Raw genomic sequence first — 72,089 nt, forward strand, 5'->3', positions numbered from 1 at the left:
TCATTCTTTGAAAAAGGAGAGAACATGAAGATTTCTAGCAATTATCACAGAAGTTAGAGCCTTTTCCTCTCTGTCTATGTGATGAAGGCATTAGTTGTGTGAGATAGTCACCAGTGGCATTGCCATAGAAGGCAAAAAAAAAAAAAAAAAGCAGAGATAGCGGTTGCTGGACAAACCTGGTTTTCCATGGAGTGTAACGCATATACTGCTGGAAGTACTGATGTAGCTCTTTGAACTGAAGATATTAGATGTTATCTTGTTTCTCATGTATGTCTTTCAAATAATTTCTCTTGCTTTTACTCGTTAACTCCGAAGAACTGTGTTCCTAAAGTGGCAAAAAGAGTTTTCTACTACATAGAAGAAGTATACATTGAACATCCTAACCAACATATACATTTTATAAAATATTCCAACAGATGGAATTATGCCCTTGCAGTGCCGTTTTTGTTCTGCTTCATTGTATGCTTCAGTGAACTTTTGAGTTCATACAATAGACTGAAGAGCATTCATTGGCTTCAGGAACACTCGAGTCTTTTGGGTAGTCTGCTACACGTGAAACACTAAAGAAGATATATGGGAATTCACCTTTTACATTTGTTTCCCATTTGTTTTTTTTGTAATTCACGGTGAAACTGAAAATTCCGTGTTTTAAAAGAGGCCTAGCCTATAAATTCTATTTGGTGAAATATCATTCTTTGAAACAGGAGAGAACATGAAGATTTCTAGCAATTATAACAGAAGTTAGAGCCTTCTCCTCTCTGTCCATGTGCTGAAAGCGTTCATTGTGTGAGATAGTCACCAGTGGCATTGCAATAGAAGGAAAAAGCCAAGATACCTCTACCTGGGTATATCTGGTTTTCCTTGTAGCGTAACGCATATATTGCTGGAAGTACTGATGAAGTACTTTGAACTGAAGATATTAGATGTTATCTTGTTTCTAATGTATGTCTTTCAAATAATTTCTCTTGCTTTTACTCGTTAACTCCGAAGAACTGTGTTCTGAAAGTGGCCAAAAGTGTTTTCTACTACATAGAAGAAATATACATTGAACATCCTAACCAACATATACCTGTTATCAAAATATTCCAACATATGGAATTATGCCCTTGCATGACCGTTGTTGTTCTGCTTCATTGTATGCTTCAGTGGACTTTTGAGTTAATAAAATAGACTAAAGAGCATTCATTGGCTTTAGGAACACTCGAGTCTTTTGGGTAGTCTGCTACACGTGACACACTAAAGGAGATATATCGGAATTCACCGTTCACATTTGTTTCCCATTTGTTTCTTTGTCATTCACTGTGAAGCTCTGAAAATAACGTGTTTTAAAAGAGCCCTAGCCTATAAATTCAATTTGCTGAAGTATCATTCTTTGGAACAAGAGAGAATATGAACATTTCTAGCAATTATAACATAAGTCAGAGCCTTCTCCTCTCTGTCCGTGTGCAGAAGGCGTTCATTGTGTGAGAGAGTCACCAGTGGCATTGCCATAGAAGGCAGAAGCAGAGATAGTGGTTCCTGGGCAAACCATGTTTTCTGTGGAGTGTAACGGATATACTGCTGGAAGTACTGATGTATCTCTTGAAACTGAAGATATTAGATGTTATCTTGTTTTTCATGTAAGTATTTCAAATAATTCCTGTTACTTTTACTCGTTAACTCCGAAGAACTGTGTTCTAAAAGAGGGCCCAACAGTTTTCAACTATTTAGAAGAAATATACATTGAACATCTTAACCAACATATACTTGTTATCAAAATATTCCAACAGATGGAATTAGGCCCTTGCCGGTCCGTTGTTGTTCTTCTTCATTGTATGCTTCAGTGGACTTTTGAGTTCATACAATAGACTAAAGAGCATTCATTTGCTTAAGAAACACTCGACACTTTTCGGTAGTCTGCTACACGTGACACACTAAAGGAGATATATGGGAATTCACCGTTCACATTTGTTTCCCATTTGGATCTTTTTAATACACTGTGTAACTTCGAAAATTCCGTGTTTTAAAAGAGGCCTAGCCTATAAATTCAATTTGGTGAAGTATCATTCTTTGAAACAGGAGAGAACATGAAGATTTCTAGCAATTATAACAGAAGTTAGAGCCTTCTCCTTTCTGTTCGTGTGCTGAAGGCCTTCATTGTGTGAGAGAGTCATCAGTGGCATTGCCATAGAAGGCAGATGCAGAGATAGCGGTTCCTGTACAAACCTTGTTTTCCGTTTAGTGTAACGCATATACTGCTGGAAGTACTGACGTAGCCCTTTGAACTGAAGATATTAGATGTTATCTTCTTTCTCATGTAAGTCTTTCAAATAATTTCTGTTGCTTTTACTCGTTAACTTTGAAGAACTGTGTTCTGAAAGAGGGCACTACAGTTTTCAACTACATAGAAGAAATATATATTGAACATCCTAACCAACATATACCTGTTATCAAAATATTCCAACATATGGAATTATGCCCTTGCATGACCGTTGTTGTTCTGCTTCATTGTATGCTTCAGTGGACTTTTGAGTTAATAAAATAGACTAAAGAGCATACATTGGCTTTAGGAACACTCGAGTCTTTTGGGTAGTCTGCTACACGTGACACATTAAAGGAGATATATGGGAATTCACCGTTCAGATTTGTTTCCCATTTGTTTTTTTGTAATTCACTGTGACATTTTGAAAATTCCGTGTTTCAAAAGAGGCCAGTCCTATAAATTCAATTTGGTAAAGTATCATTCTTTGAAACAGGAGAGAACATAAAGATTTCTAGCAATTATAACAGAAGTTAGAGCCTTCTCCTCTCTGTCCTTGTGCTGAAGGCGTTCATTGTTTGAAAGAGTCACCATTGGCATTGCCACAGAAGGCAGATACAGAGATAACGGTTGTTGGACAAACTTGGTTTTTCGTGGAGTATAACGCATATATTCCTGGAAGTACAGATTTAGCTCTTTGAACTGAAGATATTAGATGTTACCTTGTTTCTCATGTATGTCTTTCAAATAATTTCTGTTGCTTTTACTCGTTAACTCCGAAGAACTGTGTTCTGAAAGAGGGTACAACAGTTTTCAACTACATAGAAGAAATATACATTGAACATCCTAACAGACATATACTTGTTATCAAAATATTCCAACAGATGGAATTATGCCCTTGCAGTGCCGTTGTTTTTCTGCTTCATTGTATGCTTCAGTGAACTTTTTAGTTCATACAATAGACAAAAGAGCATTCATTGGCTTCAGGAACACTCGAGTCTTTTGGGTAGTCTGCTACACGTGACACACTAAAGGAGATATATGGGAATTCACCTTTCACATTTGTTTCCCATTTGTTTCATTGTAATTCACTGTGAAACTTCGAAAATTGCGTGTTTTAAAAGAGGCCAGTCCTATAAATTCAATTTGGTAAAGTATCATTCTTTGAAACAGGAGAGAACATAAAGATTTCTAGCAATTATAACAGAAGTTAGAGCCTTCTCCTCTCTGTCCATGTGCTGAAAGCGTACATTGTGTGCGATAGTCACCAGTGGCTTTGCCATAGAAGGAAAAACCCAAGATAGCTCTACCTGGATATATCTGGTTTTCCTTGTAGCGTAACGCATATATTGCTGGAAGTACTGATGTAGCTCTTTGAAGTGAAGATATTAGATGTTACCTTGTTTCTCATGTATGTCTTTCAAATAATTTCTGTTGTTTTACTCGTTAACTCCAAAGAACTGTGTTCTAAAAGAGGGCCCAACAGTTTTCAACTACATAGAAGAAATATACATTGAACATCTTAACCAACATATACTTGTTATCAAAATATTCCAACAGATGGAATTAGGCCCTTGCCGGTCCGTTGTTGTTCTGCTTCATTGTATGCTTCAGTGGACTTTTGAGTTCATACAATAGACTAAAGAGCATTCATTTGCTTAAGAAACACTCGACACTTTTCGGTAGTCTGCTACACGTGACACACTAAAGGAGATATATGGGAATTCACCGTTCACATTTGTTTCCCATTTGGATCTTTTTAATACACTGTGTAACTTCGAAAATTCCGTGTTTTAAAAGAGGCCTAGCCTATAAATTCAATTTGGTGAAGTATCATTCTTTGAAACAGGAGAGAACATGAAGATTTCTAGCCATTATAACAGAAGTTAGAGCCTTCTCCTTTCTGTTCATGTGCTGAAGGCCTTCATTGTGTGAGAGAGTCATCAGTGGCATTGCCATAGAAGGCAGATGCAGAGATAGCGGTTCCTGTACAAACCTTGTTTTCCGTTTAGTGTAACGCATATACTGCTGGAAGTACTGACGTAGCCCTTTGAACTGAAGATATTAGATGTTATCTTCTTTCTCATGTAAGTCTTTCAAATAATTTCTGTTGCTTTTACTCGTTAACTTTGAAGAACTGTGTTCTGAAAGAGGGCACTACAGTTTTCAACTACATAGAAGAAATATATATTGAACATCCTAACCAACATATACCTGTTATCAAAATATTCCAACATATGGAATTATGCCCTTGCATGACCGTTGTTGTTCTGCTTCATTGTATGCTTCAGTGGACTTTTGAGTTAATAAAATAGACTAAAGAGCATACATTGGCTTTAGGAACACTCGAGTCTTTTGGGTAGTCTGCTACACGTGACACATTAAAGGAGATATATGGGAATTCACCGTTCAGATTTGTTTCCCATTTGTTTTTTTGTAATTCACTGTGACATTTTGAAAATTCCGTGTTTCAAAAGAGGCCAGTCCTATAAATTCAATTTGGTAAAGTGTCATTCTTTGAAACAGGAGAGAACATAAAGATTTCTAGCAATTATAACAGAAGTTAGAGCCTTCTCCTCTCTGTCCTTGTGCTGAAGGCGTTCATTGTTTGAAAGAGTCACCATTGGCATTGCCACAGAAGGCAGATACAGAGATAACGGTTGTTGGACAAACTTGGTTTTTCGTGGAGTATAACGCATATATTCCTGGAAGTACAGATTTAGCTCTTTGAACTGAAGATATTAGATGTTACCTTGTTTCTCATGTATGTCTTTCAAATAATTTCTGTTGCTTTTACTCGTTAACTCCGAAGAACTGTGTTCTGAAAGAGGGTACAACAGTTTTCAACTACATAGAAGAAATATACATTGAACATCCTAACAGACATATACTTGTTATCAAAATATTCCAACAGATGGAATTATGCCCTTGCAGTGCCGTTGTTTTTCTGCTTCATTGTATGCTTCAGTGAACTTTTTAGTTCATACAATAGACAAAAGAGCATTCATTGGCTTCAGGAACACTCGAGTCTTTTGGGTAGTCTGCTACACGTGACACACTAAAGGAGATATATGGGAATTCACCTTTCACATTTGTTTCCCATTTGTTTCATTGTAATTCACTGTGAAACTTCGAAAATTGCGTGTTTTAAAAGAGGCCAGTCCTATAAATTCAATTTGGTAAAGTATCATTCTTTGAAACAGGAGAGAACATAAAGATTTCTAGCAATTATAACAGAAGTTAGAGCCTTCTCCTCTCTGTCCATGTGCTGAAAGCGTACATTGTGTGCGATAGTCACCAGTGGCTTTGCCATAGAAGGAAAAACCCAAGATAGCTCTACCTGGATATATCTGGTTTTCCTTGTAGCGTAACGCATATATTGCTGGAAGTACTGATGTAGCTCTTTGAAGTGAAGATATTAGATGTTACCTTGTTTCTCATGTATGTCTTTCAAATAATTTCTGTTGTTTTACTCGTTAACTCCAAAGAACTGTGTTCTAAAAGAGGGCCCAACAGTTTTCAACTATTTAGAAGAAATATACATTGAACATCTTAACCAACATATACTTGTTATCAAAATATTCCAACAGATGGAATTAGGCCCTTGCCGGTCCGTTGTTGTTCTGCTTCATTGTATGCTTCAGTGGACTTTTGAGTTCATACAATAGACTAAAGAGCATTCATTTGCTTAAGAAACACTCGACACTTTTCGGTAGTCTGCTACACGTGACACACTAAAGGAGATATATGGGAATTCACCGTTCACATTTGTTTCCCATTTGGATCTTTTTAATACACTGTGTAACTTCGAAAATTCCGTGTTTTAAAAGAGGCCTAGCCTATAAATTCAATTTGGTGAAGTATCATTCTTTGAAACAGGAGAGAACATGAAGATTTCTAGCCATTATAACAGAAGTTAGAGCCTTCTCCTTTCTGTTCATGTGCTGAAGGCCTTCATTGTGTGAGAGAGTCATCAGTGGCATTGCCATAGAAGGCAGATGCAGAGATAGCGGTTCCTGTACAAACCTTGTTTTCCGTTTAGTGTAACGCATATACTGCTGGAAGTACTGACGTAGCCCTTTGAACTGAAGATATTAGATGTTATCTTCTTTCTCATGTAAGTCTTTCAAATAATTTCTGTTGCTTTTACTCGTTAACTTTGAAGAACTGTGTTCTGAAAGAGGGCACTACAGTTTTCAACTACATAGAAGAAATATATATTGAACATCCTAACCAACATATACCTGTTATCAAAATATTCCAACAGATGGAATTATGCCCTTGCATGACCGTTGTTGTTCTGCTTCATTGTATGCTTCAGTGGACTTTTGAGTTAATAAAATAGACTAAAGAGCATTCATTGGCTTTAGGAACACTCGAGTCTTTTGGGTAGTCTGCTACACGTGACACACTAAAGGAGATATATGGGAATTCACCGTTCAGATTTGTTTCCCATTTGTTTTTTTGTAATTCACTGTGACATTTTGAAAATTCCGTGTTTCAAAAGAGGCCAGTCCTATAAATTCAATTTGGTAAACTATCAATCTTTGAAACAGGAGAGAACATAAAGATTTCTAGCAATTATAACAGAAGTTAGAGCCTTCTCCTCTCTGTCCTTGTGCTGAAGGCGTTCATTGTTTGAAAGAGTCACCATTGGCATTGCCACAGAAGGCAGATACAGAGATAACGGTTGTTGGACAAACTTGGTTTTTCGTGGAGTATAACGCATATATTCCTGGAAGTACAGATATAGCTCTTTGAACTGAAGATATTAGATGTTATCTTGTTTCTCATGTATGTCTTTCAAATAATTTCTGTTGCTTTTACTCGTTAACTCCGAAGAACTGTGTTCTGAAAGAGGGTACAACAGTTTTCAACTACATAGAAGAAATATACATTGAACATCCTAACAGACATATACTTGTTATCAAAATATTCCAACAGATGGAATTATGCCCTTGCAGGGCCGTTGTTGTGCTGCTTCATTTTATGCTTCAGTGAACTTTTGAGTTCATGCAAAAGACAAAAGAGCATTCGTTGGCTTCAGGAACACTCGAGTCTTTTCGGTAGTCTGCTACACGTGACACACTAAAGGAGATATATGGGAATTCTCCATTCAGATTTGTTTCCCATTTGTTTTTTTGTAATTCACTGTGACATTTTGAAAATTCCGTGTTTCAAAAGAGGCCAGTCCTATAAATTCAATTTGGTAAAGTATTATTCTTTGAAACAGGAGAGAATATAAAGATTTCTAGAAATTATCACAGAAGTTAGAGCCTTCTCCTCTCTGTCCTTGTGCTGAAGGTGTTCATTGTGTGGAAGAGTCACCATTGGCATTGCCACAGAAGGCAGATGCAGAGAGAGCGGTTCCTGGACAATCTTGGTTTTTCGTGGAGTCGTCGTCGTCGTCGGCAGCCGTCCGTCTCGAGAGACGATGGTGTAGCTTCTTAAGAGTATATCTGCACCGCCGAGAATGGCTGTGCAGTCCTACTCGGGAGTGACACGGTATCTGTCTCCTCCCGTGTTGAATCGACATCTTGCGATGACGCTGGAGTGTCCTCTCCAGTGGAGCTGAAGCTACAGAGCCTGGGCAGGGTGATATGGAGGGTCTGCTGTTGCCCATGCATCAGACCCCCCCTCTCTTCGCAGCTGAAGGGTCCAAGGGAAAGACGGAGTCAATACAGCTTGGCTTCAGGTGCGCCGCAGGAGTTGCCGGTGTTGACTACAACGTCAAACCGCCTTAGGGACTCCAGCTCCGGATTTTCTGTCGGGGTTTACTCCCTTAGCCTTTCCCCTGAAGAGGTATGCCGCAAGGCAGCGGAGGTTTTTTGGAGTCAGAGTTTTCCTTCTCTGATGTGCCCTGACTGGAAGATCGAACCAGCGACACTTAGCTCGCAGGCCGACGCTCAATCCACTGAGCTAAACCAGCCAGGGCCATTCGTGGAGTATAACGCATATATTCCTGGAAGTACAGATTTAGCTCCTTGAACTGAAGATATTAGATGTTATCTTGTTTCTCATGTATGTCTTTCAAATAATTTCTGTTGCTTTTACTCGTTAACTCCAAAGAACTGTGTTCTGAAAGAGGGTACAACAGTTTTCAACTACATAGAAGAAATATACATAGAACATCCTATACAACATACTTGTTATCAAAGTATTCCTACAGATGGAATTATGCCCTTGCAGTGCCGATGTTGTTCTGCTTCATTGTATGCTTCAGTGAAATTTTGAGTTCATACAATAGACTGAAAAGTATTCATTGGGTTCAGGAACACTCGAGTCTTTTGGGTAGTCTGCTACACGTGACACACTAAAGGAGATATATGGGAATTCACCGTTCACATTTGTTTTCCATTTCTTTCTTTGTAATTCACTGTGAAACTTTCTAAATTCCGTGTTTTAAAAGAGGCCTAGCCTATAAATTCTATTTGGTGAAGTATCATTCCTTGAAACAGTAGAGAACATCAATATTTCTAGCAATTATAACAGAAGTTAGAGCCTTCTCCTCTCTGTCCATGTGCTGAAGGCGTTCATTGTGTGAGAGAGTCACCAGTGGCATTGCCATAGAAGGCAGAAGCAGAGATAGCGGTTCCTGGACAATCTTGGTTTTTCGTGGAGTATAACGCATATATTCCTGGAAGTACAGATTTAGCTCTTTGAACTGAAGATATTAGATGTTATCTTGTTTCTCATGTATGTCTTTCAAATAATTTCTGTTGCTTTTACTCGTTAACTCTGAAGAACTGTGTTCTGAAAGAGGGTACAACAGTTTTCAACTACATAGAAGAAATATACATTGAACATCCTATACAACATACTTGTTATCAAAGTATTCCTACAGATGGAATTATGCCCTTGCAGTGCCGATGTTGTTCTGCTTCATTGTATGCTTCAGTGAAATTTTGAGTTCATACAATAGACTGAAAAGTATTCATTGGGTTCAGGAACACTCGAGTCTTTTGGGTAGTCTGCTACACGTGACACACTAAAGGAGATATATGGGAATTCACCGTTCACATTTGTTTTCCATTTCTTTCTTTGTAATTCACTGTGAAACTTTGTAAATTCCGTGTTTTAAAAGAGGCCTAGCCTATATATTCTATTCGGTGAAGTATCATTCTTTGAAACAGTAGAGAACATCAACATTTCTAGCAATTATAACAGAAGTTAGAACCTTCTCCTCTCTGTCCTTGTGCTGAAGGCGTTCATTGTTTGAAAGAGTCACCATTGGCATTGCCACAGAAGGCAGATACAGAGATAACGGTTGTTGGACAAACTTGGTTTTTCGTGGAGTATAACGCATATATTCCTGGAAGTACAGATATAGCTCTTTGAACTGAAGATATTAGATGTTATCTTGTTTCTCATGTATGTCTTTCAAATAATTTCTGTTGCTTTTACTCGTTAACTCCGAAGAACTGTGTTCTGAAAGAGGGTACAACAGTTTTCAACTACATAGAAGAAATATACATTGAACATCCTAACAGACACATACTTGTTATCAAAATATTCCAACAGATGGAATTATGCCCTTGCAGGGCCGTTGTTGTGCTGCTTCATTTTATGCTTCAGTGAACTTTTGAGTTCATGCAAAAGACAAAAGAGCATTCGTTGGCTTCAGGAACACTCGAGTCTTTTCGGTAGTCTGCTACACGTGACACACTAAAGGAGATATATGGGAATTCTCCATTCAGATTTGTTTCCCATTTGTTTTTTTGTAATTCACTGTGACATTTTGAAAATTCCGTGTTTCAAAAGAGGCCAGTCCTATAAATTCAATTTGGTAAAGTATTATTCTTTGAAACAGGAGAGAATATAAAGATTTCTAGAAATTATCACAGAAGTTAGAGCCTTCTCCTCTCTGTCCTTGTGCTGAAGGTGTTCATTGTGTGGAAGAGTCACCATTGGCATTGCCACAGAAGGCAGATGCAGAGAGAGCGGTTCCTGGACAATCTTGGTTTTTCGTGGAGTCGTCGTCGTCGTCGGCAGCCGTCCGTCTCGAGAGACGATGGTGTAGCTTCTTAAGAGTCTATCTGCACCGCCGAGAATGGCTGTGCAGTCCTACTCGGGAGTGACACGGTATCTGTCTCCTCCCGTGTTGAATCGACATCTTGCGATGACGCTGGAGTGTCCTCTCCAGTGGAGCTGAAGCTACAGAGCCTGGGCAGGGTGATATGGAGGGTCTGCTGTTGCCCATGCATCAGACCCCCCCTCTCTTCGCAGCTGAAGGGTCCAAGGGAAAGACGGAGTCAATACAGCTTGGCTTCAGGTGCGCCGCAGGAGTTGCCGGTGTTGACTACAACGTCAAACCGCCTTAGGGACTCCAGCTCCGGATTTTCTGTCGGGGTTTACTCCCTTAGCCTTTCCCCTGAAGAGGTATGCCGCAAGGCAGCGGAGGTTTTTTGGAGTCAGAGTTTTCCTTCTCTGATGTGCCCTGACTGGAAGATCGAACCAGCGACACTTAGCTCGCAGGCCGACGCTCAATCCACTGAGCTAAACCAGCCAGGGCCATTCGTGGAGTATAACGCATATATTCCTGGAAGTACAGATTTAGCTCCTTGAACTGAAGATATTAGATGTTATCTTGTTTCTCATGTATGTCTTTCAAATAATTTCTGTTGCTTTTACTCGTTAACTCCAAAGAACTGTGTTCTGAAAGAGGGTACAACAGTTTTCAACTACATAGAAGAAATATACATAGAACATCCTATACAACATACTTGTTATCAAAGTATTCCTACAGATGGAATTATGCCCTTGCAGTGCCGATGTTGTTCTGCTTCATTGTATGCTTCAGTGAAATTTTGAGTTCATACAATAGACTGAAAAGTATTCATTGGGTTCAGGAACACTCGAGTCTTTTGGGTAGTCTGCTACACGTGACACACTAAAGGAGATATATGGGAATTCACCGTTCACATTTGTTTTCCATTTCTTTCTTTGTAATTCACTGTGAAACTTTCTAAATTCCGTGTTTTAAAAGAGGCTTAGCCTATAAATTCTATTTGGTGAAGTATCATTCCTTGAAACAGTAGAGAACATCAATATTTCTAGCAATTATAACAGAAGTTCGAGCCTTCTCCTCTCTGTCCATGTGCTGAAGGCGTTCATTGTGTGAGAGAGTCACCAGTGGCATTGCCATAGAAGGCAGAAGCAGAGATAGCGGTTCCTGGACAATCTTGGTTTTTCGTGGAGTATAACGCATATATTCCTGGAAGTACAGATTTAGCTCTTTGAACTGAAGATATTAGATGTTATCTTGTTTCTCATGTATGTCTTTCAAATAATTTCTGTTGCTTTTACTCGTTAACTCCGAAGAACTGTGTTCTGAAAGAGGGTACAACAGTTTTCAACTACATAGAAGAAATATACATTGAACATCCTAACAGACACATACTTGTTATCAAAATATTCCAACAGATGGAATTATGCCCTTGCAGGGCCGTTGTTGTGCTGCTTCATTTTATGCTTCAGTGAACTTTTGAGTTCATGCAAAAGACAAAAGAGCATTCGTTGGCTTCAGGAACACTCGAGTCTTTTCGGTAGTCTGCTACACGTGACACACTAAAGGAGATATATGGGAATTCTCCATTCAGATTTGTTTCCCATTTGTTTTTTTGTAATTCACTGTGACATTTTGAAAATTCCGTGTTTCAAAAGAGGCCAGTCCTATAAATTCAATTTGGTAAAGTATTATTCTTTGAAACAGGAGAGAATATAAAGATTTCTAGAAATTATCACAGAAGTTAGAGCCTTCTCCTCTCTGTCCTTGTGCTGAAGGTGTTCATTGTGTGGAAGAGTCACCATTGGCATTGCCACAGAAGGCAGATGCAGAGAGAGCGGTTCCTGGACAATCTTGGTTTTTCGTGGAGTCGTCGTCGTCGTCGGCAGCCGTCCGTCTCGAGAGACGATGGTGTAGCTTCTTAAGAGTCTATCTGCACCGCCGAGAATGGCTGTGCAGTCCTACTCGGGAGTGACACGGTATCTGTCTCCTCCCGTGTTGAATCGACATCTTGCGATGACGCTGGAGTGTCCTCTCCAGTGGAGCTGAAGCTACAGAGCCTGGGCAGGGTGATATGGAGGGTCTGCTGTTGCCCATGCATCAGACCCCCCCTCTCTTCGCAGCTGAAGGGTCCAAGGGAAAGACGGAGTCAATACAGCTTGGCTTCAGGTGCGCCGCAGGAGTTGCCGGTGTTGACTACAACGTCAAACCGCCTTAGGGACTCCAGCTCCGGATTTTCTGTCGGGGTTTACTCCCTTAGCCTTTCCCCTGAAGAGGTATGCCGCAAGGCAGCGGAGGTTTTTTGGAGTCAGAGTTTTCCTTCTCTGATGTGCCCTGACTGGAAGATCGAACCAGCGACACTTAGCTCGCAGGCCGACGCTCAATCCACTGAGCTAAACCAGCCAGGGCCATTCGTGGAGTATAACGCATATATTCCTGGAAGTACAGATTTAGCTCCTTGAACTGAAGATATTAGATGTTATCTTGTTTCTCATGTATGTCTTTCAAATAATTTCTGTTGCTTTTACTCGTTAACTCCAAAGAACTGTGTTCTGAAAGAGGGTACAACAGTTTTCAACTACATAGAAGAAATATACATTGAACATCCTATACAACATACTTGTTATCAAAGTATTCCTACAGATGGAATTATGCCCTTGCAGTGCCGATGTTGTTCTGCTTCATTGTATGCTTCAGTGAAATTTTGAGTTCATACAATAGACTGAAAAGTATTCATTGGGTTCAGGAACACTCGAGTCTTTTGGGTAGTCTGCTACACGTGACACACTAAAGGAGATATATGGGAATTCACCGTTCACATTTGTTTTCCATTTCTTTCTTTGTAATTCACTGTGAAACTTTGTAAATTCCGTGTTTTAAAAGAGGCCTAGCCTATATATTCTATTCGGTGAAGTATCATTCTTTGAAACAGTAGAGAACATCAACATTTCTAGCAATTATAACAGAAGTTAGAACCTTCTCCTCTCTGTCCTTGTGCTGAAGGCGTTCATTGTTTGAAAGAGTCACCATTGGCATTGCCACAGAAGGCAGATACAGAGATAACGGTTGTTGGACAAACTTGGTTTTTCGTGGAGTATAACGCATATATTCCTGGAAGTACAGATATAGCTCTTTGAACTGAAGATATTAGATGTTATCTTGTTTCTCATGTATGTCTTTCAAATAATTTCTGTTGCTTTTACTCGTTAACTCCGAAGAACTGTGTTCTGAAAGAGGGTACAACAGTTTTCAACTACATAGAAGAAATATACATTGAACATCCTAACAGACACATACTTGTTATCAAAATATTCCAACAGATGGAATTATGCCCTTGCAGGGCCGTTGTTGTGCTGCTTCATTTTATGCTTCAGTGAACTTTTGAGTTCATGCAAAAGACAAAAGAGCATTCGTTGGCTTCAGGAACACTCGAGTCTTTTCGGTAGTCTGCTACACGTGACACACTAAAGGAGATATATGGGAATTCTCCATTCAGATTTGTTTCCCATTTGTTTTTTTGTAATTCACTGTGACATTTTGAAAATTCCGTGTTTCAAAAGAGGCCAGTCCTATAAATTCAATTTGGTAAAGTATTATTCTTTGAAACAGGAGAGAATATAAAGATTTCTAGAAATTATCACAGAAGTTAGAGCCTTCTCCTCTCTGTCCTTGTGCTGAAGGTGTTCATTGTGTGGAAGAGTCACCATTGGCATTGCCACAGAAGGCAGATGCAGAGAGAGCGGTTCCTGGACAATCTTGGTTTTTCGTGGAGTCGTCGTCGTCGTCGGCAGCCGTCCGTCTCGAGAGACGATGGTGTAGCTTCTTAAGAGTATATCTGCACCGCCGAGAATGGCTGTGCAGTCCTACTCGGGAGTGACACGGTATCTGTCTCCTCCCGTGTTGAATCGACATCTTGCGATGACGCTGGAGTGTCCTCTCCAGTGGAGCTGAAGCTACAGAGCCTGGGCAGGGTGATATGGAGGGTCTGCTGTTGCCCATGCATCAGACCCCCCCTCTCTTCGCAGCTGAAGGGTCCAAGGGAAAGACGGAGTCAATACAGCTTGGCTTCAGGTGCGCCGCAGGAGTTGCCGGTGTTGACTACAACGTCAAACCGCCTTAGGGACTCCAGCTCCGGATTTTCTGTCGGGGTTTACTCCCTTAGCCTTTCCCCTGAAGAGGTATGCCGCAAGGCAGCGGAGGTTTTTTGGAGTCAGAGTTTTCCTTCTCTGATGTGCCCTGACTGGAAGATCGAACCAGCGACACTTAGCTCGCAGGCCGACGCTCAATCCACTGAGCTAAACCAGCCAGGGCCATTCGTGGAGTATAACGCATATATTCCTGGAAGTACAGATTTAGCTCCTTGAACTGAAGATATTAGATGTTATCTTGTTTCTCATGTATGTCTTTCAAATAATTTCTGTTGCTTTTACTCGTTAACTCCAAAGAACTGTGTTCTGAAAGAGGGTACAACAGTTTTCAACTACATAGAAGAAATATACATAGAACATCCTATACAACATACTTGTTATCAAAGTATTCCTACAGATGGAATTATGCCCTTGCAGTGCCGATGTTGTTCTGCTTCATTGTATGCTTCAGTGAAATTTTGAGTTCATACAATAGACTGAAAAGTATTCATTGGGTTCAGGAACACTCGAGTCTTTTGGGTAGTCTGCTACACGTGACACACTAAAGGAGATATATGGGAATTCACCGTTCACATTTGTTTTCCATTTCTTTCTTTGTAATTCACTGTGAAACTTTGTAAATTCCGTGTTTTAAAAGAGGCCTAGCCTATAAATTCTATTCGGTGAAGTATCATTCTTTGAAACAGTAGAGAACATCAACATTTCTAGCAATTATAACAGAAGTTAGAGCCTTCTCCTCTCTGTCCGTGTGCTGAAGGCGTTCATTGTGTGAGAGAGTCACCAGTGGCATTGCCATAGAAGGCAGAAGCAGAGATAGCGGTTCCTGGACAATCTTGGTTTTTCGTGGAGTATAACGCATATATTCCTGGAAGTACAGATTTAGCTCTTTGAACTGAAGATATTAGATGTTATCTTGTTTCTCATGTATGTCTTTCAAATAATTTCTGTTTATTTTACTCGTTAATTCCAAAGAACTGTGTTCTGAAAGTGGCCAAAAGAGTTTTGAACTACATAGAAGCAATATACATTGAACATCCTAACCAACATATACTTGTTATCAAAATATTCCAACAGATGGAATTATGCCCTTGCAGTGCCGTTGTTTTTCTGCTTCATTGTATGCTTCAGTGAACTTTTTAGTTCATACAATAGACAAAAGAGCATTCATTGGCTTCAGGAACACTCGAGTCTTTTGGGTAGTCTGCTACACGTGACACACTAAAGGAGATATATGGGAATTCACCTTTCACATTTGTTTCCCATTTGTTTCTTTGTAATTCACTGTGAAACTTAGAAAATTCCGTGTTTTAAAAGAGGCCTGTCCTATAAATTCAATGTGGTAAAGTATCATTCTTTGAAACAGGAGAGAACATAAAGATTTCTAGCAATTATAACAGAAGTTAGAGCCTTCTCCTCTCTGTCCATGTGCTGAAAGCGTACATTGTGTGCGATAGTCACCAGTGGCTTTGCCATAGAAGGAAAAACCCAAGATAGCTCTACCTGGATATATCTGGTTTTCCTTGTAGCGTAACGCATATATTGCTGGAAGTACTGATGTAGCTCTTTGAAGTGAAGATATTAGATGTTACCTTGTTTCTCATGTATGTCTTTCAAATAATTTCTGTTGCTTTTACTCGTTAACTCCGAAGAACTGTGTTCCGAAAGAGGGTACAACAGTTTTCAACTACATAGAAGATACATACATTGAACATCCTAACCAACATACTTGTTATCAAAGTATTCCTACAGATGGAATTATGCCCTTGCAGTGCCGATGTTGTTCTGCTTCATTGTATGCTTCAGTGAAATTTTGAGTTCATACAATAGACTGAAGAGTATTCATTGGGTTCAGGAACACTCGAGTCTTTTGGGTAGTCTGCTACACGTGACACACTAAAGGAGATATATGGGAATTCACCGTTCACATTTGTTTTCCATTTCTTTCTTTGTAATTCACTGTGAAACTTTCTAAATTCCGTGTTTTAAAAGAGGCCTAGCCTATAAATTCAATTTGGTAAAGTATCATTCTTTGAAACAGTAGAGAACATCAATATTTCTAGCAATTATAACAGAAATTAGAGCCTTCTCCTCTCTGTCCATGTGCTGAAGGCGTTCATTGTGTGAGAGAGTCACCAGTGGCATTGCCATAGAAGGCAGAAGCAGAGATAGCGGTTCCTGGACAATCTTGGTTTTTCGTGGAGTATAACGCATATATTCCTGGAAGTACAGATTTAGCTCTTTGAACTGAAGATATTAGATGTTATCTTGTTTCTCATGTATGTCTTTCAAATAATTTCTGTTGCTTTTACTCGTTAACTCTGAAGAACTGTGTTCTGAAAGAGGGTACAACAGTTTTCAACTACATAGAAGAAATATACATTGAACATCCTAACAGACACATACTTGTTATCAAAATATTCCAACAGATGGAATTATGCCCTTGCAGTGCCGTTGTTTTTCTGCTTCATTGTATGCTTCAGTGAACTTTTTAGTTCATACAATAGACAAAAGAGCATTCATTGGCTTCAGGAACACTCGAGTCTTTTGGGTAGTCTGCTACACGTGACACACTAAAGGAGATATATGGGAATTCACCTTTCACATTTGTTTCCCATTTGTTTCTTTGTAATTCACTGTGAAACTTAGAAAATTCCGTGTTTTAAAAGAGGCCTGTCCTATAAATTCAATGTGGTAAAGTATCATTCTTTGAAACAGGAGAGAACATAAAGATTTCTAGCAATTATAACAGAAGTTAGAGCCTTCTCCTCTCTGTCCATGTGCTGAAAGCGTACATTGTGTGCGATAGTCACCAGTGGCTTTGCCATAGAAGGAAAAACCCAAGATAGCTCTACCTGGATATATCTGGTTTTCCTTGTAGCGTAACGCATATATTGCTGGAAGTACTGATGTAGCTCTTTGAAGTGAAGATATTAGATGTTACCTTGTTTCTCATGTATGTCTTTCAAATAATTTCTGTTGCTTTTACTCGTTAACTCCGAAGAACTGTGTTCCGAAAGAGGGTACAACAGTTTTCAACTACATAGAAGATACATACATTGAACATCCTAACCAACATACTTGTTATCAAAGTATTCCTACAGATGGAATTATGCCCTTGCAGTGCCGATGTTGTTCTGCTTCATTGTATGCTTCAGTGAAATTTTGAGTTCATACAATAGACTGAAGAGTATTCATTGGGTTCAGGAACACTCGAGTCTTTTGGGTAGTCTGCTACACGTGACACACTAAAGGAGATATATGGGAATTCACCTTTCACATTTGTTTCCCATTTGTTTCTTTGTAATTCACTGTGAAACTTCGAAAATTCCGTGTTTTAAAAGAGGCCAGTCCTATAAATTCAATTTGGTAAAGTATCATTCTTTGAAACAGGAGAGAACATAAAGATTTCTAGCAATTATAACAGAAATTAGAGCCTTCTCCTCCCTGTCCATGTGCTGAAGGCGTTCATTGTGTGAAAGAGTCACCATTGGCATTGCCACAGAAGGCAGATGCAGAGATAGCGGTTCCTGGACAATCTTGGTTTTTCGTGGAGTATAACGCATATATTCCTGGAAGTACAGATTTAGCTCTTTGAACTGAAGATATTAGATGTTATCTTGTTTCTCATGTATGTCTTTCAAATAATTTCTGTTTATTTTACTCGTTAATTCCAAAGAACTGTGTTCTGAAAGTGGCCAAAAGAGTTTTGAACTACATAGAAGCAATATACATTGAACATCCTAACCAACATATACTTGTTATCAAAATATTCCAACAGATATAATTATGCCCTTGCAGTGCCGTTGTTTTTCTGCTTCATTGTATGCTTCAGTGAACTTTTTAGTTCATACAATAGACAAAAGAGCATTCATTGGCTTCAGGAACACTCGAGTCTTTTGGGTAGTCTGCTACACGTGACACACTAAAGGAGATATATGGGAATTCACCTTTCACATTTGTTTCCCATTTGTTTCTTTGTAATTCACTGTGAAACGTCGAAAATTCCGTGTTTTAAAAGAGGTCTGTCCTATAAATTCAATGTGGTAAAGTATCATTCTTTGAAACAGGAGAGAACATAAAGATTTCTAGCAATTATAACAGAAGTTAGAGCCTTCTCCTCTCTGTCCATGTGCTGAAAGCGTACATTGTGTGCGATAGTCACCAGTGGCTTTGCCATAGAAGGAAAAACCCAAGATAGCTCTACCTGGATATATCTGGTTTTCCTTGTAGCGTAACGCATATATTGCTGGAAGTACTGATGTAGCTCTTTGAAGTGAAGATATTAGATGTTACCTTGTTTCTCATGTATGTCTTTCAAATAATTTCTGTTGCTTTTACTCGTTAACTCCGAAGAACTGTGTTCCGAAAGAGGGTACAACAGTTTTCAACTACATAGAAGATACATACATTGAACATCCTAACCAACATACTTGTTATCAAAGTATTCCTACAGATGGAATTATGCCCTTGCAGTGCCGATGTTGTTCTGCTTCATTGTATGCTTCAGTGAAATTTTGAGTTCATACAATAGACTGAAGAGTATTCATTGGGTTCAGGAACACTCGAGTCTTTTGGGTAGTCTGCTACACGTGACACACTAAAGGAGATATATGGGAATTCACCTTTCACATTTGTTTCCCATTTGTTTCTTTGTAACTCACTGTGAAACTTCAAAAATTCCGTGTTTTAAAAGAGGCCAGTCCTATAAATTCAATTTGGTAAAGTATCATTCTTTGAAACAGGAGAGAACATAAAGATTTCTAGCAATTATAACAGAAATTAGAGCCTTCTCCTCTCTGTCCATGTGCTGAAGGCGTTCATTGTGTTAAAGAGTCACCATTGGCATTGCCACAGAAGGCAGATGCAGAGATAGCGGTTCCTGGACAATCTTGGTTTTTCGTGGAGTATAACGCATATATTCCTGGAAGTACAGATTTAGCTCTTTGAACTGAAGATATTAGATGTTATCTTGTTTCTCATGTATGTCTTTCAAATAATTTCTGTTGCTTTTACTCGTTAACTCTGAAGAACTGTGTTCTGAAAGAGGGTACAACAGTTTTCAACTACATAGAAGAAATATACATTGAACATCCTAACAGACACATACTTGTTATCAAAATATTCCAACAGATGGAATTATGCCCTTGCAGTGCCGTTGTTTTTCTGCTTCATTGTATGCTTCAGTGAACTTTTTAGTTCATACAATAGACAAAAGAGCATTCATTGGCTTCAGGAACACTCGAGTCTTTTGGGTAGTCTGCTACACGTGACACACTAAAGGAGATAGATGGGAATTCACCTTTCACATTTGTTTCCCATTTGTTTCTTTGTAACTCACTGTGAAACGTCGAAAATTCCGTGTTTTAAAAGAGGCCAGTCCTATAAATTCAATTTGGTAAAGTATCATTCTTTGAAACAGGAGACAACATAAAGATTTCTAGCAATTATAACAGAAGTTAGAGCCTTCTCCTCTCTGTCCATGTGCTGAAAGCGTACATTGTGTGCGATAGTCACCAGTGGCTTTGCCATAGAAGGAAAAACCCAAGATAGCTCTACCTGGATATATCTGGTTTTCCTTGTAGCGTAACGCATATATTGCTGGAAGTACTGATGTAGCTCTTTGAAGTGAAGATATTAGATGTTACCTTGTTTCTCATGTATGTCTTTCAAATAATTTCTGTTGTTTTACTCATTAACTCCGAAGAACTGTGTTCCGAAAGAGGGTACAACAGTTTTCAACTACATAGAAGAAATATACATTGAACATCCTAACCAACATACTTGTTATCAAAATATTCCTACAGATGGAATTATGCCCTTGCAGTGCCGATGTTGTTCTGCTTCATTGTATGCTTCAGTGAAATTTTGAGTTCATACAATAGACTGAAGAGTATTCATTGGGTTCAGGAACACTCGAGTCTTTTGGGTAGTCTGCTACACGTGACACACTAAAGGAGATATATGGGAATTCACCGTTCACATTTGTTTTCCATTTCTTTCTTTGTAATTCACTGTGAAACTTCGAAAATTCCGTGTTTTAAAAGAGGCCAGTCCTATAAATTCAATTTGGTAAAGTATCATTCTTTGAAACAGGAGAGAACATAAAGATTTCTAGCAATTATAACAGAAGTTAGAGCCTTCTCCTCTCTGTCCATGTGCTGAAAGCGTACATTGTGTGCGATAGTCACCAGTGGCTTTGCCATAGAAGGAAAAACCCAAGATAGCTCTACCTGGATATATCTGGTTTTCCTTGTAGCGTAACGCATATATTGCTGGAAGTACTGATGTAGCTCTTTGAAGTGAAGATATTAGATGTTACCTTGTTTCTCATGTATGTCTTTCAAATAATTTCTGTTGTTTTACTCATTAACTCCGAAGAACTGTGTTCCGAAAGAGGGTACAACAGTTTTCAACTACATAGAAGAAATATACATTGAACATCCTAACCAACATACTTGTTATCAAAATATTCCTACAGATGGAATTATGCCCTTGCAGTGCCGATGTTGTTCTGCTTCATTGTATGCTTCAGTGAAATTTTGAGTTCATACAATAGACTGAAGAGTATTCATTGGGTTCAGGAACACTCGAGTCTTTTGGGTAGTCTGCTACACGTGACACACTAAAGGAGATATATGGGAATTCACCGTTCACATTTGTTTTCCATTTCTTTCTTTGTAATTCACTGTGAAACTTCGAAAATTCCGTGTTTTAAAAGAGGCCAGTCCTATAAATTCAATTTGGTAAAGTATCATTCTTTGAAACAGGAGAGAACATAAAGATTTCTAGCAATTATAACAGAAATTAGAGCCTTCTCCTCTCTGTCCATGTGCTGAAGGCGTTCATTGTGTGAGAGAGTCACCAGTGGCATTGCCATAGAAGGCAGAAGCAGAGATAGCGGTTCCTGGACAATCTTGGTTTTTCGTGGAGTATAACGCATATATTCCTGGAAGTACAGATTTAGCTCTTTGAACTGAAGATATTAGATGTTATCTTGTTTCTCATGTATGTCTTTCAAATAATTTCTGTTTATTTTACTCGTTAATTCCAAAGAACTGTGTTCTGAAAGTGGCCAAAAGAGTTTTGAACTACATAGAAGCAATATACATTGAACATCCTAACCAACATATACTTGTTATCAAAATATTCCAACAGATGGAATTATGCCCTTGCAGTGCCGTTGTTTTTCTGCTTCATTGTATGCTTCAGTGAACTTTTTAGTTCATACAATAGACAAAAGAGCATTCATTGGCTTCAGGAACACTCGAGTCTTTTGGGTAGTCTGCTACACGTGACACACTAAAGGAGATATATGGGAATTCACCTTTCACATTTGTTTCCCATTTGTTTCTTTGTAATTCACTGTGAAACGTCGAAAATTCCGTGTTTTAAAAGAGGCCAGTCCTATAAATTCAATTTGGTAAAGTATCATTCTTTGAAACAGGAGACAACATAAAGATTTCTAGCAATTATAACAGAAGTTAGAGCCTTCTCCTCTCTGTCCATGTGCTGAAAGCGTACATTGTGTGCGATAGTCACCAGTGGCTTTGCCATAGAAGGAAAAACCCAAGATAGCTCTACCTGGATATATCTGGTTTTCCTTGTAGCGTAACGCATATATTGCTGGAAGTACTGATGTAGCTCTTTGAAGTGAAGATATTAGATGTTACCTTGTTTCTCATGTATGTCTTTCAAATAATTTCTGTTGTTTTACTCATTAACTCCGAAGAACTGTGTTCCGAAAGAGGGTACAACAGTTTTCAACTACATAGAAGAAATATACATTGAACATCCTAACCAACATACTTGTTATCAAAATATTCCTACAGATGGAATTATGCCCTTGCAGTGCCGATGTTGTTCTGCTTCATTGTATGCTTCAGTGAAATTTTGAGTTCATACAATAGACTGAAGAGTATTCATTGGGTTCAGGAACACTCGAGTCTTTTCGGTAGTCTGCTACACGTGACACACTAAAGGAGATATATGGGAATTCACCGTTCACATTTGTTTTCCATTTCTTTCTTTGTAATTCACTGTGAAACTTCGAAAATTCCGTGTTTTAAAAGAGGCCAGTCCTATAAATTCAATTTGGTAAAGTATCATTCTTTGAAACAGGAGAGAACATAAAGATTTCTAGCAATTATAACAGAAATTAGAGCCTTCTCCTCTCTGTCCATGTGCTGAAGGCGTTCATTGTGTGAGAGAGTCACCAGTGGCATTGCCATAGAAGGCAGAAGCAGAGATAGCGGTTCCTGGACAATCTTGGTTTTTCGTGGAGTATAACGCATATATTCCTGGAAGTACAGATTTAGCTCTTTGAACTGAAGATATTAGATGTTATCTTGTTTCTCATGTATGTCTTTCAAATAATTTCTGTTTATTTTACTCGTTAATTCCAAAGAACTGTGTTCTGAAAGTGGCCAAAAGAGTTTTGAACTACATAGAAGCAATATACATTGAACATCCTAACCAACATATACTTGTTATCAAAATATTCCAACAGATGGAATTATGCCCTTGCAGTGCCGTTGTTTTCCTGCTTCATTGTATGCTTCAGTGAACTTTTTAGTTCATACAATAGACAAAAGAGCATTCATTGGCTTCAGGAACACTCGAGTCTTTTCGGTAGTCTGCTACACGTGACACACTAAAGGAGATATATGGGAATTCACCTTTCACATTTTTTTCCCATTTGTTTCTTTGTAACTCACTGTGAAACTTCGAAAATTCCGTGTTTTAAAAGAGGCCAGTCCTATAAATTCAATTTGGTAAAGTATCATTCTTTGAAACAGGAGAGAACATAAAGATTTCTAGCAATTATAACAGAAATTAGAGCCTTCTCCTCTCTGTCCATGTGCTGAAGGCGTTCATTGTGTGAAAGAGTCACCATTGGCATTGCCACAGAAGGCAGATGCAGAGATAGCGGTTCCTGGACAATCTTGGTTTTTCGTGGAGTATAACGCATATATTCCTGGAAGTACAGATTTAGCTCTTTGAACTGAAGATATTAGATGTTATCTTGTTTCTCATGTATGTCTTTCAAATAATTTCTGTTGCTTTTACTCGTTAACTCTGAAGAACTGTGTTCTGAAAGAGGGTACAACAGTTTTCAACTACATAGAAGAAATATACATTGAACATCCTAACAGACACATACTTGTTATCAAAATATTCCAACAGATGGAATTATGCCCTTGCAGTGCCGTTGTTTTTCTGCTTCATTGTATGCTTCAGTGAACTTTTTAGTTCATACAATAGACAAAAGAGCATTCATTGGCTTCAGGAACACTCGAGTCTTTTGGGTAGTCTGCTACACGTGACACACTAAAGGAGATATATGGGAATTCACCTTTCACATTTGTTTCCCATTTGTTTCTTTGTAACTCACTGTGAAACGTCGAAAATTCCGTGTTTTAAAAGAGGCCAGTCCTATAAATTCAATTTGGTAAAGTATCATTCTTTGAAACAGGAGACAACATAAAGATTTCTAGCAATTATAACAGAAGTTAGAGCCTTCTCCTCTCTGTCCATGTGCTGAAAGCGTACATTGTGTGCGATAGTCACCAGTGGCTTTGCCATAGAAGGAAAAACCCAAGATAGCTCTACCTGGATATATCTGGTTTTCCTTGTAGCGTAACGCATATATTGCTGGAAGTACTGATGTAGCTCTTTGAAGTGAAGATATTAGATGTTACCTTGTTTCTCATGTATGTCTTTCAAATAATTTCTGTTGTTTTACTCATTAACTCCGAAGAACTGTGTTCCGAAAGAGGGTACAACAGTTTTCAACTACATAGAAGAAATATACATTGAACATCCTAACCAACATACTTGTTATCAAAGTATTCCTACAGATGGAATTATGCCCTTGCAGTGCCGATGTTGTTCTGCTTCATTGTATGCTTCAGTGAAATTTTGAGTTCATACAATAGACTGAAGAGTATTCATTGGGTTCAGGAACACTCGAGTCTTTTGGGTAGTCTGCTACACGTGACACACTAAAGGAGATATATGGGAATTCACCGTTCACATTTGTTTTCCATTTCTTTCTTTGTAATTCACTGTGAAACTTCGAAAATTCCGTGTTTTAAAAGAGGCCAGTCCTATAAATTCAATTTGGTAAAGTATCATTCTTTGAAACAGGAGAGAACATAAAGATTTCTAGCAATTATAACAGAAATTAGAGCCTTCTCCTCTCTGTCCATGTGCTGAAGGCGTTCATTGTGTGAAAGAGTCACCATTGGCATTGCCACAGAAGGCAGATGCAGAGATAGCGGTTCCTGGACAATCTTGGTTTTTCGTGGAGTATAACGCATATATTCCTGGAAGTACAGATTTAGCTCTTTGAACTGAAGATATTAGATGTTATCTTGTTTCTCATGTATGTCTTTCAAATAATTTCTGTTGCTTTTACTCGTTAACTCTGAAGAACTGTGTTCTGAAAGAGGGTACAACAGTTTTCAACTACATAGAAGAAATATACATTGAACATCCTAACAGACACATACTTGTTATCAAAATATTCCAACAGATGGAATTATGCCCTTGCAGTGCCGTTGTTTTTCTGCTTCATTGTATGCTTCAGTGAACTTTTTAGTTCATACAATAGACAAAAGAGCATTCATTGGCTTCAGGAACACTCGAGTCTTTTGGGTAGTCTGCTACACGTGACACACTAAAGGAGATATATGGGAATTCACCTTTCACATTTGTTTCCCATTTGTTTCTTTGTAACTCACTGTGAAACGTCGAAAATTCCGTGTTTTAAAAGAGGCCAGTCCTATAAATTCAATTTGGTAAAGTATCATTCTTTGAAACAGGAGACAACATAAAGATTTCTAGCAATTATAACAGAAGTTAGAGCCTTCTCCTCTCTGTCCATGTGCTGAAAGCGTACATTGTGTGCGATAGTCACCAGTGGCTTTGCCATAGAAGGAAAAACCCAAGATAGCTCTACCTGGATATATCTGGTTTTCCTTGTAGCGTAACGCATATATTGCTGGAAGTACTGATGTAGCTCTTTGAAGTGAAGATATTAGATGTTACCTTGTTTCTCATGTATGTCTTTCAAATAATTTCTGTTGTTTTACTCGTTAACTCCAAAGAACTGTGTTCTAAAAGAGGGCCCAACAGTTTTCAACTATTTAGAAGAAATATACATTGAACATCTTAACCAACATATACTTGTTATCAAAATATTCCAACAGATGGAATTAGGCCCTTGCCGGTCCGTTGTTGTTCTGCTTCATTGTATGCTTCAGTGGACTTTTGAGTTCATACAATAGACTAAAGAGCATTCATTTGCTTAAGAAACACTCGACACTTTTCGGTAGTCTGCTACACGTGACACACTAAAGGAGATATATGGGAATTCACCGTTCACATTTGTTTCCCATTTGGATCTTTTTAATACACTGTGTAACTTCGAAAATTCCGTGTTTTAAAAGAGGCCTAGCCTATAAATTCAATTTGGTGAAGTATCATTCTTTGGAACAGGAGAGAACATGAAGATTTCTAGCCATTATAACAGAAGTTAGAGCCTTCTCCTTTCTGTTCATGTGCTGAAGGCCTTCATTGTGTGAGAGAGTCATCAGTGGCATTGCCATAGAAGGCAGATGCAGAGATAGCGGTTCCTGTACAAACCTTGTTTTCCGTTTAGTGTAACGCATATACTGCTGGAAGTACTGACGTAGCCCTTTGAACTGAAGATATTAGATGTTATCTTCTTTCTCATGTAAGTCTTTCAAATAATTTCTGTTGCTTTTACTCGTTAACTTTGAAGAACTGTGTTCTGAAAGAGGGCACTACAGTTTTCAACTACATAGAAGAAATATATATTGAACATCCTAACCAACATATACCTGTTATCAAAATATTCCAACATATGGAATTATGCCCTTGCATGACCGTTGTTGTTCTGCTTCATTGTATGCTTCAGTGGACTTTTGAGTTAATAAAATAGACTAAAGAGCATTCATTGGCTTTAGGAACACTCGAGTCTTTTGGGTAGTCTGCTACACGTGACACACTAAAGGAGATATATGGGAATTCACCGTTCAGATTTGTTTCCCATTTGTTTTTTTGTAATTCACTGTGACATTTTGAAAATTCCGTGTTTCAAAAGAGGCCAGTCCTATAAATTCAATTTGGTAAACTATCAATCTTTGAAACAGGAGAGAACATAAAGATTTCTAGCAATTATAACAGAAGTTAGAGCCTTCTCCTCTCTGTCCTTGTGCTGAAGGCGTTCATTGTTTGAAAGAGTCACCATTGGCATTGCCACAGAAGGCAGATACAGAGATAACGGTTGTTGGACAAACTTGGTTTTTCGTGGAGTATAACGCATATATTCCTGGAAGTACAGATATAGCTCTTTGAACTGAAGATATTAGATGTTATCTTGTTTCTCATGTATGTCTTTCAAATAATTTCTGTTGCTTTTACTCGTTAACTCCGAAGAACTGTGTTCTGAAAGAGGGTACAACAGTTTTCAACTACATAGAAGAAATATACATTGAACATCCTAACAGACATATACTTGTTATCAAAATATTCCAACAGATGGAATTATGCCCTTGCAGGGCCGTTGTTGTGCTGCTTCATTTTATGCTTCAGTGAACTTTTGAGTTCATGCAAAAGACTAAAGAGCATTCGTTGGCTTCAGGAACACTCGAGTCTTTTCGGTAGTCTGCTACACGTGACACACTAAAGGAGATATATGGGAATTCTCCATTCAGATTTGTTTCCCATTTGTTTTTTTGTAATTCACTGTGACATTTTGAAAATTCCGTGTTTCAAAAGAGGCCAGTCCTATAAATTCAATTTGGTAAAGTATTATTCTTTGAAACAGGAGAGAACATAAATATTTCTAGAAATTATCACAGAAGTTAGAGCCTTCTCCTCTCTGTCCTTGTGCTGAAGGTGTTCATTGTGTGGAAGAGTCACCATTGGCATTGCCACAGAAGGCAGATGCAGAGAGAGCGGTTCCTGGACAATCTTGGTTTTTCGTGGAGTCGTCGTCGTCGTCGGCAGCCGTCCGTCTCGAGAGACGATGGTGTAGCTTCTTAAGAGTCTATCTGCACCGCCGAGAATGGCTGTGCAGTCCTACTCGGGAGTGACACGGTATCTGTCTCCTCCCGTGTTGAATCGACATCTTGCGATGACGCTGGAGTGTCCTCTCCAGTGGAGCTGAAGCTACAGAGCCTGGGCAGGGTGATATGGAGGGTCTGCTGTTGCCCATGCATCAGACCCCCCCTCTCTTCGCAGCTGAAGGGTCCAAGGGAAAGACGGAGTCAATACAGCTTGGCTTCAGGTGCGCCGCAGGAGTTGCCGGTGTTGACTACAACGTCAAACCGCCTTAGGGACTCCAGCTCCGGATTTTCTGTCGGGGTTTACTCCCTTAGCCTTTCCCCTGAAGAGGTATGCCGCAAGGCAGCGGAGGTTTTTTGGAGTCAGAGTTTTCCTTCTCTGATGTGCCCTGACTGGAAGATCGAACCAGCGACACTTAGCTCGCAGGCCGACGCTCAATCCACTGAGCTAAACCAGCCAGGGCCATTCGTGGAGTATAACGCATATATTCCTGGAAGTACAGATTTAGCTCCTTGAACTGAAGATATTAGATGTTATCTTGTTTCTCATGTATGTCTTTCAAATAATTTCTGTTGCTTTTACTCGTTAACTCCAAAGAACTGTGTTCTGAAAGAGGGTACAACAGTTTTCAACTACATAGAAGAAATATACATTGAACATCCTATACAACATACTTGTTATCAAAGTATTCCTACAGATGGAATTATGCCCTTGCAGTGCCGATGTTGTTCTGCTTCATTGTATGCTTCAGTGAAATTTTGAGTTCATACAATAGACTGAAAAGTATTCATTGGGTTCAGGAACACTCGAGTCTTTTGGGTAGTCTGCTACACGTGACACACTAAAGGAGATATATGGGAATTCACCGTTCACATTTGTTTTCCATTTCTTTCTTTGTAATTCACTGTGAAACTTTGTAAATTCCGTGTTTTAAAAGAGGCCTAGCCTATATATTCTATTCGGTGAAGTATCATTCTTTGAAACAGTAGAGAACATCAACATTTCTAGCAATTATAACAGAAGTTAGAACCTTCTCCTCTCTGTCCTTGTGCTGAAGGCGTTCATTGTTTGAAAGAGTCACCATTGGCATTGCCACAGAAGGCAGATACAGAGATAACGGTTGTTGGACAAACTTGGTTTTTCGTGGAGTATAACGCATATATTCCTGGAAGTACAGATATAGCTCTTTGAACTGAAGATATTAGATGTTATCTTGTTTCTCATGTATGTCTTTCAAATAATTTCTGTTGCTTTTACTCGTTAACTCCGAAGAACTGTGTTCTGAAAGAGGGTACAACAGTTTTCAACTACATAGAAGAAATATACATTGAACATCCTAACAGACATATACTTGTTATCAAAATATTCCAACAGATGGAATTATGCCCTTGCAGGGCCGTTGTTGTGCTGCTTCATTTTATGCTTCAGTGAACTTTTGAGTTCATGCAAAAGACAAAAGAGCATTCGTTGGCTTCAGGAACACTCGAGTCTTTTCGGTAGTCTGCTACACGTGACACACTAAAGGAGATATATGGGAATTCTCCATTCAGATTTGTTTCCCATTTGTTTTTTTGTAATTCACTGTGACATTTTGAAAATTCCGTGTTTCAAAAGAGGCCAGTCCTATAAATTCAATTTGGTAAAGTATTATTCTTTGAAACAGGAGAGAACATAAATATTTCTAGAAATTATCACAGAAGTTAGAGCCTTCTCCTCTCTGTCCTTGTGCTGAAGGTGTTCATTGTGTGGAAGAGTCACCATTGGCATTGCCACAGAAGGCAGATGCAGAGAGAGCGGTTCCTGGACAATCTTGGTTTTTCGTGGAGTCGTCGTCGTCGTCGGCAGCCGTCCGTCTCGAGAGACGATGGTGTAGCTTCTTAAGAGTCTATCTGCACCGCCGAGAATGGCTGTGCAGTCCTACTCGGGAGTGACACGGTATCTGTCTCCTCCCGTGTTGAATCGACATCTTGCGATGACGCTGGAGTGTCCTCTCCAGTGGAGCTGAAGCTACAGAGCCTGGGCAGGGTGATATGGAGGGTCTGCTGTTGCCCATGCATCAGACCCCCCCTCTCTTCGCAGCTGAAGGGTCCAAGGGAAAGACGGAGTCAATACAGCTTGGCTTCAGGTGCGCCGCAGGAGTTGCCGGTGTTGACTACAACGTCAAACCGCCTTAGGGACTCCAGCTCCGGATTTTCTGTCGGGGTTTACTCCCTTAGCCTTTCCCCTGAAGAGGTATGCCGCAAGGCAGCGGAGGTTTTTTGGAGTCAGAGTTTTCCTTCTCTGATGTGCCCTGACTGGAAGATCGAACCAGCGACACTTAGCTCGCAGGCCGACGCTCAATCCACTGAGCTAAACCAGCCAGGGCCATTCGTGGAGTATAACGCATATATTCCTGGAAGTACAGATTTAGCTCCTTGAACTGAAGATATTAGATGTTATCTTGTTTCTCATGTATGTCTTTCAAATAATTTCTGTTGCTTTTACTCGTTAACTCCAAAGAACTGTGTTCTGAAAGAGGGTACAACAGTTTTCAACTACATAGAAGAAATATACATTGAACATCCTATACAACATACTTGTTATCAAAGTATTCCTACAGATGGAATTATGCCCTTGCAGTGCCGATGTTGTTCTGCTTCATTGTATGCTTCAGTGAAATTTTGAGTTCATACAATAGACTGAAAAGTATTCATTGGGTTCAGGAACACTCGAGTCTTTTGGGTAGTCTGCTACACGTGACACACTAAAGGAGATATATGGGAATTCACCGTTCACATTTGTTTTCCATTTCTTTCTTTGTAATTCACTGTGAAACTTTGTAAATTCCGTGTTTTAAAAGAGGCCTAGCCTATATATTCTATTCGGTGAAGTATCATTCTTTGAAACAGTAGAGAACATCAACATTTCTAGCAATTATAACAGAAGTTAGAACCTTCTCCTCTCTGTCCTTGTGCTGAAGGCGTTCATTGTTTGAAAGAGTCACCATTGGCATTGCCACAGAAGGCAGATACAGAGATAACGGTTGTTGGACAAACTTGGTTTTTCGTGGAGTATAACGCATATATTCCTGGAAGTACAGATATAGCTCTTTGAACTGAAGATATTAGATGTTATCTTGTTTCTCATGTATGTCTTTCAAATAATTTCTGTTGCTTTTACTCGTTAACTCCGAAGAACTGTGTTCTGAAAGAGGGTACAACAGTTTTCAACTACATAGAAGAAATATACATTGAACATCCTAACAGACACATACTTGTTATCAAAATATTCCAACAGATGGAATTATGCCCTTGCAGGGCCGTTGTTGTGCTGCTTCATTTTATGCTTCAGTGAACTTTTGAGTTCATGCAAAAGACAAAAGAGCATTCGTTGGCTTCAGGAACACTCGAGTCTTTTCGGTAGTCTGCTACACGTGACACACTAAAGGAGATATATGGGAATTCTCCATTCAGATTTGTTTCCCATTTGTTTTTTTGTAATTCACTGTGACATTTTGAAAATTCCGTGTTTCAAAAGAGGCCAGTCCTATAAATTCAATTTGGTAAAGTATTATTCTTTGAAACAGGAGAGAATATAAAGATTTCTAGAAATTATCACAGAAGTTAGAGCCTTCTCCTCTCTGTCCTTGTGCTGAAGGTGTTCATTGTGTGGAAGAGTCACCATTGGCATTGCCACAGAAGGCAGATGCAGAGAGAGCGGTTCCTGGACAATCTTGGTTTTTCGTGGAGTCGTCGTCGTCGTCGGCAGCCGTCCGTCTCGAGAGACGATGGTGTAGCTTCTTAAGAGTCTATCTGCACCGCCGAGAATGGCTGTGCAGTCCTACTCGGGAGTGACACGGTATCTGTCTCCTCCCGTGTTGAATCGACATCTTGCGATGACGCTGGAGTGTCCTCTCCAGTGGAGCTGAAGCTACAGAGCCTGGGCAGGGTGATATGGAGGGTCTGCTGTTGCCCATGCATCAGACCCCCCCTCTCTTCGCAGCTGAAGGGTCCAAGGGAAAGACGGAGTCAATACAGCTTGGCTTCAGGTGCGCCGCAGGAGTTGCCGGTGTTGACTACAACGTCAAACCGCCTTAGGGACTCCAGCTCCGGATTTTCTGTCGGGGTTTACTCCCTTAGCCTTTCCCCTGAAGAGGTATGCCGCAAGGCAGCGGAGGTTTTTTGGAGTCAGAGTTTTCCTTCTCTGATGTGCCCTGACTGGAAGATCGAACCAGCGACACTTAGCTCGCAGGCCGACGCTCAATCCACTGAGCTAAACCAGCCAGGGCCATTCGTGGAGTATAACGCATATATTCCTGGAAGTACAGATTTAGCTCCTTGAACTGAAGATATTAGATGTTATCTTGTTTCTCATGTATGTCTTTCGAATAATTTCTGTTGCTTTTACTCGTTAACTCCAAAGAACTGTGTTCTGAAAGAGGGTACAACAGTTTTCAACTACATAGAAGAAATATACATAGAACATCCTATACAACATACTTGTTATCAAAGTATTCCTACAGATGGAATTATGCCCTTGCAGTGCCGATGTTGTTCTGCTTCATTGTATGCTTCAGTGAAATTTTGAGTTCATACAATAGACTGAAAAGTATTCATTGGGTTCAGGAACACTCGAGTCTTTTGGGTAGTCTGCTACACGTGACACACTAAAGGAGATATATGGGAATTCACCGTTCACATTTGTTTTCCATTTCTTTCTTTGTAATTCACTGTGAAACTTTGTAAATTCCGTGTTTTAAAAGAGGCCTAGCCTATAAATTCTATTCGGTGAAGTATCATTCTTTGAAACAGTAGAGAACATCAACATTTCTAGCAATTATAACAGAAGTTAGAGCCTTCTCCTCTCTGTCCGTGTGCTGAAGGCGTTCATTGTGTGAGAGAGTCACCAGTGGCATTGCCATAGAAGGCAGAAGCAGAGATAGCGGTTCCTGGACAATCTTGGTTTTTCGTGGAGTATAACGCATATATTCCTGGAAGTACAGATTTAGCTCTTTGAACTGAAGATATTAGATGTTATCTTGTTTCTCATGTATGTCTTTCAAATAATTTCTGTTTATTTTACTCGTTAATTCCAAAGAACTGTGTTCTGAAAGTGGCCAAAAGAGTTTTGAACTACATAGAAGCAATATACATTGAACATCCTAACCAACATATACTTGTTATCAAAATATTCCAACAGATGGAATTATGCCCTTGCAGTGCCGTTGTTTTTCTGCTTCATTGTATGCTTCAGTGAACTTTTTAGTTCATACAATAGACAAAAGAGCATTCATTGGCTTCAGGAACACTCGAGTCTTTTGGGTAGTCTGCTACACGTGACACACTAAAGGAGATATATGGGAATTCACCTTTCACATTTGTTTCCCATTTGTTTCTTTGTAATTCACTGTGAAACTTAGAAAATTCCGTGTTTTAAAAGAGGCCTGTCCTATAAATTCAATGTGGTAAAGTATCATTCTTTGAAACAGGAGAGAACATAAAGGTTTCTAGCAATTATAACAGAAATTAGAGCCTTCTCCTCTCTGTCCATGTGCTGAAAGCGTACATTGTGTGCGATAGTCACCAGTGGCTTTGCCATAGAAGGAAAAACCCAAGATAGCTCTACCTGGATATATCTGGTTTTCCTTGTAGCATAACGCATATATTGCTGGAAGTACTGATGTAGCTCTTTGAAGTGAAGATATTAGATGTTACCTTGTTTCTCATGTATGTCTTTCAAATAATTTCTGTTGCTTTTACTCGTTAACTCCGAAGAACTGTGTTCCGAAAGAGGGTACAACAGTTTTCAACTACATAGAAGATACATACATTGAACATCCTAACCAACATACTTGTTATCAAAGTATTCCTACAGATGGAATTATGCCCTTGCAGTGCCGATGTTGTTCTGCTTCATTGTATGCTTCAGTGAAATTTTGAGTTCATACAATAGACTGAAGAGTATTCATTGGGTTCAGGAACACTCGAGTCTTTTGGGTAGTCTGCTACACGTGACACACTAAAGGAGATATATGGGAATTCACCGTTCACATTTGTTTTCCATTTCTTTCTTTGTAATTCACTGTGAAACTTTCTAAATTCCGTGTTTTAAAAGAGGCCTAGCCTATAAATTCTATTTGGTGAAGTATCATTCCTTGAAACAGTAGAGAACATCAATATTTCTAGCAATTATAACAGAAGTTAGAGCCTTCTCCTCTCTGTCCATGTGCTGAAGGCGTTCATTGTGTGAGAGAGTCACCAGTGGCATTGCCATAGAAGGCAGAAGCAGAGATAGCGGTTCCTGGACAATCTTGGTTTTTCGTGGAGTATAACGCATATATTCCTGGAAGTACAGATTTAGCTCTTTGAACTGAAGATATTAGATGTTATCTTGTTTCTCATGTATGTCTTTCAAATAATTTCTGTTGCTTTTACTCGTTAACTCTGAAGAACTGTGTTCTGAAAGAGGGTACAACAGTTTTCAACTACATAGAAGAAATATACATTGAACATCCTAACAGACACATACTTGTTATCAAAATATTCCAACAGATGGAATTATGCCCTTGCAGTGCCGTTGTTTTTCTGCTTCATTGTATCCTTCAGTGAACTTTTTAGTTCATACAATAGACAAAAGAGCATTCATTGGCTTCAGGAACACTCGAGTCTTTTGGGTAGTCTGCTACACGTGACACACTAAAGGAGATATATGGGAATTCACCTTTCACATTTGTTTCCCATTTGTTTCTTTGTAATTCACTGTGAAACTTAGAAAATTCCGTGTTTTAAAAGAGGCCTGTCCTATAAATTCAATGTGGTAAAGTATCATTCTTTGAAACAGGAGAGAACATAAAGATTTCTAGCAATTATAACAGAAGTTAGAGCCTTCTCCTCTCTGTCCATGTGCTGAAAGCGTACATTGTGTGCGATAGTCACCAGTGGCTTTGCCATAGAAGGAAAAACCCAAGATAGCTCTACCTGGATATATCTGGTTTTCCTTGTAGCGTAACGCATATATTGCTGGAAGTACTGATGTAGCTCTTTGAAGTGAAGATATTAGATGTTACCTTGTTTCTCATGTATGTCTTTCAAATAATTTCTGTTGCTTTTACTCGTTAACTCCGAAGAACTGTGTTCCGAAAGAGGGTACAACAGTTTTCAACTACATAGAAGATACATACATTGAACATCCTAACCAACATACTTGTTATCAAAGTATTCCTACAGATGGAATTATGCCCTTGCAGTGCCGATGTTGTTCTGCTTCATTGTAAGCTTCAGTGAAATTTTGAGTTCATACAATAGACTGAAGAGTATTCATTGGGTTCAGGAACACTCGAGTCTTTTCGGTAGTCTGCTACACGTGACACACTAAAGGAGATATATGGGAATTCACCGTTCACATTTGTTTTCCATTTCTTTCTTTGTAATTCACTGTGAAACTTTGTAAATTCCGTGTTTTAAAAGAGGCCTAGCCTATATATTCTATTCGGTGAAGTATCATTCTTTGAAACAGTAGAGAACATCAACATTTCTAGCAATTATAACAGAAGTTAGAACCTTCTCCTCTCTGTCCTTGTGCTGAAGGCGTTCATTGTTTGAAAGAGTCACCATTGGCATTGCCACAGAAGGCAGATACAGAGATAACGGTTGTTGGACAAACTTGGTTTTTCGTGGAGTATAACGCATATATTCCTGGAAGTACAGATATAGCTCTTTGAACTGAAGATATTAGATGTTATCTTGTTTCTCATGTATGTCTTTCAAATAATTTCTGTTGCTTTTACTCGTTAACTCCGAAGAACTGTGTTCTGAAAGAGGGTACAACAGTTTTCAACTACATAGAAGAAATATACATTGAACATCCTAACAGACACATACTTGTTATCAAAATATTCCAACAGATGGAATTATGCCCTTGCAGGGCCGTTGTTGTGCTGCTTCATTTTATGCTTCAGTGAACTTTTGAGTTCATGCAAAAGACAAAAGAGCATTCGTTGGCTTCAGGAACACTCGAGTCTTTTCGGTAGTCTGCTACACGTGACACACTAAAGGAGATATATGGGAATTCTCCATTCAGATTTGTTTCCCATTTGTTTTTTTGTAATTCACTGTGACATTTTGAAAATTCCGTGTTTCAAAAGAGGCCTGTCCTATAAATTCAATGTGGTAAAGTATCATTCTTTGAAACAGGAGAGAACATAAAGGTTTCTAGCAATTATAACAGAAATTAGAGCCTTCTCCTCTCTGTCCATGTGCTGAAAGCGTACATTGTGTGCGATAGTCACCAGTGGCTTTGCCATAGAAGGAAAAACCCAAGATAGCTCTACCTGGATATATCTGGTTTTCCTTGTAGCATAACGCATATATTGCTGGAAGTACTGATGTAGCTCTTTGAAGTGAAGATATTAGATGTTACCTTGTTTCTCATGTATGTCTTTCAAATAATTTCTGTTGCTTTTACTCGTTAACTCCGAAGAACTGTGTTCCGAAAGAGGGTACAACAGTTTTCAACTACATAGAAGATACATACATTGAACATCCTAACCAACATACTTGTTATCAAAGTATTCCTACAGATGGAATTATGCCCTTGCAGTGCCGATGTTGTTCTGCTTCATTGTATGCTTCAGTGAAATTTTGAGTTCATACAATAGACTGAAGAGTATTCATTGGGTTCAGGAACACTCGAGTCTTTTGGGTAGTCTGCTACACGTGACACACTAAAGGAGATATATGGGAATTCACCGTTCACATTTGTTTTCCATTTCTTTCTTTGTAATTCACTGTGAAACTTTCTAAATTCCGTGTTTTAAAAGAGGCCTAGCCTATAAATTCTATTTGGTGAAGTATCATTCCTTGAAACAGTAGAGAACATCAATATTTCTAGCAATTATAACAGAAGTTAGAGCCTTCTCCTCTCTGTCCATGTGCTGAAGGCGTTCATTGTGTGAGAGAGTCACCAGTGGCATTGCCATAGAAGGCAGAAGCAGAGATAGCGGTTCCTGGACAATCTTGGTTTTTCGTGGAGTATAACGCATATATTCCTGGAAGTACAGATTTAGCTCTTTGAACTGAAGATATTAGATGTTATCTTGTTTCTCATGTATGTCTTTCAAATAATTTCTGTTGCTTTTACTCGTTAACTCTGAAGAACTGTGTTCTGAAAGAGGGTACAACAGTTTTCAACTACATAGAAGAAATATACATTGAACATCCTAACAGACACATACTTGTTATCAAAATATTCCAACAGATGGAATTATGCCCTTGCAGTGCCGTTGTTTTTCTGCTTCATTGTATGCTTCAGTGAACTTTTTAGTTCATACAATAGACAAAAGAGCATTCATTGGCTTCAGGAACACTCGAGTCTTTTGGGTAGTCTGCTACACGTGACACACTAAAGGAGATATATGGGAATTCACCTTTCACATTTGTTTCCCATTTGTTTCTTTGTAATTCACTGTGAAACTTAGAAAATTCCGTGTTTTAAAAGAGGCCTGTCCTATAAATTCAATGTGGTAAAGTATCATTCTTTGAAACAGGAGAGAACATAAAGATTTCTAGCAATTATAACAGAAGTTAGAGCCTTCTCCTCTCTGTCCATGTGCTGAAAGCGTACATTGTGTGCGATAGTCACCAGTGGCTTTGCCATAGAAGGAAAAACCCAAGATAGCTCTACCTGGATATATCTGGTTTTCCTTGTAGCGTAACGCATATATTGCTGGAAGTACTGATGTAGCTCTTTGAAGTGAAGATATTAGATGTTACCTTGTTTCTCATGTATGTCTTTCAAATAATTTCTGTTGCTTTTACTCGTTAACTCCGAAGAACTGTGTTCCGAAAGAGGGTACAACAGTTTTCAACTACATAGAAGATACATACATTGAACATCCTAACCAACATACTTGTTATCAAAGTATTCCTACAGATGGAATTATGCCCTTGCAGTGCCGATGTTGTTCTGCTTCATTGTAAGCTTCAGTGAAATTTTGAGTTCATACAATAGACTGAAGAGTATTCATTGGGTTCAGGAACACTCGAGTCTTTTCGGTAGTCTGCTACACGTGACACACTAAAGGAGATATATGGGAATTCACCGTTCACATTTGTTTTCCATTTCTTTCTTTGTAATTCACTGTGAAACTTTGTAAATTCCGTGTTTTAAAAGAGGCCTAGCCTATATATTCTATTCGGTGAAGTATCATTCTTTGAAACAGTAGAGAACATCAACATTTCTAGCAATTATAACAGAAGTTAGAACCTTCTCCTCTCTGTCCTTGTGCTGAAGGCGTTCATTGTTTGAAAGAGTCACCTTTGGCATTGCCACAGAAGGCAGATACAGAGATAACGGTTGTTGGACAAACTTGGTTTTTCGTGGAGTATAACGCATATATTCCTGGAAGTACAGATATAGCTCTTTGAACTGAAGATATTAGATGTTATCTTGTTTCTCATGTATGTCTTTCAAATAATTTCTGTTGCTTTTACTCGTTAACTCCGAAGAACTGTGTTCTGAAAGAGGGTACAACAGTTTTCAACTACATAGAAGAAATATACATTGAACATCCTAACAGACACATACTTGTTATCAAAATATTCCAACAGATGGAATTATGCCCTTGCAGGGCCGTTGTTGTGCTGCTTCATTTTATGCTTCAGTGAACTTTTGAGTTCATGCAAAAGACAAAAGAGCATTCGTTGGCTTCAGGAACACTCGAGTCTTTTCGGTAGTCTGCTACACGTGACACACTAAAGGAGATATATGGGAATTCTCCATTCAGATTTGTTTCCCATTTGTTTTTTTGTAATTCACTGTGACATTTTGAAAATTCCGTGTTTCAAAAGAGGCCAGTCCTATAAATTCAATTTGGTAAAGTATTATTCTTTGAAACAGGAGAGAATATAAAGATTTCTAGAAATTATCACAGAAGTTAGAGCCTTCTCCTCTCTGTCCTTGTGCTGAAGGTGTTCATTGTGTGGAAGAGTCACCATTGGCATTGCCACAGAAGGCAGATGCAGAGAGAGCGGTTCCTGGACAATCTTGGTTTTTCGTGGAGTCGTCGTCGTCGTCGGCAGCCGTCCGTCTCGAGAGACGATGGTGTAGCTTCTTAAGAGTCTATCTGCACCGCCGAGAATGGCTGTGCAGTCCTACTCGGGAGTGACACGGTATCTGTCTCCTCCCGTGTTGAATCGACATCTTGCGATGACGCTGGAGTGTCCTCTCCAGTGGAGCTGAAGCTACAGAGCCTGGGCAGGGTGATATGGAGGGTCTGCTGTTGCCCATGCATCAGACCCCCCCTCTCTTCGCAGCTGAAGGGTCCAAGGGAAAGACGGAGTCAATACAGCTTGGCTTCAGGTGCGCCGCAGGAGTTGCCGGTGTTGACTACAACGTCAAACCGCCTTAGGGACTCCAGCTCCGGATTTTCTGTCGGGGTTTACTCCCTTAGCCTTTCCCCTGAAGAGGTATGCCGCAAGGCAGCGGAGGTTTTTTGGAGTCAGAGTTTTCCTTCTCTGATGTGCCCTGACTGGAAGATCGAACCAGCGACACTTAGCTCGCAGGCCGACGCTCAATCCACTGAGCTAAACCAGCCAGGGCCATTCGTGGAGTATAACGCATATATTCCTGGAAGTACAGATTTAGCTCCTTGAACTGAAGATATTAGATGTTATCTTGTTTCTCATGTATGTCTTTCAAATAATTTCTGTTGCTTTTACTCGTTAACTCCGAAGAACTGTGTTCCGAAAGAGGGTACAACAGTTTTCAACTACATAGAAGAAATATACATAGAACATCCTATACAACATACTTGTTATCAAAGTATTCCTACAGATGGAATTATGCCCTTGCAGTGCCGATGTTGTTCTGCTTCATTGTATGCTTCAGTGAAATTTTGAGTTCATACAATAGACTGAAAAGTATTCATTGGGTTCAGGAACACTCGAGTCTTTTCGGTAGTCTGCTACACGTGACACACTAAAGGAGATATATGGGAATTCACCGTTCACATTTGTTTTCCATTTCTTTCTTTGTAATTCACTGTGAAACTTTGTAAATTCCGTGTTTTAAAAGAGCCCTAGCCTATAAATTCTATTCGGTGAAGTATCATTCTTTGAAACAGTAGAGAACATCAACATTTCTAGCAATTATAACAGAAGTTAGAGCCTTCTCCTCTCTGTCCGTGTGCTGAAGGCGTTCATTGTGTGAGAGAGTCACCAGTGGCATTGCCATAGAAGGCAGAAGCAGAGATAGCGGTTCCTGGACAATCTTGGTTTTTCGTGGAGTATAACACATATATTCCTGGAAGTACAGATTTAGCTCTTTGAACTGAAGATATTAGATGTTATCTTGTTTCTCATGTATGTCTTTCAAATAATTTCTGTTTATTTTACTCGTTAATTCCAAAGAACTGTGTTCTGAAAGTGGCCAAAAGAGTTTTGAACTACATAGAAGCAATATACATTGAACATCCTAACCAACATATACTTGTTATCAAAATATTCCAACAGATGGAATTATGCCCTTGCAGTGCCGTTGTTTTTCTGCTTCATTGTATGCTTCAGTGAACTTTTTAGTTCATACAATAGACAAAAGAGCATTCATTGGCTTCAGGAACACTCGAGTCTTTTGGGTAGTCTGCTACACGTGACACACTAAAGGAGATATATGGGAATTCACCTTTCACATTTGTTTGCCATTTGTTTCTTTGTAATTCACTGTGAAACTTAGAAAATTCCGTGTTTTAAAAGAGGCCTGTCCTATAAATTCAATGTGGTAAAGTATCATTCTTTGAAACAGGAGAGAACATAAAGGTTTCTAGCAATTATAACAGAAATTAGAGCCTTCTCCTCTCTGTCCATGTGCTGAAAGCGTACATTGTGTGCGATAGTCACCAGTGGCTTTGCCATAGAAGGAAAAACCCAAGATAGCTCTACCTGGATATATCTGGTTTTCCTTGTAGCATAACGCATATATTGCTGGAAGTACTGATGTAGCTCTTTGAAGTGAAGATATTAGATGTTACCTTGTTTCTCATGTATGTCTTTCAAATAATTTCTGTTGCTTTTACTCGTTAACTCCGAAGAACTGTGTTCCGAAAGAGGGTACAACAGTTTTCAACTACATAGAAGATACATACATTGAACATCCTAACCAACATACTTGTTATCAAAGTATTCCTACAGATGGAATTATGCCCTTGCAGTGCCGATGTTGTTCTGCTTCATTGTATGCTTCAGTGAAATTTTGAGTTCATACAATAGACTGAAGAGTATTCATTGGGTTCAGGAACACTCGAGTCTTTTGGGTAGTCTGCTACACGTGACACACTAAAGGAGATATATGGGAATTCACCGTTCACATTTGTTTTCCATTTCTTTCTTTGTAATTCACTGTGAAACTTTCTAAATTCCGTGTTTTAAAAGAGGCCTAGCCTATAAATTCTATTTGGTGAAGTATCATTCCTTGAAACAGGAGAGAACATCAATATTTCTAGCAATTATAACAGAAGTTAGAGCCTTCTCCTCTCTGTCCATGTGCTGAAGGCGTTCATTGTGTGAGAGAGTCACCAGTGGCATTGCCATAGAAGGCAGAAGCAGAGATAGCGGTTCCTGGACAATCTTGGTTTTTCGTGGAGTATAACGCATATATTCCTGGAAGTACAGATTTAGCTCTTTGAACTGAAGATATTAGATGTTATCTTGTTTCTCATGTATGTCTTTCAAATAATTTCTGTTGCTTTTACTCGTTAACTCTGAAGAACTGTGTTCTGAAAGAGGGTACAACAGTTTTCAACTACATAGAAGAAATATACATTGAACATCCTAACAGACACATACTTGTTATCAAAATATTCCAACAGATGGAATTATGCCCTTGCAGTGCCGTTGTTTTTCTGCTTCATTGTATGCTTCAGTGAACTTTTTAGTTCATACAATAGACAAAAGAGCATTCATTGGCTTCAGGAACACTCGAGTCTTTTGGGTAGTCTGCTACACGTGACACACTAAAGGAGATATATGGGAATTCACCTTTCACATTTGTTTCCCATTTGTTTCTTTGTAATTCACTGTGAAACTTAGAAAATTCCGTGTTTTAAAAGAGGCCTGTCCTATAAATTCAATGTGGTAAAGTATCATTCTTTGAAACAGGAGAGAACATAAAGATTTCTAGCAATTATAACAGAAGTTAGAGCCTTCTCCTCTCTGTCCATGTGCTGAAAGCGTACATTGTGTGCGATAGTCACCAGTGGCTTTGCCATAGAAGGAAAAACCCAAGATAGCTCTACCTGGATATATCTGGTTTTCCTTGTAGCGTAACGCATATATTGCTGGAAGTACTGATGTAGCTCTTTGAAGTGAAGATATTAGATGTTACCTTGTTTCTCATGTATGTCTTTCAAATAATTTCTGTTGCTTTTACTCGTTAACTCCGAAGAACTGTGTTCCGAAAGAGGGTACAACAGTTTTCAACTACATAGAAGATACATACATTGAACATCCTAACCAACATACTTGTTATCAAAGTATTCCTACAGATGGAATTATGCCCTTGCAGTGCCGATGTTGTTCTGCTTCATTGTAAGCTTCAGTGAAATTTTGAGTTCATACAATAGACTGAAGAGTATTCATTGGGTTCAGGAACACTCGAGTCTTTTCGGTAGTCTGCTACACGTGACACACTAAAGGAGATATATGGGAATTCACCTTTCACATTTGTTTCCCATTTGTTTCTTTGTAATTCACTGTGAAACTTCGAAAATTCCGTGTTTTAAAAGAGGCCAGTCCTATAAATTCAATTTGGTAAAGTATCATTCTTTGAAACAGGAGAGAACATAAAGATTTCTAGCAATTATAACAGAAATTAGAGCCTTCTCCTCTCTGTCCATGTGCTGAAGGCGTTCATTGTGTGAAAGAGTCACCATTGGCATTGCCACAGAAGGCAGATGCAGAGATAGCGGTTCCTGGACAATCTTGGTTTTTCGTGGAGTATAACGCATATATTCCTGGAAGTACAGATTTAGCTCTTTGAACTGAAGATATTAGATGTTATCTTGTTTCTCATGTATGTCTTTCAAATAATTTCTGTTGCTTTTACTCGTTAACTCTGAAGAACTGTGTTCTGAAAGAGGGTACAACAGTTTTCAACTACATAGAAGAAATATACATTGAACATCCTAACAGACACATACTTGTTATCAAAATATTCCAACAGATGGAATTATGCCCTTGCAGTGCCGTTGTTTTTCTGCTTCATTGTATGCTTCAGTGAACTTTTTAGTTCATACAATAGACAAAAGAGCATTCATTGGCTTCAGGAACACTCGAGTCTTTTGGGTAGTCTGCTACACGTGACACACTAAAGGAGATATATGGGAATTCACCTTTCACATTTGTTTCCCATTTGTTTCTTTGTAACTCACTGTGAAACGTCGAAAATTCCGTGTTTTAAAAGAGGCCAGTCCTATAAATTCAATTTGGTAAAGTATCATTCTTTGAAACAGGAGACAACATAAAGATTTCTAGCAATTATAACAGAAGTTAGAGCCTTCTCCTCTCTGTCCATGTGCTGAAAGCGTACATTGTGTGCGATAGTCACCAGTGGCTTTGCCATAGAAGGAAAAACCCAAGATAGCTCTACCTGGATATATCTGGTTTTCCTTGTAGCGTAACGCATATATTGCTGGAAGTACTGATGTAGCTCTTTGAAGTGAAGATATTAGATGTTACCTTGTTTCTCATGTATGTCTTTCAAATAATTTCTGTTGTTTTACTCGTTAACTCCGAAGAACTGTGTTCCGAAAGAGGGTACAACAGTTTTCAACTACATAGAAGAAATATACATTGAACATCCTAACCAACATACTTGTTATCAAAATATTCCTACAGATGGAATTATGCCCTTGCAGTGCCGATGTTGTTCTGCTTCATTGTATGCTTCAGTGAAATTTTGAGTTCATACAATAGACTGAAGAGTATTCATTGGGTTCAGGAACACTCGAGTCTTTTGGGTAGTCTGCTACACGTGACACACTAAAGGAGATATATGGGAATTCACCGTTCACATTTGTTTTCCATTTCTTTCTTTGTAATTCACTGTGAAACTTCGAAAATTCCGTGTTTTAAAAGAGGCCAGTCCTATAAATTCAATTTGGTAAAGTATCATTCTTTGAAACAGGAGAGAACATAAAGATTTCTAGCAATTATAACAGAAATTAGAGCCTTCTCCTCTCTGTCCATGTGCTGAAGGCGTTCATTGTGTGAAAGAGTCACCATTGGCATTGCCACAGAAGGCAGATGCAGAGATAGCGGTTCCTGGACAATCTTGGTTTTTCGTGGAGTATAACGCATATATTCCTGGAAGTACAGATTTAGCTCTTTGAACTGAAGATATTAGATGTTATCTTGTTTCTCATGTATGTCTTTCAAATAATTTCTGTTGCTTTTACTCGTTAACTCTGAAGAACTGTGTTCTGAAAGAGGGTACAACAGTTTTCAACTACATAGAAGAAATATACATTGAACATCCTAACAGACACATACTTGTTATCAAAATATTCCAACAGATGGAATTATGCCCTTGCAGTGCCGTTGTTTTTCTGCTTCATTGTATGCTTCAGTGAACTTTTTAGTTCATACAATAGACAAAAGAGCATTCATTGGCTTCAGGAACACTCGAGTCTTTTGGGTAGTCTGCTACACGTGACACACTAAAGGAGATATATGGGAATTCACCTTTCACATTTGTTTCCCATTTGTTTCTTTGTAACTCACTGTGAAACGTCGAAAATTCCGTGTTTTAAAAGAGGCCAGTCCTATAAATTCAATTTGGTAAAGTATCATTCTTTGAAACAGGAGACAACATAAAGATTTCTAGCAATTATAACAGAAGTTAGAGCCTTCTCCTCTCTGTCCATGTGCTGAAAGCGTACATTGTGTGCGATAGTCACCAGTGGCTTTGCCATAGAAGGAAAAACCCAAGATAGCTCTACCTGGATATATCTGGTTTTCCTTGTAGCGTAACGCATATATTGCTGGAAGTACTGATGTAGCTCTTTGAAGTGAAGATATTAGATGTTACCTTGTTTCTCATGTATGTCTTTCAAATAATTTCTGTTGCTTTTACTCGTTAACTCCGAAGAACTGTGTTCCGAAAGAGGGTACAACAGTTTTCAACTACATAGAAGATACATACATTGAACATCCTAACCAACATACTTGTTATCAAAGTATTCCTACAGATGGAATTATGCCCTTGCAGTGCCGATGTTGTTCTGCTTCATTGTAAGCTTCAGTGAAATTTTGAGTTCATACAATAGACTGAAGAGTATTCATTGGGTTCAGGAACACTCGAGTCTTTTCGGTAGTCTGCTACACGTGACACACTAAAGGAGATATATGGGAATTCACCTTTCACATTTGTTTCCCATTTGTTTCTTTGTAATTCACTGTGAAACTTCGAAAATTCCGTGTTTTAAAAGAGGCCAGTCCTATAAATTCAATTTGGTAAAGTATCATTCTTTGAAACAGGAGAGAACATAAAGATTTCTAGCAATTATAACAGAAATTAGAGCCTTCTCCTCTCTGTCCATGTGCTGAAGGCGTTCATTGTGTGAAAGAGTCACCATTGGCATTGCCACAGAAGGCAGATGCAGAGATAGCGGTTCCTGGACAATCTTGGTTTTTCGTGGAGTATAACGCATATATTCCTGGAAGTACAGATTTAGCTCTTTGAACTGAAGATATTAGATGTTATCTTGTTTCTCATGTATGTCTTTCAAATAATTTCTGTTGCTTTTACTCGTTAACTCTGAAGAACTGTGTTCTGAAAGAGGGTACAACAGTTTTCAACTACATAGAAGAAATATACATTGAACATCCTAACAGACACATACTTGTTATCAAAATATTCCAACAGATGGAATTATGCCCTTGCAGTGCCGTTGTTTTTCTGCTTCATTGTATGCTTCAGTGAACTTTTTAGTTCATACAATAGACAAAAGAGCATTCATTGGCTTCAGGAACACTCGAGTCTTTTGGGTAGTCTGCTACACGTGACACACTAAAGGAGATATATGGGAATTCACCTTTCACATTTGTTTCCCATTTGTTTCTTTGTAACTCACTGTGAAACGTCGAAAATTCCGTGTTTTAAAAGAGGCCAGTCCTATAAATTCAATTTGGTAAAGTATCATTCTTTGAAACAGGAGACAACATAAAGATTTCTAGCAATTATAACAGAAGTTAGAGCCTTCTCCTCTCTGTCCATGTGCTGAAAGCGTACATTGTGTGCGATAGTCACCAGTGGCTTTGCCATAGAAGGAAAAACCCAAGATAGCTCTACCTGGATATATCTGGTTTTCCTTGTAGCGTAACGCATATATTGCTGGAAGTACTGATGTAGCTCTTTGAAGTGAAGATATTAGATGTTACCTTGTTTCTCATGTATGTCTTTCAAATAATTTCTGTTGTTTTACTCGTTAACTCCGAAGAACTGTGTTCCGAAAGAGGGTACAACAGTTTTCAACTACATAGAAGAAATATACATTGAACATCCTAACCAACATACTTGTTATCAAAATATTCCTACAGATGGAATTATGCCCTTGCAGTGCCGATGTTGTTCTGCTTCATTGTATGCTTCAGTGAAATTTTGAGTTCATACAATAGACTGAAGAGTATTCATTGGGTTCAGGAACACTCGAGTCTTTTGGGTAGTCTGCTACACGTGACACACTAAAGGAGATATATGGGAATTCACCGTTCACATTTGTTTTCCATTTCTTTCTTTGTAATTCACTGTGAAACTTCGAAAATTCCGTGTTTTAAAAGAGGCCAGTCCTATAAATTCAATTTGGTAAAGTATCATTCTTTGAAACAGGAGAGAACATAAAGATTTCTAGCAATTATAACAGAAATTAGAGCCTTCTCCTCTCTGTCCATGTGCTGAAGGCGTTCATTGTGTGAAAGAGTCACCATTGGCATTGCCACAGAAGGCAGATGCAGAGATAGCGGTTCCTGGACAATCTTGGTTTTTCGTGGAGTATAACGCATATATTCCTGGAAGTACAGATTTAGCTCTTTGAACTGAAGATATTAGATGTTATCTTGTTTCTCATGTATGTCTTTCAAATAATTTCTGTTGCTTTTACTCGTTAACTCTGAAGAACTGTGTTCTGAAAGAGGGTACAACAGTTTTCAACTACATAGAAGAAATATACATTGAACATCCTAACAGACACATACTTGTTATCAAAATATTCCAACAGATGGAATTATGCCCTTGCAGTGCCGTTGTTTTTCTGCTTCATTGTATGCTTCAGTGAACTTTTTAGTTCATACAATAGACAAAAGAGCATTCATTGGCTTCAGGAACACTCGAGTCTTTTGGGTAGTCTGCTACACGTGACACACTAAAGGAGATATATGGGAATTCACCTTTCACATTTGTTTCCCATTTGTTTCTTTGTAACTCACTGTGAAACGTCGAAAATTCCGTGTTTTAAAAGAGGCCAGTCCTATAAATTCAATTTGGTAAAGTATCATTCTTTGAAACAGGAGACAACATAAAGATTTCTAGCAATTATAACAGAAGTTAGAGCCTTCTCCTCTCTGTCCATGTGCTGAAAGCGTACATTGTGTGCGATAGTCACCAGTGGCTTTGCCATAGAAGGAAAAACCCAAGATAGCTCTACCTGGATATATCTGGTTTTCCTTGTAGCGTAACGCATATATTGCTGGAAGTACTGATGTAGCTCTTTGAAGTGAAGATATTAGATGTTACCTTGTTTCTCATGTATGTCTTTCAAATAATTTCTGTTGTTTTACTCGTTAACTCCGAAGAACTGTGTTCCGAAAGAGGGTACAACAGTTTTCAACTACATAGAAGAAATATACATTGAACATCCTAACCAACATACTTGTTATCAAAATATTCCTACAGATGGAATTATGCCCTTGCAGTGCCGATGTTGTTCTGCTTCATTGTATGCTTCAGTGAAATTTTGAGTTCATACAATAGACTGAAGAGTATTCATTGGGTTCAGGAACACTCGAGTCTTTTGGGTAGTCTGCTACACGTGACACACTAAAGGAGATATATGGGAATTCACCGTTCACATTTGTTTTCCATTTCTTTCTTTGTAATTCACTGTGAAACTTCGAAAATTCCGTGTTTTAAAAGAGGCCAGTCCTATAAATTCAATTTGGTAAAGTATCATTCTTTGAAACAGGAGAGAACATAAAGATTTCTAGCAATTATAACAGAAATTAGAGCCTTCTCCTCTCTGTCCATGTGCTGAAGGCGTTCATTGTGTGAAAGAGTCACCATTGGCATTGCCACAGAAGGCAGATGCAGAGATAGCGGTTCCTGGACAATCTTGGTTTTTCGTGGAGTATAACGCATATATTCCTGGAAGTACAGATTTAGCTCTTTGAACTGAAGATATTAGATGTTATCTTGTTTCTCATGTATGTCTTTCAAATAATTTCTGTTGCTTTTACTCGTTAACTCTGAAGAACTGTGTTCTGAAAGAGGGTACAACAGTTTTCAACTACATAGAAGAAATATACATTGAACATCCTAACAGACACATACTTGTTATCAAAATATTCCAACAGATGGAATTATGCCCTTGCAGTGCCGTTGTTTTTCTGCTTCATTGTATGCTTCAGTGAACTTTTTAGTTCATACAATAGACAAAAGAGCATTCATTGGCTTCAGGAACACTCGAGTCTTTTGGGTAGTCTGCTACACGTGACACACTAAAGGAGATATATGGGAATTCACCTTTCACATTTGTTTCCCATTTGTTTCTTTGTAACTCACTGTGAAACGTCGAAAATTCCGTGTTTTAAAAGAGGCCAGTCCTATAAATTCAATTTGGTAAAGTATCATTCTTTGAAACAGGAGACAACATAAAGATTTCTAGCAATTATAACAGAAGTTAGAGCCTTCTCCTCTCTGTCCATGTGCTGAAAGCGTACATTGTGTGCGATAGTCACCAGTGGCTTTGCCATAGAAGGAAAAACCCAAGATAGCTCTACCTGGATATATCTGGTTTTCCTTGTAGCGTAACGCATATATTGCTGGAAGTACTGATGTAGCTCTTTGAAGTGAAGATATTAGATGTTACCTTGTTTCTCATGTATGTCTTTCAAATAATTTCTGTTGCTTTTACTCGTTAACTCCGAAGAACTGTGTTCCGAAAGAGGGTACAACAGTTTTCAACTACATAGAAGATACATACATTGAACATCCTAACCAACATACTTGTTATCAAAGTATTCCTACAGATGGAATTATGCCCTTGCAGTGCCGATGTTGTTCTGCTTCATTGTAAGCTTCAGTGAAATTTTGAGTTCATACAATAGACTGAAGAGTATTCATTGGGTTCAGGAACACTCGAGTCTTTTCGGTAGTCTGCTACACGTGACACACTAAAGGAGATATATGGGAATTCACCTTTCACATTTGTTTCCCATTTGTTTCTTTGTAATTCACTGTGAAACTTCGAAAATTCCGTGTTTTAAAAGAGGCCAGTCCTATAAATTCAATTTGGTAAAGTATCATTCTTTGAAACAGGAGAGAACATAAAGATTTCTAGCAATTATAACAGAAATTAGAGCCTTCTCCTCTCTGTCCATGTGCTGAAGGCGTTCATTGTGTGAAAGAGTCACCATTGGCATTGCCACAGAAGGCAGATGCAGAGATAGCGGTTCCTGGACAATCTTGGTTTTTCGTGGAGTATAACGCATATATTCCTGGAAGTACAGATTTAGCTCTTTGAACTGAAGATATTAGATGTTATCTTGTTTCTCATGTATGTCTTTCAAATAATTTCTGTTGCTTTTACTCGTTAACTCTGAAGAACTGTGTTCTGAAAGAGGGTACAACAGTTTTCAACTACATAGAAGAAATATACATTGAACATCCTAACAGACACATACTTGTTATCAAAATATTCCAACAGATGGAATTATGCCCTTGCAGTGCCGTTGTTTTTCTGCTTCATTGTATGCTTCAGTGAACTTTTTAGTTCATACAATAGACAAAAGAGCATTCATTGGCTTCAGGAACACTCGAGTCTTTTGGGTAGTCTGCTACACGTGACACACTAAAGGAGATATATGGGAATTCACCTTTCACATTTGTTTCCCATTTGTTTCTTTGTAACTCACTGTGAAACGTCGAAAATTCCGTGTTTTAAAAGAGGCCAGTCCTATAAATTCAATTTGGTAAAGTATCATTCTTTGAAACAGGAGACAACATAAAGATTTCTAGCAATTATAACAGAAGTTAGAGCCTTCTCCTCTCTGTCCATGTGCTGAAAGCGTACATTGTGTGCGATAGTCACCAGTGGCTTTGCCATAGAAGGAAAAACCCAAGATAGCTCTACCTGGATATATCTGGTTTTCCTTGTAGCGTAACGCATATATTGCTGGAAGTACTGATGTAGCTCTTTGAAGTGAAGATATTAGATGTTACCTTGTTTCTCATGTATGTCTTTCAAATAATTTCTGTTGTTTTACTCGTTAACTCCGAAGAACTGTGTTCCGAAAGAGGGTACAACAGTTTTCAACTACATAGAAGAAATATACATTGAACATCCTAACCAACATACTTGTTATCAAAATATTCCTACAGATGGAATTATGCCCTTGCAGTGCCGATGTTGTTCTGCTTCATTGTATGCTTCAGTGAAATTTTGAGTTCATACAATAGACTGAAGAGTATTCATTGGGTTCAGGAACACTCGAGTCTTTTGGGTAGTCTGCTACACGTGACACACTAAAGGAGATATATGGGAATTCACCGTTCACATTTGTTTTCCATTTCTTTCTTTGTAATTCACTGTGAAACTTCGAAAATTCCGTGTTTTAAAAGAGGCCAGTCCTATAAATTCAATTTGGTAAAGTATCATTCTTTGAAACAGGAGAGAACATAAAGATTTCTAGCAATTATAACAGAAATTAGAGCCTTCTCCTCTCTGTCCATGTGCTGAAGGCGTTCATTGTGTGAAAGAGTCACCATTGGCATTGCCACAGAAGGCAGATGCAGAGATAGCGGTTCCTGGACAATCTTGGTTTTTCGTGGAGTATAACGCATATATTCCTGGAAGTACAGATTTAGCTCTTTGAACTGAAGATATTAGATGTTATCTTGTTTCTCATGTATGTCTTTCAAATAATTTCTGTTGCTTTTACTCGTTAACTCTGAAGAACTGTGTTCTGAAAGAGGGTACAACAGTTTTCAACTACATAGAAGAAATATACATTGAACATCCTAACAGACACATACTTGTTATCAAAATATTCCAACAGATGGAATTATGCCCTTGCAGTGCCGTTGTTTTTCTGCTTCATTGTATGCTTCAGTGAACTTTTTAGTTCATACAATAGACAAAAGAGCATTCATTGGCTTCAGGAACACTCGAGTCTTTTGGGTAGTCTGCTACACGTGACACACTAAAGGAGATATATGGGAATTCACCTTTCACATTTGTTTCCCATTTGTTTCTTTGTAACTCACTGTGAAACGTCGAAAATTCCGTGTTTTAAAAGAGGCCAGTCCTATAAATTCAATTTGGTAAAGTATCATTCTTTGAAACAGGAGACAACATAAAGATTTCTAGCAATTATAACAGAAGTTAGAGCCTTCTCCTCTCTGTCCATGTGCTGAAAGCGTACATTGTGTGCGATAGTCACCAGTGGCTTTGCCATAGAAGGAAAAACCCAAGATAGCTCTACCTGGATATATCTGGTTTTCCTTGTAGCGTAACGCATATATTGCTGGAAGTACTGATGTAGCTCTTTGAAGTGAAGATATTAGATGTTACCTTGTTTCTCATGTATGTCTTTCAAATAATTTCTGTTGTTTTACTCATTAACTCCGAAGAACTGTGTTCCGAAAGAGGGTACAACAGTTTTCAACTACATAGAAGAAATATACATTGAACATCCTAACCAACATACTTGTTATCAAAATATTCCTACAGATGGAATTATGCCCTTGCAGTGCCGATGTTGTTCTGCTTCATTGTATGCTTCAGTGAAATTTTGAGTTCATACAATAGACTGAAGAGTATTCATTGGGTTCAGGAACACTCGAGTCTTTTGGGTAGTCTGCTACACGTGACACACTAAAGGAGATATATGGGAATTCACCGTTCACATTTGTTTTCCATTTCTTTCTTTGTAATTCACTGTGAAACTTCGAAAATTCCGTGTTTTAAAAGAGGCCAGTCCTATAAATTCAATTTGGTAAAGTATCATTCTTTGAAACAGGAGAGAACATAAAGATTTCTAGCAATTATAACAGAAATTAGAGCCTTCTCCTCTCTGTCCATGTGCTGAAGGCGTTCATTGTGTGAAAGAGTCACCATTGGCATTGCCACAGAAGGCAGATGCAGAGATAGCGGTTCCTGGACAATCTTGGTTTTTCGTGGAGTATGACGCATATATTCCTGGAAGTACAGATTTAGCTCTTTGAACTGAAGATATTAGATGTTATCTTGTTTCTCATGTATGTCTTTCAAATAATTTCTGTTGCTTTTACTCGTTAACTCTGAAGAACTGTGTTCTGAAAGAGGGTACAACAGTTTTCAACTACATAGAAGAAATATACATTGAACATCCTAACAGACACATACTTGTTATCAAAATATTCCAACAGATGGAATTATGCCCTTGCAGTGCCGTTGTTTTTCTGCTTCATTGTATGCTTCAGTGAACTTTTTAGTTCATACAATAGACAAAAGAGCATTCATTGGCTTCAGGAACACTCGAGTCTTTTGGGTAGTCTGCTACACGTGACACACTAAAGGAGATATATGGGAATTCACCTTTCACATTTGTTTCCCATTTGTTTCTTTGTAACTCACTGTGAAACGTCGAAAATTCCGTGTTTTAAAAGAGGCCAGTCCTATAAATTCAATTTGGTAAAGTATCATTCTTTGAAACAGGAGACAACATAAAGATTTCTAGCAATTATAACAGAAGTTAGAGCCTTCTCCTCTCTGTCCATGTGCTGAAAGCGTACATTGTGTGCGATAGTCACCAGTGGCTTTGCCATAGAAGGAAAAACCCAAGATAGCTCTACCTGGATATATCTGGTTTTCCTTGTAGCGTAACGCATATATTGCTGGAAGTACTGATGTAGCTCTTTGAAGTGAAGATATTAGATGTTACCTTGTTTCTCATGTATGTCTTTCAAATAATTTCTGTTGTTTTACTCATTAACTCCGAAGAACTGTGTTCCGAAAGAGGGTACAACAGTTTTCAACTACATAGAAGAAATATACATTGAACATCCTAACCAACATACTTGTTATCAAAATATTCCTACAGATGGAATTATGCCCTTGCAGTGCCGATGTTGTTCTGCTTCATTGTATGCTTCAGTGAAATTTTGAGTTCATACAATAGACTGAAGAGTATTCATTGGGTTCAGGAACACTCGAGTCTTTTGGGTAGTCTGCTACACGTGACACACTAAAGGAGATATATGGGAATTCACCGTTCACATTTGTTTTCCATTTCTTTCTTTGTAATTCACTGTGAAACTTCGAAAATTCCGTGTTTTAAAAGAGGCCAGTCCTATAAATTCAATTTGGTAAAGTATCATTCTTTGAAACAGGAGAGAACATAAAGATTTCTAGCAATTATAACAGAAATTAGAGCCTTCTCCTCTCTGTCCATGTGCTGAAGGCGTTCATTGTGTGAGAGAGTCACCAGTGGCATTGCCATAGAAGGCAGAAGCAGAGATAGCGGTTCCTGGACAATCTTGGTTTTTCGTGGAGTATAACGCATATATTCCTGGAAGTACAGATTTAGCTCTTTGAACTGAAGATATTAGATGTTATCTTGTTTCTCATGTATGTCTTTCAAATAATTTCTGTTTATTTTACTCGTTAATTCCAAAGAACTGTGTTCTGAAAGTGGCCAAAAGAGTTTTGAACTACATAGAAGCAATATACATTGAACATCCTAACCAACATATACTTGTTATCAAAATATTCCAACAGATGGAATTATGCCCTTGCAGTGCCGTTGTTTTTCTGCTTCATTGTATGCTTCAGTGAACTTTTTAGTTCATACAATAGACAAAAGAGCATTCATTGGCTTCAGGAACACTCGAGTCTTTTGGGTAGTCTGCTACACGTGACACACTAAAGGAGATATATGGGAATTCACCTTTCACATTTGTTTCCCATTTGTTTCTTTGTAACTCACTGTGAAACGTCGAAAATTCCGTGTTTTAAAAGAGGCCAGTCCTATAAATTCAATTTGGTAAAGTATCATTCTTTGAAACAGGAGACAACATAAAGATTTCTAGCAATTATAACAGAAGTTAGAGCCTTCTCCTCTCTGTCCATGTGCTGAAAGCGTACATTGTGTGCGATAGTCACCAGTGGCTTTGCCATAGAAGGAAAAACCCAAGATAGCTCTACCTGGATATATCTGGTTTTCCTTGTAGCGTAACGCATATATTGCTGGAAGTACTGATGTAGCTCTTTGAAGTGAAGATATTAGATGTTACCTTGTTTCTCATGTATGTCTTTCAAATAATTTCTGTTGTTTTACTCATTAACTCCGAAGAACTGTGTTCCGAAAGAGGGTACAACAGTTTTCAACTACATAGAAGAAATATACATTGAACATCCTAACCAACATACTTGTTATCAAAATATTCCTACAGATGGAATTATGCCCTTGCAGTGCCGATGTTGTTCTGCTTCATTGTATGCTTCAGTGAAATTTTGAGTTCATACAATAGACTGAAGAGTATTCATTGGGTTCAGGAACACTCGAGTCTTTTGGGTAGTCTGCTACACGTGACACACTAAAGGAGATATATGGGAATTCACCGTTCACATTTGTTTTCCATTTCTTTCTTTGTAATTCACTGTGAAACTTCGAAAATTCCGTGTTTTAAAAGAGGCCAGTCCTATAAATTCAATTTGGTAAAGTATCATTCTTTGAAACAGGAGAGAACATAAAGATTTCTAGCAATTATAACAGAAATTAGAGCCTTCTCCTCTCTGTCCATGTGCTGAAGGCGTTCATTGTGTGAAAGAGTCACCATTGGCATTGCCACAGAAGGCAGATGCAGAGATAGCGGTTCCTGGACAATCTTGGTTTTTCGTGGAGTATGACGCATATATTCCTGGAAGTACAGATTTAGCTCTTTGAACTGAAGATATTAGATGTTATCTTGTTTCTCATGTATGTCTTTCAAATAATTTCTGTTGCTTTTACTCGTTAACTCTGAAGAACTGTGTTCTGAAAGAGGGTACAACAGTTTTCAACTACATAGAAGAAATATACATTGAACATCCTAACAGACACATACTTGTTATCAAAATATTCCAACAGATGGAATTATGCCCTTGCAGTGCCGTTGTTTTTCTGCTTCATTGTATGCTTCAGTGAACTTTTTAGTTCATACAATAGACAAAAGAGCATTCATTGGCTTCAGGAACACTCGAGTCTTTTGGGTAGTCTGCTACACGTGACACACTAAAGGAGATATATGGGAATTCACCTTTCACATTTGTTTCCCATTTGTTTCTTTGTAACTCACTGTGAAACGTCGAAAATTCCGTGTTTTAAAAGAGGCCAGTCCTATAAATTCAATTTGGTAAAGTATCATTCTTTGAAACAGGAGACAACATAAAGATTTCTAGCAATTATAACAGAAGTTAGAGCCTTCTCCTCTCTGTCCATGTGCTGAAAGCGTACATTGTGTGCGATAGTCACCAGTGGCTTTGCCATAGAAGGAAAAACCCAAGATAGCTCTACCTGGATATATCTGGTTTTCCTTGTAGCGTAACGCATATATTGCTGGAAGTACTGATGTAGCTCTTTGAAGTGAAGATATTAGATGTTACCTTGTTTCTCATGTATGTCTTTCAAATAATTTCTGTTGCTTTTACTCGTTAACTCCGAAGAACTGTGTTCCGAAAGAGGGTACAACAGTTTTCAACTACATAGAAGATACATACATTGAACATCCTAACCAACATACTTGTTATCAAAGTATTCCTACAGATGGAATTATGCCCTTGCAGTGCCGATGTTGTTCTGCTTCATTGTAAGCTTCAGTGAAATTTTGAGTTCATACAATAGACTGAAGAGTATTCATTGGGTTCAGGAACACTCGAGTCTTTTCGGTAGTCTGCTACACGTGACACACTAAAGGAGATATATGGGAATTCACCTTTCACATTTGTTTCCCATTTGTTTCTTTGTAATTCACTGTGAAACTTCGAAAATTCCGTGTTTTAAAAGAGGCCAGTCCTATAAATTCAATTTGGTAAAGTATCATTCTTTGAAACAGGAGAGAACATAAAGATTTCTAGCAATTATAACAGAAATTAGAGCCTTCTCCTCTCTGTCCATGTGCTGAAGGCGTTCATTGTGTGAAAGAGTCACCATTGGCATTGCCACAGAAGGCAGATGCAGAGATAGCGGTTCCTGGACAATCTTGGTTTTTCGTGGAGTATAACGCATATATTCCTGGAAGTACAGATTTAGCTCTTTGAACTGAAGATATTAGATGTTATCTTGTTTCTCATGTATGTCTTTCAAATAATTTCTGTTGCTTTTACTCGTTAACTCTGAAGAACTGTGTTCTGAAAGAGGGTACAACAGTTTTCAACTACATAGAAGAAATATACATTGAACATCCTAACAGACACATACTTGTTATCAAAATATTCCAACAGATGGAATTATGCCCTTGCAGTGCCGTTGTTTTTCTGCTTCATTGTATGCTTCAGTGAACTTTTTAGTTCATACAATAGACAAAAGAGCATTCATTGGCTTCAGGAACACTCGAGTCTTTTGGGTAGTCTGCTACACGTGACACACTAAAGGAGATATATGGGAATTCACCTTTCACATTTGTTTCCCATTTGTTTCTTTGTAACTCACTGTGAAACGTCGAAAATTCCGTGTTTTAAAAGAGGCCAGTCCTATAAATTCAATTTGGTAAAGTATCATTCTTTGAAACAGGAGACAACATAAAGATTTCTAGCAATTATAACAGAAGTTAGAGCCTTCTCCTCTCTGTCCATGTGCTGAAAGCGTACATTGTGTGCGATAGTCACCAGTGGCTTTGCCATAGAAGGAAAAACCCAAGATAGCTCTACCTGGATATATCTGGTTTTCCTTGTAGCGTAACGCATATATTGCTGGAAGTACTGATGTAGCTCTTTGAAGTGAAGATATTAGATGTTACCTTGTTTCTCATGTATGTCTTTCAAATAATTTCTGTTGTTTTACTCGTTAACTCCGAAGAACTGTGTTCCGAAAGAGGGTACAACAGTTTTCAACTACATAGAAGAAATATACATTGAACATCCTAACCAACATACTTGTTATCAAAATATTCCTACAGATGGAATTATGCCCTTGCAGTGCCGATGTTGTTCTGCTTCATTGTATGCTTCAGTGAAATTTTGAGTTCATACAATAGACTGAAGAGTATTCATTGGGTTCAGGAACACTCGAGTCTTTTGGGTAGTCTGCTACACGTGACACACTAAAGGAGATATATGGGAATTCACCGTTCACATTTGTTTTCCATTTCTTTCTTTGTAATTCACTGTGAAACTTCGAAAATTCCGTGTTTTAAAAGAGGCCAGTCCTATAAATTCAATTTGGTAAAGTATCATTCTTTGAAACAGGAGAGAACATAAAGATTTCTAGCAATTATAACAGAAATTAGAGCCTTCTCCTCTCTGTCCATGTGCTGAAGGCGTTCATTGTGTGAAAGAGTCACCATTGGCATTGCCACAGAAGGCAGATGCAGAGATAGCGGTTCCTGGACAATCTTGGTTTTTCGTGGAGTATAACGCATATATTCCTGGAAGTACAGATTTAGCTCTTTGAACTGAAGATATTAGATGTTATCTTGTTTCTCATGTATGTCTTTCAAATAATTTCTGTTGCTTTTACTCGTTAACTCTGAAGAACTGTGTTCTGAAAGAGGGTACAACAGTTTTCAACTACATAGAAGAAATATACATTGAACATCCTAACAGACACATACTTGTTATCAAAATATTCCAACAGATGGAATTATGCCCTTGCAGTGCCGTTGTTTTTCTGCTTCATTGTATGCTTCAGTGAACTTTTTAGTTCATACAATAGACAAAAGAGCATTCATTGGCTTCAGGAACACTCGAGTCTTTTGGGTAGTCTGCTACACGTGACACACTAAAGGAGATATATGGGAATTCACCTTTCACATTTGTTTCCCATTTGTTTCTTTGTAACTCACTGTGAAACGTCGAAAATTCCGTGTTTTAAAAGAGGCCAGTCCTATAAATTCAATTTGGTAAAGTATCATTCTTTGAAACAGGAGACAACATAAAGATTTCTAGCAATTATAACAGAAGTTAGAGCCTTCTCCTCTCTGTCCATGTGCTGAAAGCGTACATTGTGTGCGATAGTCACCAGTGGCTTTGCCATAGAAGGAAAAACCCAAGATAGCTCTACCTGGATATATCTGGTTTTCCTTGTAGCGTAACGCATATATTGCTGGAAGTACTGATGTAGCTCTTTGAAGTGAAGATATTAGATGTTACCTTGTTTCTCATGTATGTCTTTCAAATAATTTCTGTTGCTTTTACTCGTTAACTCCGAAGAACTGTGTTCCGAAAGAGGGTACAACAGTTTTCAACTACATAGAAGATACATACATTGAACATCCTAACCAACATACTTGTTATCAAAGTATTCCTACAGATGGAATTATGCCCTTGCAGTGCCGATGTTGTTCTGCTTCATTGTAAGCTTCAGTGAAATTTTGAGTTCATACAATAGACTGAAGAGTATTCATTGGGTTCAGGAACACTCGAGTCTTTTCGGTAGTCTGCTACACGTGACACACTAAAGGAGATATATGGGAATTCACCTTTCACATTTGTTTCCCATTTGTTTCTTTGTAATTCACTGTGAAACTTCGAAAATTCCGTGTTTTAAAAGAGGCCAGTCCTATAAATTCAATTTGGTAAAGTATCATTCTTTGAAACAGGAGAGAACATAAAGATTTCTAGCAATTATAACAGAAATTAGAGCCTTCTCCTCTCTGTCCATGTGCTGAAGGCGTTCATTGTGTGAAAGAGTCACCATTGGCATTGCCACAGAAGGCAGATGCAGAGATAGCGGTTCCTGGACAATCTTGGTTTTTCGTGGAGTATAACGCATATATTCCTGGAAGTACAGATTTAGCTCTTTGAACTGAAGATATTAGATGTTATCTTGTTTCTCATGTATGTCTTTCAAATAATTTCTGTTGCTTTTACTCGTTAACTCTGAAGAACTGTGTTCTGAAAGAGGGTACAACAGTTTTCAACTACATAGAAGAAATATACATTGAACATCCTAACAGACACATACTTGTTATCAAAATATTCCAACAGATGGAATTATGCCCTTGCAGTGCCGTTGTTTTTCTGCTTCATTGTATGCTTCAGTGAACTTTTTAGTTCATACAATAGACAAAAGAGCATTCATTGGCTTCAGGAACACTCGAGTCTTTTGGGTAGTCTGCTACACGTGACACACTAAAGGAGATATATGGGAATTCACCTTTCACATTTGTTTCCCATTTGTTTCTTTGTAACTCACTGTGAAACGTCGAAAATTCCGTGTTTTAAAAGAGGCCAGTCCTATAAATTCAATTTGGTAAAGTATCATTCTTTGAAACAGGAGACAACATAAAGATTTCTAGCAATTATAACAGAAGTTAGAGCCTTCTCCTCTCTGTCCATGTGCTGAAAGCGTACATTGTGTGCGATAGTCACCAGTGGCTTTGCCATAGAAGGAAAAACCCAAGATAGCTCTACCTGGATATATCTGGTTTTCCTTGTAGCGTAACGCATATATTGCTGGAAGTACTGATGTAGCTCTTTGAAGTGAAGATATTAGATGTTACCTTGTTTCTCATGTATGTCTTTCAAATAATTTCTGTTGTTTTACTCGTTAACTCCGAAGAACTGTGTTCCGAAAGAGGGTACAACAGTTTTCAACTACATAGAAGAAATATACATTGAACATCCTAACCAACATACTTGTTATCAAAATATTCCTACAGATGGAATTATGCCCTTGCAGTGCCGATGTTGTTCTGCTTCATTGTATGCTTCAGTGAAATTTTGAGTTCATACAATAGACTGAAGAGTATTCATTGGGTTCAGGAACACTCGAGTCTTTTGGGTAGTCTGCTACACGTGACACACTAAAGGAGATATATGGGAATTCACCGTTCACATTTGTTTTCCATTTCTTTCTTTGTAATTCACTGTGAAACTTCGAAAATTCCGTGTTTTAAAAGAGGCCAGTCCTATAAATTCAATTTGGTAAAGTATCATTCTTTGAAACAGGAGAGAACATAAAGATTTCTAGCAATTATAACAGAAATTAGAGCCTTCTCCTCTCTGTCCATGTGCTGAAGGCGTTCATTGTGTGAAAGAGTCACCATTGGCATTGCCACAGAAGGCAGATGCAGAGATAGCGGTTCCTGGACAATCTTGGTTTTTCGTGGAGTATAACGCATATATTCCTGGAAGTACAGATTTAGCTCTTTGAACTGAAGATATTAGATGTTATCTTGTTTCTCATGTATGTCTTTCAAATAATTTCTGTTGCTTTTACTCGTTAACTCTGAAGAACTGTGTTCTGAAAGAGGGTACAACAGTTTTCAACTACATAGAAGAAATATACATTGAACATCCTAACAGACACATACTTGTTATCAAAATATTCCAACAGATGGAATTATGCCCTTGCAGTGCCGTTGTTTTTCTGCTTCATTGTATGCTTCAGTGAACTTTTTAGTTCATACAATAGACAAAAGAGCATTCATTGGCTTCAGGAACACTCGAGTCTTTTGGGTAGTCTGCTACACGTGACACACTAAAGGAGATATATGGGAATTCACCTTTCACATTTGTTTCCCATTTGTTTCTTTGTAACTCACTGTGAAACGTCGAAAATTCCGTGTTTTAAAAGAGGCCAGTCCTATAAATTCAATTTGGTAAAGTATCATTCTTTGAAACAGGAGACAACATAAAGATTTCTAGCAATTATAACAGAAGTTAGAGCCTTCTCCTCTCTGTCCATGTGCTGAAAGCGTACATTGTGTGCGATAGTCACCAGTGGCTTTGCCATAGAAGGAAAAACCCAAGATAGCTCTACCTGGATATATCTGGTTTTCCTTGTAGCGTAACGCATATATTGCTGGAAGTACTGATGTAGCTCTTTGAAGTGAAGATATTAGATGTTACCTTGTTTCTCATGTATGTCTTTCAAATAATTTCTGTTGTTTTACTCATTAACTCCGAAGAACTGTGTTCCGAAAGAGGGTACAACAGTTTTCAACTACATAGAAGAAATATACATTGAACATCCTAACCAACATACTTGTTATCAAAATATTCCTACAGATGGAATTATGCCCTTGCAGTGCCGATGTTGTTCTGCTTCATTGTATGCTTCAGTGAAATTTTGAGTTCATACAATAGACTGAAGAGTATTCATTGGGTTCAGGAACACTCGAGTCTTTTGGGTAGTCTGCTACACGTGACACACTAAAGGAGATATATGGGAATTCACCGTTCACATTTGTTTTCCATTTCTTTCTTTGTAATTCACTGTGAAACTTCGAAAATTCCGTGTTTTAAAAGAGGCCAGTCCTATAAATTCAATTTGGTAAAGTATCATTCTTTGAAACAGGAGAGAACATAAAGATTTCTAGCAATTATAACAGAAATTAGAGCCTTCTCCTCTCTGTCCATGTGCTGAAGGCGTTCATTGTGTGAAAGAGTCACCATTGGCATTGCCACAGAAGGCAGATGCAGAGATAGCGGTTCCTGGACAATCTTGGTTTTTCGTGGAGTATGACGCATATATTCCTGGAAGTACAGATTTAGCTCTTTGAACTGAAGATATTAGATGTTATCTTGTTTCTCATGTATGTCTTTCAAATAATTTCTGTTGCTTTTACTCGTTAACTCTGAAGAACTGTGTTCTGAAAGAGGGTACAACAGTTTTCAACTACATAGAAGAAATATACATTGAACATCCTAACAGACACATACTTGTTATCAAAATATTCCAACAGATGGAATTATGCCCTTGCAGTGCCGTTGTTTTTCTGCTTCATTGTATGCTTCAGTGAACTTTTTAGTTCATACAATAGACAAAAGAGCATTCATTGGCTTCAGGAACACTCGAGTCTTTTGGGTAGTCTGCTACACGTGACACACTAAAGGAGATATATGGGAATTCACCTTTCACATTTGTTTCCCATTTGTTTCTTTGTAACTCACTGTGAAACGTCGAAAATTCCGTGTTTTAAAAGAGGCCAGTCCTATAAATTCAATTTGGTAAAGTATCATTCTTTGAAACAGGAGACAACATAAAGATTTCTAGCAATTATAACAGAAGTTAGAGCCTTCTCCTCTCTGTCCATGTGCTGAAAGCGTACATTGTGTGCGATAGTCACCAGTGGCTTTGCCATAGAAGGAAAAACCCAAGATAGCTCTACCTGGATATATCTGGTTTTCCTTGTAGCGTAACGCATATATTGCTGGAAGTACTGATGTAGCTCTTTGAAGTGAAGATATTAGATGTTACCTTGTTTCTCATGTATGTCTTTCAAATAATTTCTGTTGTTTTACTCATTAACTCCGAAGAACTGTGTTCCGAAAGAGGGTACAACAGTTTTCAACTACATAGAAGAAATATACATTGAACATCCTAACCAACATACTTGTTATCAAAATATTCCTACAGATGGAATTATGCCCTTGCAGTGCCGATGTTGTTCTGCTTCATTGTATGCTTCAGTGAAATTTTGAGTTCATACAATAGACTGAAGAGTATTCATTGGGTTCAGGAACACTCGAGTCTTTTGGGTAGTCTGCTACACGTGACACACTAAAGGAGATATATGGGAATTCACCGTTCACATTTGTTTTCCATTTCTTTCTTTGTAATTCACTGTGAAACTTCGAAAATTCCGTGTTTTAAAAGAGGCCAGTCCTATAAATTCAATTTGGTAAAGTATCATTCTTTGAAACAGGAGAGAACATAAAGATTTCTAGCAATTATAACAGAAATTAGAGCCTTCTCCTCTCTGTCCATGTGCTGAAGGCGTTCATTGTGTGAAAGAGTCACCATTGGCATTGCCACAGAAGGCAGATGCAGAGATAGCGGTTCCTGGACAATCTTGGTTTTTCGTGGAGTATGACGCATATATTCCTGGAAGTACAGATTTAGCTCTTTGAACTGAAGATATTAGATGTTATCTTGTTTCTCATGTATGTCTTTCAAATAATTTCTGTTGCTTTTACTCGTTAACTCTGAAGAACTGTGTTCTGAAAGAGGGTACAACAGTTTTCAACTACATAGAAGAAATATACATTGAACATCCTAACAGACACATACTTGTTATCAAAATATTCCAACAGATGGAATTATGCCCTTGCAGTGCCGTTGTTTTTCTGCTTCATTGTATGCTTCAGTGAACTTTTTAGTTCATACAATAGACAAAAGAGCATTCATTGGCTTCAGGAACACTCGAGTCTTTTGGGTAGTCTGCTACACGTGACACACTAAAGGAGATATATGGGAATTCACCTTTCACATTTGTTTCCCATTTGTTTCTTTGTAACTCACTGTGAAACGTCGAAAATTCCGTGTTTTAAAAGAGGCCAGTCCTATAAATTCAATTTGGTAAAGTATCATTCTTTGAAACAGGAGACAACATAAAGATTTCTAGCAATTATAACAGAAGTTAGAGCCTTCTCCTCTCTGTCCATGTGCTGAAAGCGTACATTGTGTGCGATAGTCACCAGTGGCTTTGCCATAGAAGGAAAAACCCAAGATAGCTCTACCTGGATATATCTGGTTTTCCTTGTAGCGTAACGCATATATTGCTGGAAGTACTGATGTAGCTCTTTGAAGTGAAGATATTAGATGTTACCTTGTTTCTCATGTATGTCTTTCAAATAATTTCTGTTGTTTTACTCATTAACTCCGAAGAACTGTGTTCCGAAAGAGGGTACAACAGTTTTCAACTACATAGAAGAAATATACATTGAACATCCTAACCAACATACTTGTTATCAAAATATTCCTACAGATGGAATTATGCCCTTGCAGTGCCGATGTTGTTCTGCTTCATTGTATGCTTCAGTGAAATTTTGAGTTCATACAATAGACTGAAGAGTATTCATTGGGTTCAGGAACACTCGAGTCTTTTGGGTAGTCTGCTACACGTGACACACTAAAGGAGATATATGGGAATTCACCGTTCACATTTGTTTTCCATTTCTTTCTTTGTAATTCACTGTGAAACTTCGAAAATTCCGTGTTTTAAAAGAGGCCAGTCCTATAAATTCAATTTGGTAAAGTATCATTCTTTGAAACAGGAGAGAACATAAAGATTTCTAGCAATTATAACAGAAATTAGAGCCTTCTCCTCTCTGTCCATGTGCTGAAGGCGTTCATTGTGTGAGAGAGTCACCAGTGGCATTGCCATAGAAGGCAGAAGCAGAGATAGCGGTTCCTGGACAATCTTGGTTTTTCGTGGAGTATAACGCATATATTCCTGGAAGTACAGATTTAGCTCTTTGAACTGAAGATATTAGATGTTATCTTGTTTCTCATGTATGTCTTTCAAATAATTTCTGTTTATTTTACTCGTTAATTCCAAAGAACTGTGTTCTGAAAGTGGCCAAAAGAGTTTTGAACTACATAGAAGCAATATACATTGAACATCCTAACCAACATATACTTGTTATCAAAATATTCCAACAGATGGAATTATGCCCTTGCAGTGCCGTTGTTTTTCTGCTTCATTGTATGCTTCAGTGAACTTTTTAGTTCATACAATAGACAAAAGAGCATTCATTGGCTTCAGGAACACTCGAGTCTTTTGGGTAGTCTGCTACACGTGACACACTAAAGGAGATATATGGGAATTCACCTTTCACATTTGTTTCCCATTTGTTTCTTTGTAATTCACTGTGAAACTTAGAAAATTCCGTGTTTTAAAAGAGGCCTGTCCTATAAATTCAATGTGGTAAAGTATCATTCTTTGAAACAGGAGAGAACATAAAGATTTCTAGCAATTATAACAGAAGTTAGAGCCTTCTCCTCTCTGTCCATGTGCTGAAAGCGTACATTGTGTGCGATAGTCACCAGTGGCATTGCCATAGAAGGAAAAACCCAAGATAGCTCTACCTGGATATATCTGGTTTTCCTTGTAGCGTAACGCATATATTGCTGGAAGTACTGATGTAGCTCTTTGAAGTGAAGATATTAGATGTTACCTTGTTTCTCATGTATGTCTTTCAAATAATTTCTGTTGTTTTACTCGTTAACTCCAAAGAACTGTGTTCTAAAAGAGGGCCCAACAGTTTTCAACTATTTAGAAGAAATATACATTGAACATCTTAACCAACATATACTTGTTATCAAAATATTCCAACAGATGGAATTAGGCCCTTGCCGGTCCGTTGTTGTTCTGCTTCATTGTATGCTTCAGTGGACTTTTGAGTTCATACAATAGACTAAAGAGCATTCATTTGCTTAAGAAACACTCGACACTTTTCGGTAGTCTGCTACACGTGACACACTAAAGGAGATATATGGGAATTCACCGTTCACATTTGTTTCCCATTTGGATCTTTTTAATACACTGTGTAACTTCGAAAATTCCGTGTTTTAAAAGAGGCCTAGCCTATAAATTCAATTTGGTGAAGTATCATTCTTTGAAACAGGAGAGAACATGAAGATTTCTAGCCATTATAACAGAAGTTAAAGCCTTCTCCTTTCTGTTCATGTGCTGAAGGCCTTCATTGTGTGAGAGAGTCATCAGTGGCATTGCCATAGAAGGCAGATGCAGAGATAGCGGTTCCTGTACAAACCTTGTTTTCCGTTTAGTGTAACGCATATACTGCTGGAAGTACTGACGTAGCCCTTTGAACTGAAGATATTAGATGTTATCTTCTTTCTCATGTAAGTCTTTCAAATAATTTCTGTTGCTTTTACTCGTTAACTTTGAAGAACTGTGTTCTGAAAGAGGGCACTACAGTTTTCAACTACATAGAAGAAATATATATTGAACATCCTAACCAACATATACCTGTTATCAAAATATTCCAACATATGGAATTATGCCCTTGCATGACCGTTGTTGTTCTGCTTCATTGTATGCTTCAGTGGACTTTTGAGTTAATAAAATAGACTAAAGAGCATTCATTGGCTTTAGGAACACTCGAGTCTTTTGGGTAGTCTGCTACACGTGACACACTAAAGGAGATATATGGGAATTCACCGTTCAGATTTGTTTCCCATTTGTTTTTTTGTAATTCACTGTGACATTTTGAAAATTCCGTGTTTCAAAAGAGGCCAGTCCTATAAATTCAATTTGGTAAACTATCAATATTTGAAACAGGAGAGAACATAAAGATTTCTAGCAATTATAACAGAAGTTAGAGCCTTCTCCTCTCTGTCCATGTGCTGAAAGCGTACATTGTGTGCGATAGTCACCAGTGGCTTTGCCATAGAAGGAAAAACCCAAGATAGCTCTACCTGGATATATCTGGTTTTCCTTGTAGCATAACGCATATATTGCTGGAAGTACTGATGTAGCTCTTTGAAGTGAAGATATTAGATGTTACCTTGTTTCTCATGTATGTCTTTCAAATAATTTCTGTTGCTTTTACTCGTTAACTCCGAAGAACTGTGTTCCGAAAGAGGGTACAACAGTTTTCAACTACATAGAAGATACATACATTGAACATCCTAACCAACATACTTGTTATCAAAGTATTCCTACAGATGGAATTATGCCCTTGCAGTGCCGATGTTGTTCTGCTTCATTGTATGCTTCAGTGAAATTTTGAGTTCATACAATAGACTGAAGAGTATTCATTGGGTTCAGGAACACTCGAGTCTTTTGGATAGTCTGCTACACGTGACACACTAAAGGAGATATATGGGAATTCACCGTTCACATTTGTTTTCCATTTCTTTCTTTGTAATTCACTGTGAAACTTTCTAAATTCCGTGTTTTAAAAGAGGCCTAGCCTATAAATTCTATTTGGTGAAGTATCATTCCTTGAAACAGTAGAGAACATCAATATTTCTAGCAATTATAACAGAAGTTAGAGCCTTCTCCTCTCTGTCCATGTGCTGAAGGCGTTCATTGTGTGAGAGAGTCACCAGTGGCATTGCCATAGAAGGCAGAAGCAGAGATAGCGGTTCCTGGACAATCTTGGTTTTTCGTGGAGTATAACGCATATATTCCTGGAAGTACAGATTTAGCTCTTTGAACTGAAGATATTAGATGTTATCTTGTTTCTCATGTATGTCTTTCAAATAATTTCTGTTGCTTTTACTCGTTAACTCTGAAGAACTGTGTTCTGAAAGAGGGTACAACAGTTTTCAACTACATAGAAGAAATATACATTGAACATCCTAACAGACACATACTTGTTATCAAAATATTCCAACAGATGGAATTATGCCCTTGCAGTGCCGTTGTTTTTCTGCTTCATTGTATGCTTCAGTGAACTTTTTAGTTCATACAATAGACAAAAGAGCATTCATTGGCTTCAGGAACACTCGAGTCTTTTGGGTAGTCTGCTACACGTGACACACTAAAGGAGATATATGGGAATTCACCTTTCACATTTGTTTCCCATTTGTTTCTTTGTAATTCACTGTGAAACTTAGAAAATTCCGTGTTTTAAAAGAGGCCTGTCCTATAAATTCAATGTGGTAAAGTATCATTCTTTGAAACAGGAGAGAACATAAAGATTTCTAGCAATTATAACAGAAGTTAGAGCCTTCTCCTCTCTGTCCATGTGCTGAAAGCGTACATTGTGTGCGATAGTCACCAGTGGCTTTGCCATAGAAGGAAAAACCCAAGATAGCTCTACCTGGATATATCTGGTTTTCCTTGTAGCGTAACGCATATATTGCTGGAAGTACTGATGTAGCTCTTTGAAGTGAAGATATTAGATGTTACCTTGTTTCTCATGTATGTCTTTCAAATAATTTCTGTTGCTTTTACTCGTTAACTCCGAAGAACTGTGTTCCGAAAGAGGGTACAACAGTTTTCAACTACATAGAAGATACATACATTGAACATCCTAACCAACATACTTGTTATCAAAGTATTCCTACAGATGGAATTATGCCCTTGCAGTGCCGATGTTGTTCTGCTTCATTGTATGCTTCAGTGAAATTTTGAGTTCATACAATAGACTGAAGAGTATTCATTGGGTTCAGGAACACTCGAGTCTTTTGGGTAGTCTGCTACACGTGACACACTAAAGGAGATATATGGGAATTCACCTTTCACATTTGTTTTCCATTTCTTTCTTTGTAATTCACTGTGAAACTTTCTAAATTCCGTGTTTTAAAAGAGGCCTAGCCTATAAATTCTATTTGGTGAAGTATCATTCCTTGAAACAGTAGAGAACATCAATATTTCTAGCAATTATAACAGAAGTTAGAGCCTTCTCCTCTCTGTCCATGTGCTGAAGGCGTTCATTGTGTGAGAGAGTCACCAGTGGCATTGCCATTGAAGGCAGAAGCAGAGATAGCGGTTCCTGGACAATCTTGGTTTTTCGTGGAGTATAACGCATATATTCCTGGAAGTACAGATTTAGCTCTTTGAACTGAAGATATTAGATGTTATCTTGTTTCTCATGTATGTCTTTCAAATAATTTCTGTTGCTTTTACTCGTTAACTCTGAAGAACTGTGTTCTGAAAGAGGGTACAACAGTTTTCAACTACATAGAAGAAATATACATTGAACATCCTAACAGACACATACTTGTTATCAAAATATTCCAACAGATGGAATTATGCCCTTGCAGTGCCGTTGTTTTTCTGCTTCATTGTATGCTTCAGTGAACTTTTTAGTTCATACAATAGACAAAAGAGCATTCATTGGCTTCAGGAACACTCGAGTCTTTTGGGTAGTCTGCTACACGTGACACACTAAAGGAGATATATGGGAATTCACCTTTCACATTTGTTTCCCATTTGTTTCTTTGTAATTCACTGTGAAACTTAGAAAATTCCGTGTTTTAAAAGAGGCCTGTCCTATAAATTCAATGTGGTAAAGTATCATTCTTTGAAACAGGAGAGAACATAAAGATTTCTAGCAATTATAACAGAAGTTAGAGCCTTCTCCTCTCTGTCCATGTGCTGAAAGCGTACATTGTGTGCGATAGTCACCAGTGGCTTTGCCATAGAAGGAAAAACCCAAGATAGCTCTACCTGGATATATCTGGTTTTCCTTGTAGCGTAACGCATATATTGCTGGAAGTACTGATGTAGCTCTTTGAAGTGAAGATATTAGATGTTACCTTGTTTCTCATGTATGTCTTTCAAATAATTTCTGTTGCTTTTACTCGTTAACTCCGAAGAACTGTGTTCCGAAAGAGGGTACAACAGTTTTCAACTACATAGAAGATACATACATTGAACATCCTAACCAACATACTTGTTATCAAAGTATTCCTACAGATGGAATTATGCCCTTGCAGTGCCGATGTTGTTCTGCTTCATTGTAAGCTTCAGTGAAATTTTGAGTTCATACAATAGACTGAAGAGTATTCATTGGGTTCAGGAACACTCGAGTCTTTTGGGTAGTCTGCTACACGTGACACACTAAAGGAGATATATGGGAATTCACCGTTCACATTTGTTTTCCATTTCTTTCTTTGTAATTCACTGTGAAACTTTCTAAATTCCGTGTTTTAAAAGAGGCCTAGCCTATATATTCTATTCGGTGAAGTATCATTCTTTGAAACAGTAGAGAACATCAACATTTCTAGCAATTATAACAGAAGTTAGAACCTTCTCCTCTCTGTCCTTGTGCTGAAGGCGTTCATTGTTTGAAAGAGTCACCATTGGCATTGCCACAGAAGGCAGATACAGAGATAACGGTTGTTGGACAAACTTGGTTTTTCGTGGAGTATAACGCATATATTCCTGGAAGTACAGATATAGCTCTTTGAACTGAAGATATTAGATGTTATCTTGTTTCTCATGTATGTCTTTCAAATAATTTCTGTTGCTTTTACTCGTTAACTCCGAAGAACTGTGTTCTGAAAGAGGGTACAACAGTTTTCAACTACATAGAAGAAATATACATTGAACATCCTAACAGACACATACTTGTTATCAAAATATTCCAACAGATGGAATTATGCCCTTGCAGGGCCGTTGTTGTGCTGCTTCATTTTATGCTTCAGTGAACTTTTGAGTTCATGCAAAAAACAAAAGAGCATTCGTTGGCTTCAGGAACACTCGAGTCTTTTCGGTAGTCTGCTACACGTGACACACTAAAGGAGATATATGGGAATTCTCCATTCAGATTTGTTTCCCATTTGTTTTTTTGTAATTCACTGTGACATTTTGAAAATTCCGTGTTTCAAAAGAGGCCAGTCCTATAAATTCAATTTGGTAAAGTATTATTCTTTGAAACAGGAGAGAATATAAAGATTTCTAGAAATTATCACAGAAGTTAGAGCCTTCTCCTCTCTGTCCTTGTGCTGAAGGTGTTCATTGTGTGGAAGAGTCACCATTGTCATTGCCACAGAAGGCAGATGCAGAGAGAGCGGTTCCTGGACAATCTTGGTTTTTCGTGGAGTCGTCGTCGTCGTCGGCAGCCGTCCGTCTCGAGAGACGATGGTGTAGCTTCTTAAGAGTCTATCTGCACCGCCGAGAATGGCTGTGCAGTCCTACTCGGGAGTGACACGGTATCTGTCTCCTCCCGTGTTGAATCGACATCTTGCGATGACGCTGGAGTGTCCTCTCCAGTGGAGCTGAAGCTACAGAGCCTGGGCAGGGTGATATGGAGGGTCTGCTGTTGCCCATGCATCAGACCCCCCCTCTCTTCGCAGCTGAAGGGTCCAAGGGAAAGACGGAGTCAATACAGCTTGGCTTCAGGTGCGCCGCAGGAGTTGCCGGTGTTGACTACAACGTCAAACCGCCTTAGGGACTCCAGCTCCGGATTTTCTGTCGGGGTTTACTCCCTTAGCCTTTCCCCTGAAGAGGTATGCCGCAAGGCAGCGGAGGTTTTTTGGAGTCAGAGTTTTCCTTCTCTGATGTGCCCTGACTGGAAGATCGAGCCAGCGACACTTAGCTCGCAGGCCGACGCTCAATCCACTGAGCTAAACCAGCCAGGGCCATTCGTGGAGTATAACGCATATATTCCTGGAAGTACAGATTTAGCTCCTTGAACTGAAGATATTAGATGTTATCTTGTTTCTCATGTATGTCTTTCAAATAATTTCTGTTGCTTTTACTCGTTAACTCCAAAGAACTGTGTTCTGAAAGAGGGTACAACAGTTTTCAACTACATAGAAGAAATATACATAGAACATCCTATACAACATACTTGTTATCAAAGTATTCCTACAGATGGAATTATGCCCTTGCAGTGCCGATGTTGTTCTGCTTCATTGTATGCTTCAGTGAAATTTTGAGTTCATACAATAGACTGAAAAGTATTCATTGGGTTCAGGAACACTCGAGTCTTTTCGGTAGTCTGCTACACGTGACACACTAAAGGAGATATATGGGAATTCACCTTTCACATTTGTTTCCCATTTGTTTCTTTGTAATTCACTGTGAAACTTCGAAAATTCCGTGTTTTAAAAGAGGCCAGTCCTATAAATTCAATTTGGTAAAGTATCATTCTTTGAAACAGGAGAGAACATAAAGATTTCTAGCAATTATAACAGAAATTAGAGCCTTCTCCTCTCTGTCCATGTGCTGAAGGCGTTCATTGTGTGAAAGAGTCACCATTGGCATTGCCACAGAAGGCAGATGCAGAGATAGCGGTTCCTGGACAATCTTGGTTTTTCGTGGAGTATGACGCATATATTCCTGGAAGTACAGATTTAGCTCTTTGAACTGAAGATATTAGATGTTATCTTGTTTCTCATGTATGTCTTTCAAATAATTTCTGTTGCTTTTACTCGTTAACTCTGAAGAACTGTGTTCTGAAAGAGGGTACAACAGTTTTCAACTACATAGAAGAAATATACATTGAACATCCTAACAGACACATACTTGTTATCAAAATATTCCAACAGATGGAATTATGCCCTTGCAGTGCCGTTGTTTTTCTGCTTCATTGTATGCTTCAGTGAACTTTTTAGTTCATACAATAGACAAAAGAGCATTCATTGGCTTCAGGAACACTCGAGTCTTTTGGGTAGTCTGCTACACGTGACACACTAAAGGAGATATATGGGAATTCACCTTTCACATTTGTTTCCCATTTGTTTCTTTGTAATTCACTGTGAAACGTCGAAAATTCCGTGTTTTAAAAGAGGTCTGTCCTATAAATTCAATGTGGTAAAGTATCATTCTTTGAAACAGGAGAGAACATAAAGATTTCTAGCAATTATAACAGAAGTTAGAGCCTTCTCCTCTCTGTCCATGTGCTGAAAGCGTACATTGTGTGCGATAGTCACCAGTGGCTTTGCCATAGAAGGAAAAACCCAAGATAGCTCTACCTGGATATATCTGGTTTTCCTTGTAGCGTAACGCATATATTGCTGGAAGTACTGAT

The sequence above is a fragment of the Furipterus horrens genome, unplaced genomic scaffold (genome assembly GCF_987537825.1).
Source record: "Furipterus horrens unplaced genomic scaffold, mFurHor1.1.pri manual_scaffold_2, whole genome shotgun sequence".
Classification (NCBI taxonomy): Eukaryota; Metazoa; Chordata; class Mammalia; order Chiroptera; family Furipteridae; genus Furipterus; species Furipterus horrens.